The sequence below is a fragment of the Girardinichthys multiradiatus genome, chromosome 13, assembly GCF_021462225.1.
Source record: "Girardinichthys multiradiatus isolate DD_20200921_A chromosome 13, DD_fGirMul_XY1, whole genome shotgun sequence".
NCBI classification, from domain to species: domain Eukaryota; kingdom Metazoa; phylum Chordata; class Actinopteri; order Cyprinodontiformes; family Goodeidae; genus Girardinichthys; species Girardinichthys multiradiatus.
In genome coordinates this window covers 22,379,358-22,451,010 of record NC_061806.1, presented here as the reverse complement: position 1 = coordinate 22,451,010, position 71,653 = coordinate 22,379,358, and the positions used below count along the sequence as shown (strand labels likewise).

Here is a 71,653-nt window from a genome sequence, read left to right as displayed (position 1 = left end):
TCTAACCTGTGTGGGTGAGGGCTAGGCTGAGAGTGGGAAGATGAAACATGCTTACACAACACGGGGAAATAAGCTCTTTATATTTCTTTTTCATGTTTCCTTTTCGGTGCCTGTTCCTCCTGTTAGGTTTGAGCCGCTCTGCTTGTATAATCGAGCCGGTCCAGCATGCTGTTATTCCTGCATGCGTGGGTGTGTTTGCATGTGTGCACACATTCATGTCAGCGAGGCCACTCGATATGATGAGCGAATTTCAAGCACCTTAGATTTAGTGGGACTGACAACAGAGAGCACACAGAGAGAACGTGAGAGAGGGAGTGTGTGTGTGTGTGTGTGTGTGTGTGTGTGTGTGTGTGTGTGTGTTGCTGGGAAGAAGACGGACATCACTGGTGCCACCTGCTTTAATGGGACAAAGGGTCAGACACATATACAGCTATTTGCATATGCAGACAGCCAAGCAGAGGTCAAAGCGGTCTCTTAACATAGCATTGCTGATATCATTTACTTAACCTTCTTACACTCGAGTTATCTCTGCGGCCCTTCCTGTCAGAGTCCCCCCACCTCCCCTCCCATGTCTCCTCATCCGTGTCCCTGCCTGTCCTTTCATCTCCCCGTCTCTGAGTCATCACACAGGGTAAGAGGTCTGAGAGGAAAACAAGCTGCCAGAGGTGGACATGCCATAACAATGCCGCACCTGTCACTGTGTGAGTGTGTGTACCTGTGTGCGTACATGTGCATGCAACTGTCTCAGAGTGTCAGCCATGTGGATAAAGCAGGGAAGAGTTACTTTAGGAGGAAACAAATATATATATGTATATATATATATATATATATATATATATGCACCGACCTTTCTCTGCTTCTGTGTGGCTTTTTCCAAAAGTTATTCTGCTGCCTTATTGATTGGTTCTTGGTTTGTGGCAGGAAATGACCCGGCGGAGTTCGACACCTGTGTGACCCCAGGTGCAGTGGGCTATCTTGCTATAATGATCTGAGCTCTTCTGCTTGCATCTCCTGCTGCAGCCACTTCATCCTGCACAGAAGAGAGACATCACACATCTTCAGTTCTTTGCAAAAGTAATTAACTTAAAACTGTGCACATATATTTATATTATATTGTAGATATGTTTATACTGTTTAATTTGTACTGTATTGCACCGACTACGCCAAAACAAATTCCTTGTATGTCCAAAAACGTACTTGGCAATAAAGCTTTTCTGATTCTGATTCTGATTCTGATTCTGATTCTGATTCTGATTCTGAACCCCATCATGTTACAATAACACCTTTAAACGTATTTTATGTGATTTTATGTTTTAGACTAACATAAAGTAGTGCATAACTGTGAAATGGAAGGTAAGCACACATGGTTTTCAAACTTTTTCTACAAATACAAATGTTGTCTTCAGTATCATCTTTTGCTGCAATTACAACAGTCTTTTGGGGTATGGCTTGACCAGCTTTGAATATCTGAATACTGAGATTTTTGCCAATTTATTTGCAACATAACTCAGTCAAATCTGATGGAGAGCATCTTTGAACATCAATTTATAAGTCTTAAAACATATTCTCAATTGGATTTAGGTCTGAGCTTTGACTAGGCCATTACAATACATGAACATGCTTTGATCTCTTTGATGCCTTTTTTCCTGCTTGAAGGTGAACCTTTGACCCAGTCTCAAGTCTTTTACAGCCTCTAACATGGTTTCCTGTAGGTCCATCCATCTTCCCATCAACTCTGACTAGCTTCCCTGCCCCTTCTGAACAATAGTATCCCCACAGCATGATGCTGTCAGCACCATGCTTCACTGTGCAGATGATATTTTTAGGGTGTTGTTTTAGTTCTCCTCCACAGGGAGAGTTTTCCATGTAGGCCTAAAAATTGGTTTATTCTTTCATCTGACCAGAGGACCTTCTTTCACAGTTTGCTGTGTTGTCTACATGGCTTATGGCAAACTGCCAACATGCCTTTTACCTTTCTTTTAATAATGGTTTTCTACTTGCCACTCTTCCATAAGTGTCAGATTGTCAGGGTTCATGGGTTACAGTTCTGTCAAAAGATTCATTTGGGTATGGATTTCTTCCAGAGTAACCATGGGGCCCCTGGCTGTTTTTCTGATTAATGTCCTGGAAAGTTTGCAGCTGTGCTCTTTCTGATTTTATTCTATCAATATTATACAAATTTCTTCCAATATGCGCCACTTTGTGTTGTTCTGTTACATAAAATCCCAATAAAATACTGTAATAAATTTGTGTTTGTAGTATGACGAAATAGGAGAAAGTTACGGGGGTTTAAGTGCTTTTGCAAGGCAATGTACTCCTTGTGCAGATGTCCATTATAGATCAAACAATCAGTGTACCTGTAGAGGTCTCTGTTCCTTGCTGCTGCTTGTTGCATGTGTTTATTTGTGCATCAGGTTGGTGATTTTAATATTAAAGAACCCGGTGCTGCAAATTGCCCTGAGCTCAACTGTAAACCTGTGTTGACGTCGAGGCAACTCAAATTTAATTAGGCTATGACAGCAGCCCATAATAAGGCATTTAAAACAGGGTGACATTATCTAAGTGCAGGGTATCCATAGAGACTGTTGCTATGGCCGAGAGAAATCTCACTTCATTAGGAACAAATATAAATAGCCTCATGTCTTGGCTTTATGGTCATGCTGCCCACAGCTGAGGGAACAGGCTCAGAAACTTCCAGGTCAGCAGAGCAAGTGCTCAAAGATGGAGAGATCAATATGGGGGATGATCAAAAGATTCAGAGGGAGGGATCAAATCTGGATTTGTAAGGACAGATTGATGATGAGATACAGCCAGAAACAAAGTTTGTCACTGCTGCTGGGGGGAAAGAAAATCTCCCAAATGTCAGCAGGTTTGTTTTTATCCTCGTTACAGCACCAAAGCAAGCCCTTTAACACTATTTCAGTGAAGCTGAATTAACATTCAGTGTGTTTTACAATCATTAACACCACCCAAGAAACAAGATCACAGAGATGTGCAAAATTCTAAAATAGCACAAGGAGATAGCTTAAATGACCCCTGAAAGGATACGGCTTATTTCTGTATGTGGAGGAACAGGATTTTGCAGAAATGTTTGCTTTTTTCAACAACATTCATAATGAGCAAGGAGTAGGTGGAGGAGGAGAAGGAGAACAGAGCAGGAGCTGTGGGAGGAAAGATGGGAGAGGTTGACAGCCGAGCTGAGAGGAGACAGACGGAAGCAGAGTAAAAACTCAAGAAATCCAGCGCTGATTGCATCCACAGGTCTGAGCCCCTACAGGTATGCTGCAGCGCGCCATCAGTATTACTACAGTATTGACTCATCCAGTATTTGCTGTCCGGAGGCCCTAGATGGACCTCATGTGTCTCACTTCCTCTTCTACTTTCTGTTTTAAGGTTTCTTCCTTCCTGAGTGGCAGTATCATTAGGTTAGATTCTCTGGTACTTAGTCATCATGTAGCATTAAAGGCTGCCTGTGCATCTCTGCTTCTTTAGAAATCTGCAACACTCTTGCAGAAGTATTCACCACAGAATAGAAAGAAAATGATGTTTTTAAAACAAAATCTTTTCAACTAAAAATCTGAAAAGCATAGCATGCATGTGCATTCAGCTCCCCTTACTAAAAAAAAAAAAAAAGCCATAAGATCTTGCTTTCAGTAAGATCCTGTTTGGTGTTTGTCACAAGTCATGTGGAGGAAAACACTGAGCAACACCCTGAACACACCATCCCTGTAATGAAACACAGTGGTGGCAGAAGCTTGCTGTGGGGAAGGAAAGGGAAACGGGTCAGAGTTGATGTGAAGATGAAAGGATTAAAATACAGATCAATACTCGAGAAAACCGGTCAGACTGGTGCAGAGGTTCACTTTCCAGCAGGACAACAACCCTAAACAGTACAACCAGAACGACAGTGGAATAGTTCAGATCAGTGGTTCCTAAACTTTTTATAATGAGTAACACTTCAGCAAATACTAGGTTTCCAAGTACAGGCATTTTGGCATTCATTTCTAAACTGTACAACATCAAGACCTGGACATGTTTTCTTGTTCCAGTTTGAAGTTGAAAAATTCCCAGAAACATCCCTAGGAGTCAGATTTCTGAGTGGGAAGTTGGAAGTTTCTTAGCAACTCAAAATCCTAAATGGAATATTTGCTCTGTTAATTACTTGTATCTCATTAAATATTTCACACAAATAGTACTATACAACATCCTATCATGAACATGTTGCCATGGTCTGTATAATACAGTTAACGAATCCCAATGCTTTGGGAACTTGAAACTGGAACATGGTTGGTTTCATGTCATTCTCAGGTACAAGTTCTGGCTTCAGCGAAGGCAACATATGTAGACACCAGCACTTGTTCCACATTACTTGGTTCATATTTACTTTGCAAATACGTCATAAATTAACTTGAAAATCTGTGGCAAGGCTTGAAAATGGATGTTGAGAGATGCTACCATCCATTATGGCTAAGCTTGAACTATTTTGCTAAGTGGAATGTGGAAAACGTTCAGTCTAGATGTTGGAGCTGCTAGAGAGATACCCCCAAAACACTTGCAGCTGTAATTGCAACTGAAGGTGGTTCTACAAAGTTCAATATGCACTACTTTGTTTTGGTCACATAAAATACCAATGAAATACACTAATGTGTTTGGGTTTAGGCTGAAACTGTGTGGAAAAAGATGAAGAGGTATGAACAGTTTTGAAAAGCACTGCATCCGTCCAGACATCATGACTCTGACTGGATTTTTTCCCCTTTTTAAACAAGTAGGTGTAATTAATGCAGAGAGATTTTCCATCATCCACATGTTTAACACTGTTACACATGTGATATTTAAACTTTAAATTATTTAAAACTTAAATGTCCTTGCATCAGATTTGACAAATCCCAGGCAAATTGGTCAACTATAACAGAGAAAGTAATCCCTCTCCTCAATGCAAATAAACCTTAAAAGGTCGCCGTGGCTTCCTGTTCTTCAAAGCTAAATGGTTTTCTCATGCCTTTGTTGTGAACAGTGTGTTTTCAGCTCTGGAACAAAGGTGTCTGAGACTGAAAGATGAAAACTGCGACAGCTGATGAAGACGGTGTAGAGTTCAAACGTGCGTTTGTGTGGGCTGTCTAATTGAAGAGATTGTTTGATTCCCCTCCCTCCGAGTTTCTCTCTGAAGACCTGTCAAACTCATAATCAGCCAAAACAACGTGCATTGATGGATTTGGAGGAGCAGGAGGAAAAATTGTGGAACTGGGAAGACGGTGTTTAGAATGGGAGAGAGAAGGAGGGAGGGAGGGAGTGTTCGCCCACCGCCTGAAGAGATGAGAAGACAGGCAGAGGAGGGAGAGCGTGTGGAGGAAGCGGTGTGTGAGCACCAGAGCTCCCCAGCCTGTCAAACATCCGTTATAGACCACAAACCCACACAGCCATCGTGCTGCTTCTGCTGAGCTCTATCACTTAACAGGTGCCCTTCCCTCACCCTGACACAGTCTCATACAGTCTCCCAGAAAGTATATATGCATGCATGTAGGTGGGCACGTTTGCCCAGGTTTCAGTCCTGTCCTCGGGGCACAGGACCTCTTGGATCATTCTCATGTAGCTGAAGTGGATCCACAGTGAGTCACTGACATTGATCAGAAAATAAAACCAGTTGTCATGCTCGTGCTCCTCTCAGATCCCTCCTCACAATTTCTAGCTTTCCACCAGCACAATCTGAGTGCGCACTTTCAGCCCAGCCCACGTTTAAACCCATATTATTTCTCACTGTGCTGTTAGTTTTTGTAATACTGTTGACGCACTGCGTCTATATTCATCATCATCTACTTTCCCTCAAGGGTGTTACAGCAGATTTGTGGTTTGTTTTTATTTTTATCTCCCATGAAGGTACAACTCAGGTCGGACATATATGACCCTCCTTAAACGAGACTGATGTTTGTACCTCCCGAAACCCTTCATACTGCAAAAAAGAAATTATTAACAATATATGCATCTTCAGATTTAAATCAGCAATCAGATCTGTGCTTATGTAGCAGAACATCAGTGGCATATCCCTTCATCCCACCAATGAAAACAGTTGCTTCTAACGTGAACCCTGTTGTGGTGCAGAAAAGGTACTCAATGTAGAATTCATGCTATTTTAAGAATTAACCTTTTCAGGGCATCTTTTATGACTTTTATAGAGTTAGAAAAACGTTTATTTTGAGTTTCTCTCATTTAAATCTTTAGGAACCCCTAGTTGAGATTGCTGCCTCTACAAAGTGTTAGATGAGGGAGAGTAAAAATAATTTCCTAACGAGACTATTTTTAATTTTTAGGACTTAAAGTGAACATGAAAGAAGTTGCGTCTCAGTTCATTATAAGCTTATTGTTTTACACCCCTTGTAGAAAAAGACAGCTGATGCAAGTTTTTATTGAATGTTTACAGCCCTCTCCATAATTACTAGGAAATGAGTACATGTGTTCAGCAAAGAAAATTTGACATTTTTACAGTCAATGAAAATAACTGTGGAGGGCAATGTATTTATTTTCCAAACTATTTTTTCCTTAAGATCAGAGGTTTCAAAGTCCAGTCCTAGAGGGGTGTCGTAATCCAACTTTTAGATTTGTTTCTGCTTAACGAACCTAAATCAAATAATGAAGTCATTGAGAGGATTGCCTGTTCAACCTGAATGCTGAACAGGCAATCAGGTTGTTTGACTCAGATATGTTGGATCAGGGACACTGCTAAAAGCTGTAGAACACCGGCCCCTAGAGAACTAGAGGCTGAGATCAAGGATTTAGGAAGTTATTCAGTTATGTCCACATTTTTTCCCCTTCCGGTTGTAATGTAATGAAGACATGTCAGTTACCATGAAGATTGGAGGATAAGTGTAGAAAACCTAAAAAGCTCTGACATAATGGAGCCCTTTTCTGCTCTCTAAACGTTCTACAAGTATTTAATAGAAAGAGGAAACTGTTCCAATGTCCTTCCTGCAGAACTCTCGGAAATAAGATTGTACATCTTTTGAGAAAAACATTGAAGCATTTTGCCAATAGGTTCTAGTTTCTCCAATGAACAGCCATGAAACAATGAACTTTCTAAAGACTTGCAAGTGTTGTTGAAAATTTAAGACTACATCTCAAAATAGCACTGAATGCAGTCAACTGTAAAGCAAACCACCACCCACAATTCCTGTCCCTCCTGGTGAAGATGTGTTAGAACTCTGCAAACAAATTCATGTTTTATGGCAGCAGCATAATCTGAGACTGAAAAACACAAAAATTGAACCTTCAATTTGACAAAATATATCCATCATCTATACCCACTTACCCTAGTAGGGACTGGCACCTATCTGGGTGAGATGGTTGGTACACCCTGGACAGGTTGCCAGTCAATAACAGGACAACATAAAGACACACAACGCATGCAATTGCTCAGGGCCATTTAGATTTAGACCATTTAACCTAAGAGCCATGTGTTGGCTCTGTAGGAGGAAGACTGGTGTAAACCGGAGAAAACCCATGTATGCACGGGGATAACATGCAAACTATGCAGAAAGATCCCAGGACGGGATTCAAACCCAGGACCTTCCTGCTGCAACATGACAGTGTTAACCATTGCACCACCATGCCTGGCAACTAATTCAATTAAGTAAACAAAATTACACATTAAAAATAGTAATTTTTGATAAAATCACCAGTGCTACACTGTTTCCTCTTCTCTTCTATGACATTTCACAGGATAGTAACATAGAAAGACCATTGCTCTTTACAAAACAAAGCATCCAGGGTTCTCTCCTATGCTCTCTTCTTCCTAGCTCACAGGTTTTCTTTAGGATTTAGCTCCAGAGACTGCGATGGCCTTGAAGGAAGGTGGATTTTGCACCACTGACCACTTTCACTCTCTCCACTACATTCTCATACTACTCTCCAATTTTGCATTATTTGCTGTTATTTCAGCTGTTAACTTTATGTTCTCTTCCTAGAAGCTACACCTGGCCTGACTCTGTGTCTACTTGTGACACCTTTCTGGAGGGGGGAATCGTCCAAGCTTCTGCTGCCAACAACTTAATGCTCATCCTCTACTGATGACCCACATGGCCCTGTCTTTCAGTGTTTAACCCTGTCTCTCCTAGACATGGCTACTGACTGAGCTTAACTGTAACTAACTCTATGTGCTCTCTTTCAGACTCTAAACTTGAAAACTGTCTCAGAGTTTATCTCTTCTTTCTTTCTAGATGAAATGACTAAAGGAGCTACATACACTAACATTTACTTTTCCTTCCCGTAGAAAGTACTCCTAGATCAGTGCTTCTATGTTCTGCTACTATGACCTTTTTCTGTCTCTGCTCTGTTCTCTCAAACCCCCAGTCGGTCGTGGCAGATGGCCGTTCACACTGAGCCTGGTTCTGCTGGAGGTTTCTTCCTGTTAAAAGGGAGTTTTTCCTCTCCACAGTCGCTACATGCATGCTCAGTATGAGGGATTGCTGCAAAGTCAATGCCAGTGACTGTCCACTGTCTCTACATGCTCATCCAGGAGGAGTGAATGCTACAAGTCACTGATTCGATGCAATCTGCTGGGTTTCCTTAGATAGAAAGATTTTTTAACCAAATGCTTAAATAACTGAATCTGACTGCACTGTGCGATAGTTAGGATTAATTGGAAAGTATGTACCTGACTTAAAATCTGTATGATTTGATTGAACTGACTTAGTCCATTTTAAAGTTACCCACCTTTCACACAATGCAACAGGAAACAACACTCCAATTATTTTTACCTCTGCCTTCCTCCCTCCCTGTTGGATGGAGTAAGGGGGACTCAGTTATGGTTGAGGTGCAAACACACCCTCCATTCTGCTACCTGTATGACCCGTTCTCTTTTCCAATGGTTATAATCAGTCTGACAGAGAGAGGTACCCCCAATCCTTGTGGTTTTTATTATAACAATGGCCACCAGTGGCCTCTAGATGGACAAACTTTATCAGTTTATTTTTTTTTCTTAGTACCCCTACACATAGCCCATTCTAAAATGGCAAAACTCTAACACTCATTAGTTTATTCTTACCTCCCCAACAACCCCGCACCATTCCAAACCCTTTGTGAAGTGCCTTGAGATGACAGGTGTTGTGAAAAGGCGCTGTATAAATAAAACTGAATTGAGTTGAATTGAATTGAATTTTTTTTGTTTCTGTGTTTATGAAGCAAAACATCATGACATTTGCGTCCATATTCATCCTTTATTTTACTTCAGATTCACCTGGACTGTTTGTTGCACAAACTATCAAGCTTAGTTTCATCAAAGCAAAGGAGGTACCGTTAAAGTTCTGTAGAGTTGGCATGTAGAAACCATTGTTATGGAGGCTTTTGACCCAAGATTCCACTTTCCAGACTTCAGTAAGCTGTGGAGATTTCTATATCTTCCCTACCATCCAGCTAACTGAGTGTGGTCCTCCTCTACCCTACTGGCCAGTGGCTGAAAGAAAGGGGTCTGTCTATCACATCTTATTTCTTTTGCAGGGAAAACAAATCCTCCACTCAGCAGATTTTTCTCAGCTGACCAAAAAAGAGACTTGGTGTGCATTAAAAACCTTAATTTCACCCTTCACCACATGAAAACAAAATTATAAACATTGTGCATTCCTAATTTGAATTAATGTAGTTTCAGTCCTGATGGTGAGAAGCAAGCGAGGAGGAGGAGGTCTATTTATCTGTTCCTTGTCTGTGACTGTCTAGTCACTTGGCCACTCGCTCCATCATGGTTTAAATATTCATCAGACTGTCCTCTGAATATTCATGACTCCTCTTTTAATATTTATGAACGCCACTTTCTCAATTGTCACTTGATCTCTTGTACACGCGGCAATGATCAAAGCACATATCTGTGAATGATCAAATTTATGAGAATCTGTGTTCAGATACTTTGGCGCTGTTTTGTATTGGTAAATAATAGCAAACAAGCTGGTTAAGAGTGTGGTACATGGCTAAAACAAAACATTTGAAATTTGTAAAAATAGCATTTAAAGCTGGTTAGATTGGCTTACTCATGTGGGCCCTGAAAGCAGGGGAGCACGAAGACTGGATGGAAAAAAATATAACTTATCTGTCAATTATGCCCTGAAAAGTTTCTTATTTCTTCTGTGCATGTGGATTCAATAGGGAGTTCCTTGTTTGCTGCTGAGAATTGTGAGATGTGCCTAAATGCCTTGTGGGGGACTGCACTGCATTTTGTCCAGCCACAGAATCTCGTTTTTCATCCAATTTCTTTGGAGGCTAGCAAAAGGGTTTCCACCATGGCACATTCAAGCGAGAACCACTACTGAGCTCATTGTTAAGCTTTGGTCCACAAAGCTTTGTCAGATGCTTACTATCTCACACTGCTTTAAATAACCCACCACAAACCATGTCAACACACATGTTAACAAGCCGGGCTGGCAATAGGAACTCAGAGAAGGTGAGGGAAAAAGTCACCCCAAACCTGATAACTGCTTGTTGTTTTCAAGCTGTTCTTTCTTATTGATTTAACAATTCATGTGGCATGTGTTGATTAAAAAATATCCCTGGTAGGCTTATTCTGTGACCTTTCAGATGGAGCCAAAGTATATGTTTCCTGCTGTTTTTAGATTTTCTGCCAATTTAAGATTTAGCATCCACAACACAGCCAGAGAGAAAATTATCCAATTACTAGACCAGGGGAAATTAAACAGCTTTAAAAGCCTTTGTAGTTAATAATGCATCCCCTACTGAAAAAGACTGTAAAACAGCTGATACTAAAAAGATACACTGCATAGATCTAAAGGCAAGGAGATGGTAAGTTTACCAACCGCCGATTCCCTAAAGGCTGTAGCTGCTCTGATCCCTGTTCCAGTAAGGCCTTAACAGACATTTCTACACCTCGCTGGAGAGCTGGAACTGATGTAACTGTATCACACACACACACACACACACACACACACATACCCACACACACACTCAGCTGTCCTCTCTCTGATGAGTGTGTTACCTAACAAGCCACAACAGCAATACTTGGTGCACGCGTATTTGAGCGCCACTGAGTCTCAACCCGTTGAGCACAAACACAACAGCTGTGTGTGTGTTCCTGTCGTTTCAGTTCTCAGAACACATTTTAAATTTTATTCACACCAGCTGTCTGCAGACGAATTGTTTGAGCAGACAGAAAAAAAAAATGTCCCATGTGTTGAGTGTTGACGTAAAATGATCCATGAAGTGCTATCACCAACCTCTGTAGATGTGTGTGTCTGTGCCTGTAGTGGTGGTGGGGTAGGAGTAAGACCGGTGATGCACACATGTCTGATATGTTACGGATGACGCACATCCTAAAGGCCTCGATCAGTCATCTCTGTAACTTGTGGTAACTTTGGGTGTAAATGGCGGATTGCCCTTTAATGTCACACTTACTGTAAATCTAAACTATAAACTTGTATACAATACCTGCAAGATAAGTGCTTAAATGCAATAGTAAGCAAATAACCTTGAATTATGTTAATTGAGGTTGTTGAAACCTCTTAAAAATTACACATGCTCATAATGAATTTATACTACTGATGTTTCAGCGTTAGCTTCTCAAAACATTACACATTATACAGGTCCTTCTCAAAATATTAGCATATTGTGATAAAGTTCATTATTTTCCATAATGTCATGATGAAAATTTAACATTCATATATTTTAGATTCATTGCACACTAACTGAAATATTTCAGGTCTTTTATTGTCTTAATACGGATGATTTTGGCATACAGCTCATGAAAACCCAAAATTCCTATCTCACAAAATTAGCATATTTCATCCGACCAATAAAAGAAAAGTGTTTTTAATACAAAAAACGTCAACCTTCAAATAATCATGTACAGTTATGCACTCAATACTTGGTCGGGAATCCTTTTGCAGAAATGACTGCTTCAATGCGGCGTGGCATGGAGGCAATCAGCCTGTGGCACTGCTGAGGTCTTATGGAGGCCCAGGATGCTTCGATAGCGGCCTTTAGCTCATCCAGAGTGTTGGGTCTTGAGTCTCTCAACGTTCTCTTCACAATATCCCACAGATTCTCTATGGGGTTCAGGTCAGGAGAGTTGGCAGGCCAATTGAGCACAGTGATACCATGGTCAGTAAACCATTTACCAGTGGTTTTGGCACTGTGAGCAGGTGCCAGGTCGTGCTGAAAAATGAAATCTTCATCTCCATAAAGCTTTTCAGCAGATGGAAGCATGAAGTGCTCCAAAATCTCCTGATAGCTAGCTGCATTGACCCTGCCCTTGATAAAACACAGTGGACCAACACCAGCAGCTGACACGGCACCCCGGACCATCACTGACTGTGGGTACTTGACACTGGACTTCTGGCATTTTGGCATTTCCTTCTCCCCAGTCTTCCTCCAGACTCTGGCACCTTGATTTCCGAATGACATGCAGAATTTGCTTTCATCCGAAAAAAGTACTTTGGACCACTGAGCAACAGTCCAGTGCTGCTTCTCTGTAGCCCGGGTCAGGCGCTTCTGCCGCTGTTTCTGGTTCAAAAGTGGCTTGACCTGGGGAATGCAGCACCTGTAGCCCATTTCCTGCACACGCCTGTGCACGGTGGCTCTGGATGTTTCTACTCCAGACTCAGTCCACTGCTTCCGCAGGTCCCCCAAGGTCTGGAATCGGCCCTTCTCCACAATCTTCCTCAGGGTCTGGTCACCTCTTCTCGTTGTGTAGCGTTTTCTGCCACACTTTTTCCTTCCCACAGACTTCCCACTGAGGTGCCTTGATACAACACTCTGGGAACAGCCTATTCGTTCAGAAATTTCTTTCTGTGTCTTACCCTCTTGCTTGAGGGTGTCAATAGTGGCCTTCTGGACAGCAGTCAGGTCGGCAGTCTTACCCATGATTGGGGTTTTGAGTGATGAACCAGGCTGGGAGTTTTAAAGGCCTCAGGAATCTTTTGCAGGTGTTTAGAGTTAACTCGTTGATTCAGATGATTAGGTTCATAGCTCGTTTAGAGACCCTTTTAATGATATGCTAATTTTGTGAGATAGGAATTTTGGGTTTTCATGAGCTGTATGCCAAAATCATCCGTATTAAGACAATAAAAGACCTGAAATATTTCAGTTAGTGTGCAATAAATCTATAATATATGAATGTTAAATTTTCATCATGACATTATGGAAAATAATGAACTTTATCACAATATGCTAATATTTTGAGAAGGACCTGTATATAAATTATTTTTATGACATAAACTCATTCCGGTCTCAAACAGTTCTACATTTAACCTTTCTTCAAAATAACAAAGCTACATAAACGCATCAAATAAAACACATATAGGATCATAAATGACACAAAAGAACACAGTGTGGTTTTGCAGCCAGTTATGCTGTAAATCGAGCTATTTAAAGATTCCCCAAAGCTTAACCATTAGCCCATCTTTATTTCCTTTTTTTATTAATGACTTTTAGAAGAATATTGGCGCATTGTCTTTCTATTTGGAAGGTAGATTTTCTGAGTTCTCAGTCAGAGATACAATAGAGAATCAGAATTCCAACTGTGATAATCGGAGGCTGCCAAGGAACCATAGGTTCAAAATCCAATATGGCCGCTGTGTGTATAAAAAGTCGTGATACAGGTATAAATTATTTATTAGCACTTCTGATGGTTTGTATCTCATTAAACTAAAGGCACACATATTGAGGTGTGCCTTTAGTTTACAGCTAAAGTACACCTTTATGCAGATGATGCCCTACTTTATTCAGTCGGACGTATGCTGAGGCAGGGCATGACCTAGGAAAAAATTTGTTTTTAGATTTGGTCTGCAGTGGGAAGTTAGGCTTTCAGGGATACACCTTTGGTAAGCCAAATAAATTTGAATGCAAATATAAAAGCAAAAATAAACACTTTTGGAATATAGCTTCCAAGATAGATAAAACAAAGTAGGGATGCACTGATAACCAGTATAACATAATACCAAAGCTTTAAAATGTTGCAATTTCAAAACTGCTAAAATGTTCTGTCACAATGTTCCTGTAGTTTAAAGTCCTTTTATGACATATTTTAAAAAAATGCTGGAGTGGCAAGCGTTTTCTCCAGTTGTGTGAAGCACCATCTGTTAGTGGCATGTTTGTTAAGCAGCGGGCCGCTGACTAGCTACCCCTACAGATAGCCTGACTAATTAACCAGCTAATAACAACTTGTTGATCTTGTGTAGCTCTATATTGAGGTGAATGGCAAAAATATAATAAACTGCACAATAACTTACTACCGTGACTACTAAATATAGTTTGTGTTTCCTCTATATTGTTTTTTAAGTTTATCAGAATCAAAATAACTAAATAAATGTTATAGATAATAATATAATAATATTATTTTAGCAGCAGTTGGTAAAATTTAGTTTTTTCTAATTTAAATAAAACTAATTAAACCATGTTAACCATTTTCATTTTAGATTTTTGTGTAAAAGTGGCTGTTTATTTACTCAGTTTTATGATTTTTTGTTGTTTTGCTGCCTAAGGGGACTGAGCAGTTTGCAGTCACTGATCCTAATGACAGATCTACATCAGATCCAAACAGTATTACTCAAGACATTGAGAGATCATTTGTGAGGATGAATCAGAAATAAATCTTTCAACAACACAATAACACTCTTGAGAATCAGCCAGAGTGGCTGACATAGAATGAAGACAATGTTTTTGGTGGAGTTAATGTGCCAGTACATGGGATTTTGTAGGAACAAGCAGCTACTCATGAGGATTCCTTATCCTGACGTTTCTTCTTGGGTGATTATTACATCTACTGAGCAATCCAATATTCCTTCAGCTACATCAGTTTAAAAAGAAACAGTCTGCTTAAATAATCCCAAAATACCAGACATTTCACTGGATTTACGAATATTTTTATCACTGCATGTAGCAGAAAGGTTGGTTAATTCACTTAGACGGGTTTCATTTTGAAGAACTCTCTTTGGTGCGTAGTATCCTTAACAACGATAAGCTAATTTGTTGACTTGTCCACCTGTGTGTTATTATCAGTTTCTTCATTCTGCTATAACATTTACATTGAGTCTTGCTCAATGTAGATATTAACAACCTGACATAGTGTTCAGTAATTTTCTATTCTGGTACAAAGGGTGAAGCTGTGAAGTCGTTTCATTTCCTCCAAACTACATTTATCATTGGGCTTCTCTTGTGTGCTTTTTTGTGTGAATAATGGGGTCTGTGAATGACTTTGAAATGAGAGTAGAATTAATGAAATGTGAATGAGTCTCCCGTCTCAGGGCTTCATGCTCCCATCTTCTCACAGATCCGTGTGTTTCAGTTGATGTCCCATTTGGTTCCTAATTGCTTTCCCAACAGGACCTGTGTCGGAATCAGCAGATAAATCCCTTTTTGAAGTGGGCTGTATTGCTGTTTTTGATTCCCTGATTTGCTGGGGGGTTTTTGCACCTGCAGAAGGTCACTGTGTGTTGTGCTAAATCAGCTGAAAAACGAAAAGAATCCAGATGTAGACTGCATTTAATATTTTTACACTTTAACAAAAAGTTGCAGGACTAAGCCTAATTACCAAGGGATTCTCTGTGTCTAAATCAAATTTTAATATCTCGCAGATTAAGTCCTGTGGAACTTTGCATGTTCTCTTTTCTAATACTTTTTTAAATCTAATAATCAATCTTCAGCTGTAGATCTAGGACAGAGACTGTAGAAAGAAAGCAAGACTAACGAGAGATCCACAAGCTCATTTTTATCCAGAGACCCCAGCAGGTGCAGCCGTGCCCTCTGTGCATTTGACGTCTGTGAAGGATGGTTGCAGCCATTCACATCCATTTGAACACATGATAGTTTTTCTAAAAGAGACCTGGCTGCAGTACAGATATGAGACTTGATAAGACGTCAGCTGGGTAACAGGATATCTCATTATTTGTATCTGATGTGGTGAAACCACAGAAAGAGTAGACTAGATGGTTTGGATTCAAGAGGGCTCTGCTGTAAGTGCACATGCCAGACTGATAAAGGATACCAGCCTCCTGCCACTGCAGGGCAATGAAGTTTGTAACACTAAGGGAATATCTTTTTCTACTAATATTTCATGCAGTGCCTTGCAAAGGCATTCACAATCAACAAACCTTTCCACATTTTGTTCAACAGCAACCACAAACTGTAATGTATTTTATTGAGATTTTATGCAAAAGACCAACAGAAAAAAATTCATAACTGTCAGGCTGTAGAATAAGAATACATGGATATCAACATTTTTGATGAATAAAAAAGCTGAATGGCGTGTTCAGTTTTCCAGAGTCAATACTTTCACTCCAATTACAGCAGCAAATCTTCTGGGGTACGTTTCTATCAGATTCTACAACATGTACAGACTGACTTTCTCTATTCCCATTCTTCTTTGTGAAATAGCTGAAACTCAGACCGATTCTCTTTTTTGTATTGCCGTTTAATAAGCCTTGTTCATCTTCTTATCAGTTCTGTCCACTTTCCCTGTTTCTGCTGAAGATGAGCATCCCCACATCATAATGCAGCCACCACCATGATTAACAGTGGGGGACGGTGTCTTCAGGGCATTGTGCAGGGTACGTTTTCTGCCACACGTGGCATTTCGCAAGTATGCCAAAAGGTTAAATTTGGGTCATATCGGACCAGAGCACCTTCTTATACAAGTTTGATTGTAAATTGTAAATGTGACTTCTTAGCGCTTTCTTTCAAGACAGGCTTTTATTTAGTTATCAGACTTTTATTTGTAACATATTTTGAAAACACTGCATCTTCACAACATCTTCCCTGACCTGTCTGTCATGGTCCCTGGTGCTCATGATGCTGTCTGTTCTCTAATATTCCCTAACAAACCCCCCTAACAAACCCTTAAAGCCTTTACAAGACAGCTGTAATTAAACTAATTAGATGATTACAATTGGTTGCACTAGAATTTCATTAGGGGTATCAGAGTAAAGGTGTCTGAATACGAAGACACATCAAAATGCTCTATATCTTTATTCAAAAAAAATGTTAAAGCCATGTATAATTTTTATTCCAGTTCAGGTGCAATTGGTAGAACTGTTGCCTTGCAGCAAGAAGGTAATTGATTCGACTCCCGGTTGGAGGTCTTTCTGCATGGAGTTTGCATGTTCTCCCTGTGAATGCATGGATTCTCTCTGGGTACTCCAACTTCCGCCCACAGTCCAAAAACATGACTGTTAGGTTAATTGGTCTCTCTTAATTGCCCTTAGGTGTGAATAAGTGTGAGCATGTTGTTTGTCCTGTGTGTGTCTGTGTTGCTCTGCCATAGACTGGCGACCTGTCCAGGGTGTACCTCGCCTCCCGCCCATAGACTGCTGGAGATAGGCACCAGCTTCCCTGCCACCCACTATGGAAGAAGCGGTAAAGAAAATGCCTGGCAGTTGACCCGATATATTGAATATCTACATAAAGGTTGAATAAACTTTCATACTTAACTGAATGAGATCAATCAAGAATTTAGTCCACCCAGTTGAGTGCTTTAGCGCTTAGTGTCTTCTTTGTGATCAGATCTCCATGCATCATCAGATTCCTGCCTTATCATTTTCAACACTAATGATAATTAAAAGCCTGCAGGTTTGTTAGATAATTTTAATACTTTTTTTTTTTAGAACTAATACAATGCAAACCTTTTCTGATGCCTTATTAAACATTAGATGCTACATTAAACTACAGTGTCTTGTAATTTTGCCTGACTTTATATGTACTTAGGACTCTCTTGTTATGATGCACCTCAGTTTTGATGCCAGTTTTATTAACATGTGCAACAGCTGTAGTTTGCCAAAAGGCTTTAAATTTTAGCAAAAGAAAGTAATAAAACAAAGAATATAAACAATATCTCACTAAGAGAAATGCTTTTGTTAAACCAAGGCCCTGCTGTGTGTGTTTGTGTGGATGTTGAGAAGATGAACTAATGGGACACGTCTATTTCAAACATTTTAAGTAAAAAACTAAATCTGTAAATAGACAAGAAGCCAGTTTGCTCTGAACAGTTTTTTTATACTGAAGAGACTGCTGATCCAGAGCATCCACTCTTGACTATCAATGTGGAGTATTTTAAAAGTCAAGAGTTAATAAAAGCATGGATAATTTTTTTTTAAAGTCTTGGACAAGAAGAGAGTTGGGTAATGCTTGATTTCACAGCTGCATTAATCTGCTTAATCCATCCTTAAAGGGATGTCAAAAACACCTACATTTGTAAGAGTAGAGCTAATGGCAGATCGAGTCAGATACCATAAGTTATGCAATAGATAGGGGCACAGCAATGGTGGTTAGGGGGTTAACCATGCGAACCATATACAGCGGCCTTACTCCTTGACACCTCGAGTCCCAGACCTGGCGACATTTGCCGCATGTCTTCCCCTCTGTCTTCATTTCCTGTCTTTCTACTGTCAAAAAATAAAGGCCACTAGTGCTGCCAAACAAAAAAAATCTTAAAAGGTTATGCAATCGATAGATAGCCTTTTAACATAGATTAAAAAGGCTTTGTCTATAAATTGAATAGTAATGGACCTAAGAAGAATCCATGATGAACCTCAAAACGGATAGGGGCACCAAAAAGGAACAGTCTCTCAAAGTGAACAGAAAAACGCCTTTATGTGAATATGATTTCAATCAGGACAAAGCTGTACGATCAGGTCTAAAATCAGCAGAGAGCCCAGAAAAACACCAAGAAGGTCAGATTCAGTGCAGTGACATGATGGAATAAAGCTTGAAAATATTGTGCAAAAGTTAGGTATTATCATTTGAGCCGAATCCAATACCTTTTTTAAGTGAGAACCTAGCATTCTAACGTTTTGTATGAAAAACAATATTTTGTTTACAAAAAAGTAATGCATTAAAAGTCCTAAGAACCACCAAAGCAAGTTATGTTTATTTGTATAGCAACAAGCTAATCATATGCAAGGTAATTCAGTACTTTACAGGAAAATAAAAGAAAAGAGATAATTACACTACAACATGAAATATATGACAACAATAATAGTCAAATTAAACCATCATTTAAAAAGAAAGAGAGGATAAAACTTCAAATAGCACCGATAGCAACAGGACAAACAGAGATTGATTCTCCTGTTCTATGGCTTTGAATGGACTGAAACAAGTAGGCAGCCATGTATCTGCTATTCATCAAGGTAAAACAACCAAACTGTGACATAATAGGCTGTGTAATTATTGTCACACAGTAGGCTATATGTCTGCTGCTCTTGTCTTTGTAATTAAATGCTGCTTTTATTGTGACAATACTGAGCTGTGGCAGATTTTTAATTGTTAACCTAATATATAGGATAAATACATAACATAGAAAGAGCTGTGTAAAAAGCATGTGCTTTATCATTACAGAGTTTAAAATGATTGTTTTTATTTCGATGGGTGAATAGATTAGATCCTGATGCAAACTGGTGTTTCCAGGCATTTTATAGGGTGATCTTAAGTGAATATAGTAGGTTGTGGACTGGTTTCAAAGTAGTGTTTTTTAAAAATATGTCTAGGAGAAATGGTTCTAAATGTTAGCGTGTATAAAATGAGCTGCTGACTGATCACGGTTACATTTACAGCTACAAATTTCAACCATCATGTAATAGACCAACACAAATTCTGTTGGGTCAAAGTTGATGGAGAAAAAGATGCAGAGCTATCCTGGAAGAAAACCTGTTGGAGGCTCCAAATCACCTAAGAGTTGGAGCAGGGTTCACATTTCAGCAGGACAATGACTGTACATACAGCCAGAGCTGCAATGGTATGGTTTAGATTAGAAATCCATAATATCCTGAATTACAATAATCATTATTTCAGTGTCCTTACCAGCTTTATAACCGTATCATAACTATACACCAATATAGCTGTTCATGTATATATAACCTCAAAAAAAAGTGGACCAAGGACTAAGCCTTGAGATACACCTGTGTCAATTTTTCAAAATGATTATTTCTCACCACCATGATAATACATTTGTCCAAGATGTGATTTAAACAACTCTAAACTTATCTTACAAAAATTGACATTTAATATTTCTATTTTAAAGAATTAGGAAACCAAGTATCAAGTATCTCTGGGTTTTGTTCACGAGTGAGAGGAGAACGGAGCGGGAAATCGACAGACAGATTGGTGCGGCTCCGACAGTAATGGGGATGCTGTGCTGGTCCTTGTGGTGAAAAGAGAGCTGAAGCTCTACAGGTCAGTCTATGTTCCTACCCTCACCTATAGCCATGAACTTTGGGTCATGACCGAAAAGATCCCGGATACAGGCTGCTGAAATGAGCTTCCTCCTATGGTGGCCGGGCACTCCCTTAGAAATAGGGTGAGTAGCTCAACCATCCGGTAGGGGCTCGGAGTAGAGCCGCTGCTCCTCCACATCGAGGGGAGCCAGTTGAGGTGGCTCGGGCATCTATACCGGATGCCTTCCTCTGGAGGTGTTTCAGGCACGTCCGGCCCAGGACACGCTGGAGGGACTATGTCTCTCGCTGGCCTGGGAACGCCTTGGGTTCCCCCCGGCAGAGCTGGAGGAGGTGTCTCTACTGAGTCTGCTGCCCCCGTGACCCGGTCCCAGATGAAGCAGAAGACGACGAGTACGATTACGAGAATTAGGAAACCATGTATACTTCATTATTATATACACTACTATAACCTACTCTAGATCCCACTGAAATAGAAGAAACGAAGAAAGCTGAAACGTGAAATGATGCCTATGTTTATTTATTTGAGTATTATGGGTGAACTAAAAGGCTGAAGGGTTGAAGTCAGCTGAATGCAGGTGAAATGAAGCTACAGAGAGGAGCTGGCTCTCCGGGCGCGTGGAGAGGCTGGAGCTGTTGGGTTCTCCTGCCTTCCTGTGTGTGGGCGCGTGGCTCCGGGTTCAGAGCTGTCGGTCCGTCCTCCTCCTCCTCCTCCTGTTGTTTCTCCCTCCCCCTGCTCCTCCTGCCTCCACTGAGACGAGCAAAAAGCTGGGGAGGAGCGACAGAGCTCTTCAGTCAACAGACGCGGTGTATTCAGAAGCGGCGGCTGCACCGGCAGGAACCCGGCGGAGGAAAGTCATCTGACGGTAAGCTAACGGTCGATGTCACCCCCTCCCCCCCCCCCGCGATGAGGAAAGCCTCATCGCGGGGGGGTGACATCGACGCTGCCTGCTTTCTTTTTTACACTCTTTGGTTATTTGCTCTCGAGTTGTTGTAATTGGACCGCCGGTAGTCCTCCAGTATTTAGCTGAAAGTATCCGGTGAAAGCGGGTAAATCTGGATGTCTGACTCCAGCTACCAGGGATCAGCCGCAGCCGCCCTGCCTGTCTGTGCTCCGCTAGGTGATTTAAGTGCCGCACACTGAAAAACACAAGACTTACTCCCCGCAGCTTTGTATTCCTACCGAACCCAGAAGAAATAAAACTTGATCATATCAACGTGTCTTTCTGTTAGCGGGTTCAAACCAGACCCCCTCCCCCCGCAGCCGTGCATCCTTCACCAGCCGAAGCAGAGCGTTGAAGTCCCGGAGCAGGAGGTCCACTCCCTCCTGGTTCGGTGTAAAAATAGCCCGGTGTGTCAGCTCTGCTCAGCTCAGTTCTGGTCACACCCCTACATGAACAGAACCCGGAGAGAGATCGTTTCCCGAAAGTAGACCGCCGAACACTTGTCCGTCTGGTCAACAGGAAGCCGCAGAGGAGCCACCTGTTCGTGTTAGTCGACTCCCCGCATCCTTCGAGTAATTAAGCTTGGGTTACTGACTCAGGCCCAGGGGCCCAAACACTTAGCGGGCACATTTCAGAACCATCATATCTATCCGTAGATGTAACTAGAGATACTTTAAATAAAAAAAGACAAAACAAATCAAAGATATATAATTCCTACATTTAATTCTGAATTGATCAATGATTAATTTAACAGAAATACACTGAAATAGTTCAAGTCTACTAAAAAAACATTATGCATAAGGATGCAAAACGTGTGCAGGACGCACTGCTGAGGACTTAAACGCTGAAACTATCTTTTATGTTGCTGTTTCATGTTGTATGTCTGACCTTTGCAGCGGGGAAAACAACAGAGGATGGGCAATATGGACTTTAAATGTTATCACGATACTTTGTATTTATCGTGATAACATTCAAGAGACCATGAAGGAGTATTTATAACGACTTTGCAGGCTTTTTTTTATGCATCTATATGGCTTGGACTGCATGTCACTGCAGTCAAAGCCCCACAAACGCAAATACTTGTATTAAAACCATACCCGTTCCAAAATGGGCTTTCTCAGGACACCAGCCACTTAAAGAAGCGTGATTTTAAATCACTAAACTGCACACAGTAACTGGAACCAACAGTGGTGAAAATAGTAAAAGTAACAACCGCGACAATAATTTGATCACGAACAGGAATGTATCGTTGTCACCATCAATCAAAATTCTTATCACGATAAGAAATATTTTACAATAACAATCAAACCCCTCCCTCCCACACACACACACACACACACACACACACACACACACACACACACACTTTGGTGGCGCCATCATTGTGGCCATTCATCTGTCATTCAGAAGCTCCCAGCCGTCTGAAACCATTTCAAGCATCTTGGGCACAATCATCTGAGTCAGGTGTGACCATCTACGGCAACATCAACATCCCTGAAGATATGACTAGTGACATGCAGACCGTGACACTTGAAATATAATGGCAAACAAATATTGCAATCCAAACACACCTTTCTGGTAATAATGTTGCACACCCTGACAATGCAATGGATTTTCAAATCGATTTTTTAGAGCTCAGGTCTTTGGGAACTTCCCTTCTAGCAGCAACAGAAGCAGCAGCTCTTGCCACCCTGCTGAGTTGCGCTTACGTATCGGTGTTTTTGCCCTGTCTGGGGTTTGAGTTCAGCTGCAAAGCAATGCAGCTGTGAAAACCACAAGTCACCTTCGTGATAAGACTGATGCGGCTGGCCAGGTGCCGATGTCAGGACAGTATGACCCAAATCTCACATGTTCAACCTACTTTCTGCTAGATCTCGAGTCGTTTTAAAGTGGAGTGTGAGATAATGCGTTCCCTGCTGTGGGTTTGCTGAAACATGCAGCAAAAAGGAAATGAAAATGAAACTTGTTTAGAGAAAATTAAAAGGTGCAGACACACACACACCAGCAAAACTGAAATTGAAATTATGACACAAAATGTATTCTATTGTTCCCCAATTAGAGGCGTGGAGGCAAAGTCTTTAAACGTCAGAGTTAACCTCAAAATTCACAATTATTGTTTTGGGATCAACTTCTCGGGCATTTCCTAATGAGCTCCCTGGCTGAAGAGAAAAAATAAGAAGTAAAATCCTGATTTAGATTCAGAAAGACTCTTAGAGAGAAAATAAAAACAGCAGCTTCTTTGACCAGAGGCAGTGAGGATCTCTTGTTTTGTTCTTTTCATGAGATGGAGTGGGGCAGAGGATAAAGGAACCTGCAGATGGCAAATATAGATTTAAATTTCCACAAGCACAGAGTTCAGGGTGACAAATGTAAGCAGCCAAGCTGCAGTGTTAGAAGCGACATGATATTCTAGATCCTTTTGGGGGTCTTAATTATAGAAAGTATTGCAGCAGGTTTAAAGACTTAAAGTAGCTCTTGGATATGATCCCCGTCCTGCCTGCATGTCAGTGAAGATGAGGCGGGAAGCTTTTGGCCAGAGAAGAAACGTTTCCCGGTGGGCGAGTGGCTCCGAGGCTTCAGAGAGAGCAGCAGATGGATGATGATGTAGCGGGAACTGGTGCTCCCTGCCTCCTGCCGCCATCCGTCACACGCTAATGATCGTGTCACACCTTCTCCCCGGGCGGCCGGCCACTTCTGCAGCGCTCAGCTCAAAAACCAGCGGCTGCGCTCTAATCCTTTCTTTACTGCCATCGGCTGAAAAGCCTGGAAGCAGAAGAGTTGCTGCGAGCCTCTCTATCACCAATTCCTCACTTTTCTTCTTCCTCCATCTCCTCTATTCATTCCTCTTTCACCTTCAACACCCCTGTGAAACGCCTCCTCATCTCTCTTCATCCTTTTCCTCTATATTCATCCACTCCATACCCTTTCTCCTCTTGTCTTTCTTCTCATGCCGTCTGACATATCTCTTATTGGTGTAAATTCACAGGCATAATCCAACCCCAGCAGTCCTCCTCTTGCTTTACATCCAGATTCTCTTTGATCGTCATCATTAAAGGAGATGTGTTGATTTCCCTCCTCCTATGTGAGGTCTGGGGTCAGGGTTGGCCACAGGGCAGGTCTCATGGAGCTGATGTGTGTTTGGCTGACATACAGCTCAGCAAGAACTCGCCAACAGCACATTGGGGAGCCCGCCAACCTTATTATGTCCTTCTGGGCTGTTTATACAACTCAACCATTTCCTCTTCCACAGACTGCGGTAGACTACCACATTAAGCCAGATACAGATCTTTAATAGTGTTTTGTTAACTGTAAAAGCTTCAGTCGCTAGAGGGGTCCCAGTGGTTGTTGCTTTGATTAAGTTCCTCACCGTCTAGAGGCAAAAATTAATATGATGTGATTGATAGGACGAATACTGAAAAATCAGATTTTCCTGTTCATTAAACTAATCGATACCAAGAGCTCCCACAAAGTTTGGTCTATAAATCCATTAGCCAACAGCATGTACATTGATCCACCTATTTTGTTAGATATAAAATTAAATAAAGTTTAGAGACATATGCTTTGATGCAACAATGGAGACAATCCTGTAATTCCTTAATTTCCTGTTGGATTCAAAAGTGCCCAAGATAAACATACACCACTTCTGTTCTGTATTATGTGATAGTCCTTAGAAAAAGAGCAAAATTGGAATTGGCAGGTCACACCTCAAAGAAAACTAGAAATCAGTGTTGTCCAGAAAAAGCCTGATCGTTGCACCTCTATGTGGATCTTTATTATTACATTTCAGGCGCAACAAACACAGGGGTCATAGTGTTAATTGGTCTGATTACTGGTGTATTATAAAGATGCACCAGTCAGCTGGACAGAGATCAGAACCGATCACATTCCCATGGATGGCAGGCAAATACAAAGAAATCTAACTTTTTTATGATCATTAATTGCATCAAAAGTAAGAACTTCCACTCTTTTGGTAATTGATTTTAATAAAAATACTATCAAACTTAAGTGCGTATGCTTAAAACAGCAATCTCTGTCAAAGAACCTGCTGCAAATCATTTTTTACTATGTTTGTTATTGTCCTCACAAAAAAATCTGAATTTGCAGGTCAGATCTCAAAGAAATGAGCTGATTGATGTAGCTAGCCTGTAACTCATTTCTGGTTTTCTTTAAGGTCTGACTTGTCTATTTCAATTTTTCTCTAATTCCAATTCTTTGAAGGACCTAAATACATTAGGTAGAAAATATTTTCTGCAGGGCCCTCGATCAAGTAGGTGGTTTTGAATCAACAGAAAATGAAGCAATAGATCATCCCATTTATTCATCAAAGCAAATCTTTATTTGATGTTCTGTTAAGCTAATAAACATGCCTATATAGGCAAAAAGAATGGAAATTCTTGGCTTTAATATGTTTAATAAACAGGGAGATGTTTGACCTGCTGATCACTGATGTATGTATGTGTATATATATATATATATATATATATATATATATATATATATTAACACACATGTATTCAAATCTGTAAATTTTCAATATTATCAATGTCAATAATATTTTTCATTTATGCTGCAGTGTTTCACTGAGATGCCGGTGGGAAGTAAACTCTATTGCGCTGTTAAATAGTCATGTTGTGGGACTCGGCATCCCCTCAGCTCGTTATTTCCTCTCAGGTGTTGCGGGCTGAAGCGTCCCCTGGAGCAGCATGTTACAGCAGACTGCGCCCCGTTTTAGAAAAGATGCCGGAATGCCACTTCTCCCTCTTCCTTTGTGTGTGGTTTGTCTGGTCCCTCCAATCGTCTCACCACAGCGATCAGGGATTCGGCTCGGCATTCTGGGAATATCCGCGTTGCCAGATCAGATGATGATCTCCCTCTCCTCCACAGCTGCTGTTTCTAAGAAAAGCTCAAGGACATGCTTTAAACGCACAAGCGCACAAACTTACCATGCATGCATGAGCCAAACGCACGGCAGGTTGCACTTCTGAGCACGAGCCTCATACGTGTGTATTGAAGACTCAGAGGGCATGCTTGCAGTAAAATAATTACTACTGTAAGGCAGCAATTAGCCGTCAAGCCAGGAGAGCGTTCGGGAAGTGCCGACAGAGGTTCACACACAAATGAGCACAAGATTGGAGCCAAGCTTTTATGCTCCGGCAACCGTTTGAAACAAGCATGTGGCGGTGTTCCTGTCATACAACACCCACTGACAGTTTTTCCCTCTCTCTCGTGTTTTCTGATTTCTTCAGGCTGTTTTCCATTGACCACTGAAGGGGGCCTGCAGAGAGGAACCGAGCAGAGGCGGATGCGATAATTGCATTTCTTGCTGCCCTGTGGGAACATGGGATATATGACCCCATCATTCACTCGTAAGGCTCTCCAGTAAACAGTTCCATACAGGTAGGAACAGGGCAAATATCTAGCCAAAGACATCTTTAAACATAAATAAAATGTGCAAATAAATCATTATTTGGCTAAACAGGGAAAGCTGTGTTTTCTGTGTTTTACAGAAGGATGACGGAGGCAGCTGTAGCGAGTGCAGATGTCCTTGCAAAACCCTGTGACACAGAAAGCTGCCCCTCCCCATCACTATGTCTACCCTCCTGCAGTGAGAAGAGGGGCGAGGAGTGTCACGCTGACATGAAGATTCAGCAGCAGGTAAGTGACATTTAACATACACATACTGATAAGATTCATTTTTCTCCCTAAAACCACTCATATTTAAGGTTCTGTTAATTAATTGTTCCCTCGCCCGCAGGAACTCTGTAACCAGGTGATACCAAAGAAAATGTTCAAGGTAAGCTAAAGTTGCGCCTCCTCTCATTATTCATTTTTACTGGGATATCGATTGCAGTTGGCCCTATGAATTTGTAATAATGCTTGTGTGTGTATTTCAGCCCAAAGGAAAGTTAGTGCGCAGCATGGCGTTTAGCGAGGAGTCCTCCCCGTTTGAAGAAACAAAGGTGAGAAATGAACACATAATCTTCCACCCCCTCTGTAGCCTGATCACTGCGCTAAAATTACTCTTTATTTTCTTCCGTTTCAGGCATCTCCGGGCCCAAACATCCCATTTAGCTGCCATGACAACGAGAAAACTTCCAGTAGGGAGAGCAGCCCCAATCCAAAGAAACCATCACTGTCTAAAGGTGCGTGTCTGTAAGAGACAGATGCCTCACAAAAAGACAGGTTAAAGCTAATAACATTTGAAATGCAATAAAGTTTGTTTTTTCTGCATCTATTTAGATGCGGTTCTCCCGGGGCATTAAATACTGCAGCACAGGGTTCGTCTCTTTTTCATCTCTGCTTTATGCGTCTCTCTTTTAGAGTCCAGCGTGGAGTACACTGATTCAACCGGCATAGATCTGGACCAGTTTATTGAGGACACCGTTAACAGCAACCCCAGAGACCGTCTGACGCTGCTTAAACTGGAGCAGGACATGACTGATTTCATCTACAGCAATAGGTGAGTCCATGTGAAGCTGCGTGTTCCTGTATCACTGTTTAATGCACAGGTAGAGAAGTTGTACCATAAATCATCCGTCATTAGGACGGACGGACGGACGGATAGACAGACAGACTGACTGAAAGACAGATCGTTCTACATCTCCCCTTTTTCTCTCAGTACCTTTAAGAAGTTCCCTCAAATGTCGTCCTACCACCGCATGCTGGTCCATCGGGTGGCGGCCTACTTCGGCATGGAGCACAATGTGGACCAGACAGGCAAGTCTGTCATCATCAACAGGACCAGCAACACGCGCATGTAAGCCCAATAATCCTTCGGTGTGTTTCCCTGTGGCTGCGTACCCATCGGTGTGAACTAATATATTTGAATATTTTTCCGCATTAGACCGCAGCAGCGTTTCTCAGACATGGTTCACAAGGACAAGACTGAAGATAAAAAAATATTATTAAAGAGGGACAGTTCGGACGACCAGGTCTGCCCGTGTTCTTGAAAATGATTGTTATAGCTAACATTGATCAAAGCCTATCCTTGACTTCCTATCCTTGAGAATTATATTCTCCTTTTTTCTCCTCTCCCAAACAGGGCCGCCACCACCCTTTACGTGACAGGCAAAGTAAGTCGATGGAGGAAAGAGAAGAGGAGTACCAAAGGGCACGAGAACGAATCTTCAACAAAGAGGTGAGAGAAAGAGACCGGGACGGACAAAACAGGAGGACACGACAAAAAAAGACGAGAGGGATTCTTGCTAATTTCTCCTATGCGCCTCTTTTTTTATCCTTACAGCCACTTTGCACTCAGGAGATCACCCATGCAGAAAGCAGGTAACCTTGCCTGAGGTGTATATTTTCCACGTAACTTTCAGCACATTATATTTAGATGAGGACATTAATATATGTCTGTTTGCGTGCAGGGACGTGGAGGAGTACAATCCATATGTCGAGACCCATAGGAAAAGACAAATCTTCAGGTAAAGCTCTGTCTGCAAACACGCAGCCATTTATCATCTTAATCTCTAGCGCAGGGCTTTTCAGAATCTGCAGTGGATAAAGAAGCAGGAGCTGGATCTTATTTTATTCCTTAGTGTGTCTCTGTTGAACTTTCCTGAAAGCAAATAAAGCCGTGAATAAAAACCTTTGTGAATTAGTGGATAAGAGTCTGATCCCTTTATTACGTGCTGCATATAAGCAGTAATAAGCAGAGATTCACAGAGAAATTGACCAGTGGCAATCGTTTTCCAATCAGAACCATATGTAGGTCCTACCAGGTCAGGCGGACAACAACACTCTTCACAGTAGAACTTCTTACTATATGAATAAGACCCAGTTTGGAGCTGGTATTGACATTGGTTCCGGCTGATCAGGACATAAGTAGAAAAGAATAACAATCACAATTCACACCTGGCATTGAAGTTCGACCTGAGTGATCAGATCACAGTTACCCTCTTGACATGTCCAAAATTATTCATACCCCTGGCAGATTTAGGTTTAAAGTAGTCATTTAAAAGTCATTTAAAAGTTTTCAAGTTTTCTCTGACTGGAAGTAGTATTAAAGTTTTTGGAGCGGCCCAGAAAAAGTCTCGACTTGAAGTCTGTGGAGGCAACTAAAGATTAGGGTGATGGCAAAGAGGCCTTCCAACCTCAAAGACTTTTCCAAATACCATTGGAAACATGCAAAAAGATGTTCAACAATTATAAAAAAGGTTTGATTGCTGTAGCGTCAATAACGATTTTTTTATTTTTTATTGGAAAGGCTATAAATAATGTCAGGCAGCCATTTTTATTTTGAAATGTAAATAGACAGTGATAATTGTTTTCCAATATTTATACTCCTTTTGCTTTGTCTTTTTCTCGGTTGAAAGATGCCTGTGCCATTTCCTACCAGAAACAATTTTATTGGTTGACTAAAAATAATTTTGAACCTAAATCTGCCAGGGGTATAAATAATTTTGGGCTTAACTGTTGCAAGGTCGCAGAGTGGGCTCTCAGCTGAGCAATCAGCAGGACATCAATAGAGTTCCTGTTCTGAGTCGCATTTTGGAGAAGTTTTTTCGGATACAAACTCAACTATGTAGCATAACAGACAAGGACAGAAAATACATAATGTGAGACTTTACTAAAACAAGGCTGCAGTGGCAGCTGAAGGCTCACTTGCATACCTTTTTTATTGTACACACATACTGCACTGTGAAAAGGGTCTATTCATACAACATTAGGAAATTGTGTGCTTTCCGTAAGTCATTTTATAATGCAGTGACTGCAGCAGGTTCATTCAGCTCCAAATTTGATAAGAAATAAACTCCGTATCAGAGACACAGTCACTTACCTGTCTCTAACTTGTTAAAGGAGCTTTTGTTTTACAGTTAAGGTTGGAAAATTACAAGTGAAACTTTTAAATGGAAAAAATTCCTATTTTTAGAGCCTTCACTGACCATTTTAAACCAAGTGTGTGAGAAGAAATATGTCAGTGGGTCATCGGACCGGCCCGCCGGTGGGCCCGCTAGACCACACCCCTTTTTGGCGGTCTATAAAACTAGGTAAAACTATACCAATTTTTTTTTTTCTTAAATATATTGCAAAAGCAGGCTTTAATCTTCCCAAAACAATTCCCCAAATGAGTTTTGCACAAATACCTTTTAGTTTTACAGCAACCTAAACACAGGCAATTATGTTTTAAGGTCCCTCAAACATTGCTGATTCTGTAAAGAAAACGGTACAAAAACCACCTTTCTCTTTGTAACACCTCCACATGTTTCATATCATAACAAACTAGAGACACTCATCTTTCTAACAAGGCATAACTTGTCTTTCTAGCACCTTCTCTGGTGATGTAATTTGCTTGCACATTACAGTCTGCTGGTTGCTGTCCGCCGTCTGCTAGCTTGCGCGGTACTCCGTTAGCTTCCAGTTATGTTTGCAACTGTATATTTTGATGATACACAGGTCTAATGTCATAACCAAAGGCTATGTCATATGCAGAAGGACTCCTACAATGAAAATCAGCACTTTTATTTGACCTGATTCCCTTTTATGAGATGAAAAACACTTGGGAAAGTTTTGGCACCCATTGCCTAACTGCCATTTCCACCTGGCACAATGCTCTCTAAAACATTTGTGGAACATATATGCTTCAACTTATTCAGTCCAAATTTGCTGCAGTTATAGTGAAGATGTGGATGAATGCAACCTGGTGGTTCTCCTAGGAACTCCAAAGGATTTCCATAGTGTTTTGCAATGTTCAATTAGAAAAAACTTTTGGCGAGGCTCAAAAATGTTTATTTTTTCTTTGTTTAATCACAAATATATCAGACAGTAACAGTCACAATAGTGGTTCCATTGTAAAAATATTGTTATGTCTTACCTTTACACAGGTACCAAACATTTGCATGTAGGTCTTATAACTGTGGAGCTATACTTGATTTATTTAAGGTATATAATTTCACACAGAAATTGCTCTAAAACCCCTTAGGGCTTAACAAGTTAAATGTGTCCCAGAATAAATCGTTCCCAAATTACCAAAACTAATGCAGATATAAGTGTAACAGTTGAAGATGAATTTTTTTCAGACACCTCTGAAGGTGGTCTGAAAAGTGCTTCAGTGCATATGTTCATATCATGTTCCCTTTCGGAACACACAAACGGGGCAAAGGTTAGCTATTTTCAGTACCACTGAGGTGTTTAAACATGAAGACGAGATTTATAAAGATTTAATTAATAAACAACTATCTAAATTTACATTGTTTTCTATTATTTTTCTACATGTGCAGATTTGTCTGAGCTGAACCAGAGAGAGAGAGCCAGATTTTAAGCAGATAACAAGAAGGCTGAATAGAAAGCAGAAAAGTTGCTCGGTTTTTTTACTCTATTGGACATGAACATTTTTGCAGCCTTTTGTAAATCTCAGAGTTAGAGTAAGGTTCTAAATTAAACCCTATAAAAAAAATTTCTTTTAAAATCTTAACATTTATTTTACAGCAACTGTTCTCTCACACTGTGATATCGCCCCTGCTCTTAATATGAATACTTGTTCCAAATATTAATACTTCATTTACTAAAGTCAAATCCAAGTCAGGATCTGCATCGGCAGATACATGCATCCTGATTGGTGCATCCCTTTTAAAAAGACTGTGGCATGACTGTGGATGTTCCTCACAGGAGAAGTCGCGCCAACTCAAGCTCCAGCTGGACAGGCAGTAGCAAGCAGAGCAGTACTGACACCGACTATTGCTATGGCAACGATCCCCCACCTTGGAGCAGCACAGACTCTGATTCTTCCTTTCAGTGGACGAGTCCAGCGGTGAAACCCCACCAACCTTCCAGCCAATGCTGGGATACACAAAATCGAGGTACGTCTCTTTTTCAAGCTCCAGAAAATAACATTTAAAAACTTTCAGCACTTATCGCATCGATGTGTAAATTCAGTCATCCGAGGTGAGGGGCTTCACTCCTCAACACCTTTGCACACAGAAACAGAGGCGCAGGCTTCATCGCCATGCCATTTTGTGTGTGTTAGTGGGGGGAATCGCTGTTTATAAATTATCAGTTTTTATTCAGCAGCATCTAATTAACAAAAAAGCAGTAGTTCTTCTGGTGTGAAAATTAAACTCCAATCTACAAATCTTCACACCAGAGTTGTAAATTTTCACACAACACCTCCAGGCTTCCTCACATATTCAGGAGACGAAAACACATCAGTACAGCGCAAGAGGTTGTTTTTAGTACACCTTTTTTTTTTTTTTTTTCATTTTGAAATGTCTGCTTTTCCTCCCTACTCTTACATTCTGCTACATGTCATGTCTCTCTTTGTCTCTGTCAGGCTCCATCTCACTTTATAGAGTGCAACCCTCTTGTGCACACCCTTCTCCTCCGCCTCCCATCATCGAGGAGCCGGTTCACAACTATGTCCCGGAGAACGGAATACCACCGGGGAGCATATTAGTGAACCCTCTTACTGGTAAATAACACACAAAATGGCACCATGCTTTCAACAGAATGTTCATGTTCATCATACTCAACCTTTAACCTCATAGGACAGCCTTTCCTGAACCCTGATGGAACCCCTGCTGTGTACAACCCTCCGGATGGTCAGCAACCAATCAGAAGCCAGACTCTGCCACCTCAGCAGCAGGTAACATACTGGGATTTACACAGAGTTCCTGCACACCTTTCCAGACTCAACCTTTCAAAGTTCTAAGCCTTACCTTCAGTTTTTAAAATATAAAGTCCTAAAGCTGACCATTATTGACCATTTCTGAAGCCAGTTGGCTTTATAAATGGAACCTTGAAAAAACAGAAACAGAAAGGCAGAGGGAGGAAGGGTGATTGGGTCGAAGAAATGAAGGATGCAAGGGAGGAAGGTCATAAGGACAGAAGGAAGGGAGATAGGGCACAAAGAAGAAAGGAAACATGAAAGGAAAGCAAAGGAAGACACATAGAAAGTAAAGAGAAGGGAGAAAGCAGTGACACAAGGAAGATGATTAAGTAGGACAGCTTTTAGACATTGTGATAGCAAATAAGGTCTGGAAATGTTTTCTAACTATATTTCTTCTATTTCAGATCTCGAAAATACTGAAATCATACATGCCAGATATGGTCACAGTGACACACTCACGTTTATCTGTGTCTCCATCTGTCTCTCAGGTGGTTCAGTACTCGTCTGTCTCTTACACATCTCCGCAGATGTTACCCGTCACTCCCTCACAGCCATACCCAACAGTATGTATCACTGAATGACCCCCTGTATGTTTGTTTGTTTGTGTGTGTGTGTATTGACCTCATTTTTTCTTGACTTGACAGGTTGAAGACCTCTCCTCACAGTTTGCTCAGGTGACGGTGAGCTGCCCGTCAACAGGAGACGGCGCACCCATCCACCCTCCCAGTCAGGGTTACATCTATGCAGCTCCTGCCCCTCTTAATCTCCCCAGCTACTGCCAGCCCTCACCACAGGTAAAGACACACAGGCACTTCACACTTTTTATGCCTTTTCTGTTTTTAGACGTGGAAATGTATATATAACAGCAATATCATCCAATAGGTGCCTGTGTATGTTTACGGCCAGTACCCTACCTCAGCCCAACCTGGATTCAGGCCAGTTTCACCCTCCCAACATGTCTGCAGCTCAGCAGCACAACCAGCAGGTACTCTCTTTTTCTTTTGTGTGTGTTTGATATAATTTTTGTGGAAACCCCAACTGTGGCAGTAGAGGAGGGGGCCGTTACACTGTCAGAGATGTAGTCTGAGGGTCTCACAGTGAACCGGTCTCTTTTCCTGCTGTTTCTTATCATCAGAGAGGGGATACGATTCAATCTCCTCATCAGTGGTGGTTAAATATGTTCACAACACATTTATTTTAATAGTTAAATGTTATTTTTGAAGAAAATGTAAACCAGTAAATTTTATGTTGCAATAATAAAGTAATGGCAAACAGATGAGGGCCATTGTTTTCTGAAACCATTCCCTTACAATTAGGCGTGGACTAGTTACTAGGCTCAAGGTCCTAAATAATTAGGTTTAAAATCCAGAAAAACATTTTATCATACAGTTTTTACAGATTCTTGTCTTTTTAATAAAATTGCCCATCCTGCACTTCTTGTTGCACGCTGCTGGTCAGCTGGCTTAAATAAGGTCACTGCACTTTTCATTCGCTTATAAGTGAGCCACGTTTGGAAATATTTCTGGTCCCCCGAAAAAACACCGACAGTCATAATGTTGAAAACAAAGCAACACTATTAATCACTCTTTTTAAGGTAATGCTGTTTTAAATCTACAGTTGGCGAGATAAATGCAGGATGTGTGTTAAGCAGCCGAGTGCAGGCTAGCCACTCAGGCTAATGGCCTGAGTCATAAACCATCTCATATCAGCTTTTTAGACGAAATAAAGTAAAATATTTTCTACAGTACCTTTCAAGACAAAAATTACAAGAAAGACAAAGGTGAACTACATCATGTTTTGGTAAAATTATTAAATAGGATAAAATACAATCAAGTAAATTCAAATATATAACACTGCCCAAACAGCATTCTAAACAGATAAGACGTGACTTTATAAAGAGCAGTGCAACGTAAAGATAATATTCTGCTTAGTAGGCAATTGAAAATAACTACTAAATACTATAGATTACAATTAACACAACTAATTATCAGTTTGCATTATTTCAGCACGAGTAGGAATAATTGCTGTATTTCTGATTTAAATAAAAGCATCAGGCCATAGTAAACATTTTACTTCAACAGTTGTCTGTAAATACCATTAGGGACTCCAGGTTATAATACCTTGAGAATATGACAATTGCTCATATCAACTCACAATATAATGTGCAAGACTTCTCAAATAACATAGTTGTCTTGTAATGAAATCAGCTGCTTATAATCCCAGTTGTACATCTGTGTGCAGCAGGTTACCCCCCTTCTGTGAGGGTGCAGCAGTCTTCCCACACCCAGCCTCAACCTGTGATGGGGACCTACACACCGGTTGCCTCTCATCAGTGTAGCATGGTTCAGGTAACCCCAGAACATCTTATTGTACAGGAGCTCACTTACCCAGCTGCATTCAGGAGTTTAAGAAATGCTTGTTATTGCAAAATTCTCTGCCCTAACTTTGCCTCTTTTTTTTTTTTTTTGCTCCGTACAGGCAGGTGCTTCCGTGCCCTTTCCCCAAAGTAAAGTTGGGACTGGGGGAGTTGGAGATGCAGGGTACTGCTGCATGGTTCCCCCACCTCCTCACCACAGTAGCTGCACCAACCTCAGAGCACAGACCTGGAACATGCAGTATTGATGGTGTGACGATACCGTGGTTCCTGTTTTAAGTCACAGCGCGCACATTTTTTAAATGGAAACGCACTCCCTTTCCTTCACCCTCCCTTCTCCTGGTGGTGTGGGTATGCAGTTCCCACACTCACGCAACATAGCCTTGCTCACGGAGATAAATGTTCCACCATACCAAAGCTTGGTACAATATATAAGAGCTGCTGTACTGAATGCATAATTTATATACACAAATGGAGTTTTATATTGTTATTAAATTATATATATATTGTGTTTTAAGGAAATGCACTGTGTGAATAGAATAAAGTGCCATGGTTTGACTGATGAGGTCACATTCCTGTATCACCCAGCCTCTTTGTTTCCTCTTAACCAGACTGTGACATCATTGACAGTAGAGGGAGCTATGATGAGAAGAAATCATGCTGGAAGATGCACTACACTGTAGAAGAGCCTTTTCTATGGTAAACCAACAAGCAGCAATCAATCTGAAGATTAAAGAAACAGTTTGCGGGAAATACATTTATCATGGTCTGACAAGCTTAATGCTTGTGTAATCCTTGGTACTCAGTCAAAGGAATAATGGCCTCATTATGAGACGACTGACAAGAACTATTGATGCTTTTACACTTAAAGAAGGTGATGGCAGAGAAGCAAGAAATTAAAGAGTGTCTCCATTTACTAGTCTCCTGTAGGACATTAGCACCCCCTGGTGTTCAATAGTGTGCATTACTTTTGTTAAGCTTACTCAACTTCCAAACCCTAGGCTGGCACGGGCTGGTATGTGTTCTGCCAGCTGACCGAGTGTGTGCAGCAACAAGTGGGGGAAGGGGATGCTACATTGCTCTATCCTCAATGCAGAAAACTCTGGTTATTGTCACATTTAAGCTAGAGCTGCACAATATAACTGCAACTTTCATCAGAATATCATAATGTAAACACAATCGCAAAAGACTGCTTGGATGCAATATTTGATCTTATAGTTCCAGTGTCAGGCAATAATGCTTTGTAAATCAGTAAAAGATTTGGCCAGGTTAAAGTTTAAATCAATTTCCATGTCATAATTATCATCAAAAGCATCGCTATAAAATATTTTCCTGATATATTGCAGACTCTAAACAGCATCTGGTTGAAGTAGGGATTTTCATGTTGACAAATTTTGCAGCCTTGCAACCACAACTTTTAAAAACCTCTCAAAACCTTGATCCAAGCACCTGGACCATGCCTTATAATAAAGATCATAAAATAAGTGAGAATTATGCAAAAACGTTTCTGTAATGCTTCTAATTTCAAGGATAGGAACTTTAGTTTTGGAAAAAAGGTTGGAAAAATGCAGAGGGCTTCAAGAAAAAAACCAAACGTCAAAAACTTTTACCAAACACCATCTCCATTTCATGTCAATAATTTTCCTCTTCACCGAGAAGGCACAGGTGCACCTAATAACATTAGTGACAACTCCGCTGTATTCAAGTTTCCCTACTAAGTCATGACAGAGTGAAAATGAGCCAGCAGGCACAACGCAGCTCCTGAAGCTGAAGCAGCCAAATGAAATTCAACCATCACTAACTCTATTTACACTGGCGTTTCTTTCCCTGCTAAACATCCATTCGAGCAGATCAGAATCCAGCTAAGCTCTTCCAAAATTCAATTAGCTTCCTTACAGACACGCAGGACTGTAATTACGCAAAAACAGTCGCTTTTAAGTCTTCAGGCAATCTTCATTTTGCTCTGCCGCAATATACCCGCTCATGCCGTCATCCGAGCAATAGCGACCAATGTGCTGTTGTTTCAAACGCCGGGTAATTCATTTTGTACTCCGCTTGATTCATATTCTTCCCTTCAAACCCAATGAAACATATCCATCACCCATACGAGCCCTTCAAATTAAATTTAGATTTCATAACTGCGGGACAGAATGCATAATTTATGCAGGCCGATGGGTTTTTGCAAAGCTGAGCCTATTTTTGTCCAACATTTGACACGAGCTCTTTCACACACACACCCACACACACGTGCAGAGGCGGCAGTGCAGGTTCCATCATCTTTAATAAAAGGCACATGTACAGCCAAAGTGAGATGGGTGAGTCCACCGGCATAGAGACGAAGCATCAAAAAACACAGAGATACAGGAAGCAGAGGTCAGGAGGAGAGGGATCTATCTGCCTTTACAGTAGAATCTACATGAGTAACATCATCTTGTTTTCCTTCAAGTATGTCTAGCACTAATATGTCTCTGTAGTCAGGCCAAACGCCTCAGTAACCACCCCACACATACACACTGAATCATCCAAACTGTCTTCTCTACATCCCCAGTTCTTCTGTGGTTCAATTACTTTGTGGTAAAACCAAATTAAATTTAAGAGGAAAAAAAGAAATCGCAAAAAATTAATAATTTTTGATCAAATTTGTTAGTTAAGGATCATTTCAACTAGCTTTGATTCCCTCAAAGGTGTTAAAAACAAATTCATAAACAGTTTTGTTTTTTTAAGTAATTGCTAAGAAAACATTTTAAACAGTAAAATGCTTCATGTGAAACAGCTGAAATAAATATAAACACACAGGCCCATTTAGTTACCAGAAAGCAACTGACACATTGAAGCCCCTGAATGCCTTGTTTGTGGTCCAGCCTCGCTAGCACCGTCCTGGGGGACGTATTCACGACGACGTCACATCTATGATCTGTTAACACACACAATCATTCACAAACCCAACATTCAATCAGAAATAAAATCACACGTACTTAAATATTCAGGGTTAAGAGAACTAAAGAGGCTTAGTGTTGGGGGTTAAATATAACCACTGCAGGATGAATAAGAATCGAAGAACTAAAATGCTGCCCGGTCGTCTCTCCTCTTGAGGGATGGAAGAAAAAAGGTTTGTGGCGGTGGAGCGCTCCAGCCGTTTATCGGACGTAAAAATGATAGGGAAGGTGTTGAGGGGAAAAAAAGCTGGTGTGCAGAGGGACGCAGGGAGAAAAAACACACATATGCCTCCTTCCACCCCCATTCACACCTCCAAATAACAGCTGAGTAGAGTCAAGTCACTCTATTTTCACATTATCACCTGTCTTTGGGACGTTTCAACGTGCCAGCAGAGCTGTGGCTGCACACTGTGGACCGTCACTTCATCTTGGTTTTTTTTTGTTCTCAAACATTCAACAATGCACCCAACACACACACACACACACACACATCCACACACACGTGTGCGACCTTCAGCTGTGGGTTTCTGAAGTGAAAAGTCAGTCACAAGCCACAGGCACACACCAACCACCCACTCTGTCCATCACTTCCCCAGGTTTCATCCCACCCGTCTCATCTTCACAGCAACTCACAGCTTTCTTGAGAAAACCAGCTCACTATCTTGTAAAAACAGCATTATTGTGTATTTTCTGATTAACGTGTGTGTGTGTGTGTGTGTGTTTTATATGTGTTAAGAGGTATCAATGGTTCAGTGGTGTCTCTCTTTAATCATCACGTCCTCTCTGTGACGCTGGCCTTCAATCAACGCGCTTCTTCTCCTTCATCTGTTCCATCGTTCCACCCCCTCCTCCTCCTCTAGAGGTCTTTATTTTTGGACTTGGAAGATGAACAGGCGCAGGTTGATGTTTTTGGCAGCCAGCAGTTTGTTGCACTCCACCGAGTCGGAGATGGGCAGAGGGACGTAGTCGGTCTCGTTTGTGTCGTTGCTGAAGGAGTGGTGGTAGATGACCGGCTTGATCCGCACGTCGTCGTATGGCCCCTTCAGGAGCAGGAAGGAGCACTCCAGGGCAGAGTTCACCTGTGTGCACAGACACTTAATCAGCCCCCTTCACTTTGATACCCAAAAATGTATCCAATTAAATTCCTTCTCATCTCAAGCTTTTACTGGAAACATTGCATCTGAGTACATCTACTGTTTTGGTAGTGAAACAACTTCGAGTTTATAGCGGTAATGAGCTCACCAAAACATCTTAATGCCCTCCTAAAATATTTTCTGTTGTATTAAACACCAGCAAATATAGTACTGGCATAGAGAGCCTGAATGCATGGTAGTCACATCATTAGCTTAGATTTACTGCAGTCCGAGTATCTCTTTGCGCTGTTGACATTGCTTACAGTTATATTCCATTGATGATAAATTTGGGAACTTTTATCAGCAGGGATGAGACTACAGATGTATCGTTTTTTTCATAAGAATAAGGTACTAGTTTGCTACACTTAGAAACTTATTAAAAACAGAAAAATTAACATCATTCAGTTCTAAATGGCATTTTTTTTCCCCCCTTTGGTGCTCTGAGGGATCCAGCCCTGTGTTAAGGTTTAGTTTATTGCTTGTTTTTTTTTTTTACTTGAGATGTTCAAGTTAAATGTAAATCATTTTTATGTATTCTACAGATTTAATGTAGTTAATAGAGTGGCTGAGGACGGGGAATCCATGTCTGTCTGTCAACAATGTCTAAAAAATAAAAATAAAAAGTATAAGCTCTGCAACTTTTAAACTTGTAACTTTTCTCCCTGGTGTGTATTTTTGCCGCCCCGGCCACTCTAAGGACAAAAGGTTTTGACTTCACCATCAAACCTTACAGACCTTTTAGAAATTGACCAGTTTCATGACAACATTCTGATATCTTATAGACAACACAATCACCTGCTTACTAATTAGTGAATTAAAGAATAAAACTAATCCTGCGGCACCCAATTAACATGAGCAAACTGAAATCTTCTGTCATCCACACTGATGAGCTGCACTGTTTACTTGCTCCTGCGCATCAACTGCTGGTAATCTCATCTAGCCAATATCTGTGGGTTGGGTCAGCTGTTTAAACTCAGGATGTCCAGCTTAATTATGCAGCCACAAACTGTAAATGATTAGTGTTCTGCAGTCATGGGGCTTTGTGATTAAATACGAGTTTCAATTACTCTGTTTTTCAATTTAGAAAAATGGCAATGGGAAAATAACACTCCAAAACTCATAAGAACGCGATCTAAAGAACTGGTTTCTTAGGAAAGCCACGGGTAATTTGAAAAAGAATGAGTTTTTACTTTCTAGACCTTTTCTTTGATCACCAAACCATGAAGTGTTCCTCTGAATCGGGAAGCATCATTATTATTCCCTCCCTCAGGAGTGAAGCCCTTTCAAGGCTCACGGAGAACCTGAAGACATTTCTCAGTGTCTAATGAAGGAGAAAGGCGGCTGCAGGGACACACCACATTAGACAGCAATGAGAACATATCGGTCCATGGTTCCCTGCTGGAAAAGGCAGCGAGCGAGCTGCTACTTGTCTCCTGGTCTCAGGTGGCCTACACGGCGAGGATTGTGAAACAAGTGAGCATGATCTCCAGGGAGGTTCCACCACTTCTTAAATTAGATGAATAAACTGACTCACCCTTCCAGTCTGTTGTTTATGGTTTTCTACCCCAAACCTCTTTTTCCTCCTGTTTCATCGTGTATAAAATCCCATCTTGTATCGAACCGGCTGCCAACTACTACAGCGCATTAAAATATGTTCCATCACACAGATTTCTCTTGTCCTAGTTGTAGGACATTGAAATATTGTTTTTCTTCCACCATCATAAAGCAGGACAGTGCTGCTCATTATGAGGAAAACATGCAGTTGTAATATTATTGTTGAAACACCACATCTGCTGCAATTAACCACATGCTTATTTTAACTCATCTCCTCTTCTTCATTGTCTCTCCATGGCCTCAAGTATCATGGTCACTAACATCTCTATCAAATGTGGGCATCAAGAGGAGGGAACGTCCACCCAGGTGACCAAATGCATTATTGGCATGCAGAAACTGAATGCATGGCACTTGAAATATAAATAGCTCACATGTTGCAACCAAGCAGCGTTTGGCAACTGGCATATTGCACATGTTGATATTGGGATGTTGACTTGAATTCAATATATTGTGCAGCTCTTAGAGTTCCTACCTTTTCTTTTTAAAAACTAAGACTTTTCCCAGACTAAACTTTCCAAAGCTTTCAGTTGAAAATATAAAATTCAGAAGTTTACCAAGAATTTATGGAGTATATTTCAATGATGACAGAAAGAAACATAGACAGAAAACACAAAGAGAAAGAAAAACAATGAAAAAATGTAAGAAAGAAAGAAAGAAGTAGATGGAAGAACAGGAAGGTAGCTGAGACACAAACAAAAGAAAGACAACAGTGAAACGTGATACTGGGGAATAATTTCCAGGACGTTTCCGGAACATGTAGAAACCCTTATTAGAGTTCAATTTAAAGGCCAAAAAATATACTTAAGACACTTACTGGCTGCCCAGCCCCACTGTGGCTGATCCAGATTGTCTTTTTAAGGACTCAGAAACTGGAGGAATTATAAGAAATTATGCATCAAAGCATTTAACTACAACTTTTAAATGAACTCATGAACTCTAAACAAAGTACAAAGTAAACGTTTTTTGAAGAATTGTTTCAGCACTAGAGGCCTTTATTTTTGATAGTAGGTAGACAGGAAGGAGGGGCAAAGAGAGGGGGAGACATTCGGCAAAGGCCACCGGGTCCGGTTCTCGAACCTAGGACTATAGCCTCTACAGGTCCTTCTCAAAATATTAGCATATTGTGATAAAGTTCATTATTTTCCATAATGTCATGATGAAACTTTAACATTCATATATTTTAGATTCATTGCACACTAACTGAAATATTTCAGGTCTTTTATTGTCTTAATATGGATGATTTTGGCATACAGCTCATGAAAACCCAAAATTCCTATCTCACAAAATTAGCATATCATTAAAAGGGTCTCTAAACGAGCTATGAACCTAATCATCTGAATCAACGAGTTAACTTTAAACACCTGCAAAAGATTCCTGAGGCCTTTAAAACTTCCAGCCTGGTTCATCACTCAAAACCCCAATCATGGGTAAGACTGCCGACCTGACTGCTGTCCAGAAGGCCACTATTGACACCCTCAAGCAAGAGGGTAAGACACAGAAAGAAATTTCTGAATGAATAGGCTGTTCCCAGAGTGCTGTATCAAGGCACCTCAGTGGGAAGTCTGTGGGAAGGAAAAAGTGTGGCAGAAAACTCTGCACAACGAGAAGAGGTGACCGGACCCTGAGGAAGATTGTGGAGAAGGAAATGTCAAAATGCCAGAAGTCCAGTGTCAAGTACCCACAGTCAGTGATGGTCTGGGGTGCCGTGTCAGCTGCTGGTGTTGGTCCACTGTGTTTTATCAAGGGCAGGGTCAATGCAGCTAGCTATCAGATTTTGGAGCACTTCATGCTTCCATCTGCTGAAAAGCTTTATGGAGATGAAGATTTCATTTTTCAGCACGACCTGGCACCTGCTCACAGTGCCAAAACCACTGGTAAATGGTTTACTGACCATGGTATCACTGTGCTCAATTGGCCTGCCAACTCTCCTGACCTGAACCCCATAGAGAATCTGTGGGATATTGTGAAGAGAACGTTGAGAGACTCAAGACCCAACACTCTGGATGAGCTAAAGGCCGCTATCGAAGCATCCTGGGCCTCCATAAGACCTCAGCAGTGCCACAGGCTGATTGCCTCCATGCCACGCCGCATTGAAGCAGTCATTTCTGCCAAAGGATTCCCAACCAAGTATTGAGTGCATAACTGTACATGATTATTTGAAGGTTGACGTTTTTTGTATTAAAAACACTTTTCTTTTATTGGTCGGATGAAATATGCTAATTTTGTGAGATAGGAATTTTGGGTTTTCATGAGCTGTATGCCAAAATCATCCGTATTAAGACAATAAAAGACCTGAAATATTTCAGTTAGTGTGCAATGAATCTAAAATATATGAATGTTAAATTTTCATCATGACATTATAGAAAATAATGAACTTTATCACAATATGCTAATATTTTGAGAAGGACCTCTATATGTGGTCGCGCGCTAAACCCCTACACCACCAGCCACCAAAGAACATGTTTGATGCAAGTTTTCTGTATTGAATTGAGAGAGATTTCAGTATTTAACATGCTGGTTAGTTGTCAGAGGCAATCAAGGGAAAATTTGCGGATTTCCATAATTGACAAGTGAACTCATTTTTGAGCACAATAGTTAAGTTTCCTTCTGACTAAAATAATTTGACATAATTGCAACTAAAATTCAAACCTTGGCAGTAAAGCAACGTGGAGCCCTGTAAAAACAGACACGAAGAAGTGTCTGTACCTTGCTCTTGAGGATGAGCTGGAAGGAAAGCGTACGCTTGCAGGAGAGATTGGGATTGCGTTCGGAGTCGTTGACTCGGGCCTTCAGCACCCATGTCTGGTTGAGAACAGTGAAACGTGGAGTTTCGTAGTACAGACGAGTGATGAAGTCATCGGTACGGTACGGTCTGAACTGCACCTCTGAAAGAACGGAGACGAATTTGAACGAGGTAGAGAATTGTAAGGAGGGTGGAAATGTGACCACATCCAAATTTATAAACTCTTTCCACATTTTGTACCTGTAAACCCGATCTTCTCGTAGCACAGCAGGCTAAAGATACTGTTGTAGAGCAGCATGTCTCTGCGGTGGCTCTGGTCCATCTCTCCCAGTATTCCCATCAGCTCTGTACCAGTCTTGGTTGGGTGAGAGCATTCGCTCTCGTGCGCCGGCAGCTCGTGAAATGGGCCTTGCCAGGGGCAGCCGATTCTCTTGTACTTACACTGTGTCACCCTGGAAACACGACATGTAGATGCAGTTAATGGAGGAAAGAAACACACAGATGCTTCATATAAATCAGATCCTTTTCTGTGTAATGACTATGGGATGCTTGCACCGACTGGAAGTTAATGATATGAAACGTACTAATTAACCCAGGAAGTGAACTGCAACAAATGAAGGCAGTAGTCCACAATCTCAAAGGGAAAAAGTTATAGATTCATATCAATTACGCCACGGCTAAAGGTGAAATTTAATAAATAAGTGTTTCTCTCTAAAGTTAAAATGAAGTATTAATAATTGGAAAGGTACTACTTAGTCACTGCAGTGAGGCAAAGCTAATTAAAGTCGTTCTTTCATAATTCTCCCCTTTCACTGAAAACTTTTGTCCTACACAGTTCAACCAGTCAGGGGAAAAATACCTGCAATCTGCGGTTATAATTACAGCAAATTAAATATGGAGTAGGGAGTCCAAAGAACTGATGACTGTATTTCTGGGAATGATAACATCATCGTCGTCACCGTGTCCTGACAGGAGGCCAGCCACCTGGAGTCTGCTGCGGCTGCTGTCATAACAACGCTCACAGACGCTCCTCTCGTCGAAGCAGGGTCATCTAATGCCATGGAAACAACCTCACAGGATTTCAGACGAGCCCGAGAATCACCTGTGACTAATGCATGCTCTGTAATCACTTTAGCAGTTCATCTCCTTGGAGTGTCACAATTTTAGCTCAGAGACACTGTGTTTCGGTGGCTGTTAACAATAGTCGTATTTTAGTTTTGTGAACTGTGCCGTAACTATCTTGCGATGCCGTTAAGCCCTCTTCAAATTATCCTGCAGTGTACAGTATATACAACTGTCTCGATTGGCTATGCACATTGTCTTATTACTGCATGTAATGCAAGACATTTTAGGGGTTTCTTAAATATAATTCAGTCTTCATTTTTACATCAAAGTTGCAGTACAAAAATCATACATTTTTATTGCCACTGCATCATAAAACCATGAAGGCAAAGGCCTGTCAACATTCAACACTATGAAACAGTATTGCTAAAAATTGCTTGCATTTTTGCTTTTTTGTGACACCTAAATGTTTCAGATCCTCAAACTAAGGCTTTATCAGACAAAGATAACATGAGTAAACACAAAATGCTGTTTTTCCATTATAATTTCATTCATTGAGGGAAAAAAACCCAACCTATCCCTATGCAAAACTATAATTCCCCCATTCCTAAATTAACAGACCATTTTTGGTCAAACATTCACTAGCCATACCCCACCCTGATTACTCTCAGGTCTGTATAATCAAGCATTCTATCAAATAAAACCTGTCCCACAACATGAAGTAGGACTAAAGGGTGAAAAAAGCAGCACATCATGCCTTAACCTAAAGAAATTCAACAACAGAAATAAGTCCCTGACATCTAGTTGTATGGAAAGAGTGACAAAGTCCTTTTTAAGGCTTAAGGACTCTAGCGAACCACAGAAACATTACCATCAAATGGAGAGAACAACAAAACAGCGGTGAACCTTTCCAAGACTAGGTGGTCTACCAAAATTATTACAAAAGTCGATTAGCTATATATCCAGGTGGTCACCAAACAACAGAGAAAAACACCTAGAGGGCGTCTCCCACCAGAATAGTCAAGAGGACCCAGTTCAATCAGCCAGGGAATTTGGAAAGAGTTCAGACCTTCGTTTACATCTGATTCACGTTTTGGTTGCATTTTTTAAAAGTGGATCAAATCGCCCAGAGAACAGTGTGCATTTACAACCGCTGCTTGTTTGGTGCGCCATTAGAAGAAACAGCATTATGAACAGCAAGCTACTGAGCGTGTTCCTCTGTATACGTGAGACAAAGGCAGCAGAACCATACAAACAGTGGAGAGTGAGAGAAAGGACTCTGTGGTAGCACAGACACAGAATAAGAGTTACGTCTTGCGTCTTCCGCTTTATCCAGGAACAGGTCGCGGGGCAGCAGACTCAGCAGAGATGCCCAGACGTCCCTCTCTCCAGACACCTCCTCCAGCTCCTCCGGGGGGAGCCCAAGGCGTTCCCAGGCCAGCCGAGAGATATAGTCCCCCCAGCGTGTCCTGGGCCGTCCCCTGGGCCTCCTCCCAGTGGGACGTGCCTGGAACACCTCCCGAGGAAGGCGTCCAAGAGGCATCCGGTATAGATGTCAGAGCCACCTCAACTGGCTCCTCTCGATGTGGAGGAGCAGTGGCTCTACGCCGAGCCCCTCCCAGATGGCCGAGCTCCTCACCCTATCTCCAAGGGAGTGCCCGGCCACCCTACGGAGGAAGCTCATTTCAGCCACTTGTATCCGGGATCTCGTTCTTTCGGTCATGACCCAAAGTTCATGGCCATAGGTGAGGGTAGGAACGTAGACCGACCAGTAAATCGAGAGCTTCGCTTCCCACCCCCCACTATAAACAGTGTTGGCGAAGCACTACTTCCCCCTCCTGAGGCGCCGGACGGTTTGCCAGAATCGCTTCGGGGCCAACCGGTAGTCCTTCTCCATGGCCTCACCGAACTCCTCCCAGGTCCGAGTTTTTGCCTCTGCCACCGCCCGGGCCGCAGCACGCTTGGCCTCACGGTACCCGTCTGCCGCCTCAGGAGTCCCACAAGCCAACCACAGCCGATAGGACTCCTTCAGCTTGACAGCATCCCTTACTGCCGGTGTCCAACACCGGGTTTGGGGATTGCTGCTGCGACAGGCACCGCAGACCTTACGGCCGCAGCTACGGGCAGCAGCATCGACAATAGATGCGGAGAACGTGGTCCACTCACACTCTATGTCTCCAACATCCCCCGGGATCTGGTCAAAGCTCTCCCGGAGGTGGGAGTTAAATACATCCCTGGCCAAGGGGTCCACCAGACGTTCACAGCAGACCCTCACTATGTGCTTGGGCCTGCCAAGTCTGTCCGGCTTTCTCCTCCTCTAGCGGATCCAACTCACCACCAGGTGATGATCAGTGGACAGCTCAGCCCCTCTCTTCACCCGAGTGTCCAAAACATGCGGCCGAAGGTCTGATGATACGACAACAAAGTTGATCATTGACCTCCTGACTAGGGTGTCCTGGTGCCAAGTGCACTGATGGACACCCTTATGTTTGAACATGGTGTTCGTTATGGACAATCCGTGACTAGCACAGAAGTCCAATAACAAAACACCGCTTGGATTCAGATCAGGGAGGCCATTCCTCCTGATCACGCCTCTCCAGGTGTCACTGTCGTTTCCCACGTGGGCGTTGAAGTCCCCCAGCAGAATAATGGAGTCCCCGGGAGGGGCACTATCCAGCACCCCAACAGGGACGCCAAGAAGGCCGGGTACTCTGCACTACCACTCGGCCCATAGGCAGAGACGACTGTCAGAGACCTCTCCCCAACCCGAAGGCGCAGAGATGCGACCCTCTCATCCACTGGGGTAAACCCCAACACTAGACGGCTGAGCTTGGGGGCGACGAGCAAACCCACCCCAGCCCGCCGCCTCTCCCTGTGGGCCACTCCAGAGTAGAATAGAGCCCAGCCCCTCTCAAGGAGATGGGTTCCAGAGCCCACGCTGTGCGTGGAGGCGAGCCCGACTATTTATAGTCGATATCTCTCAACCTCCCGCACAAGCTCAGGCTCCTTCCCCCCCAGCGAGGTGACATTCCACGTCCCTAGAGCCAGCCTAAGCATCCGGGGATCGGGCCGCCGAGGTCTCCACCTTCGTCTGCCGCCCAATCCTCTTTGCACCGGTCCCTCACGGTTCCCCCGTCATGTGGTGGGCCCACTGGGGGATGGTCCCGCGTCTCTCGATCGGGCTTGGCCCGGCTGGGTCCTGCGAGGAGCAACCCAGCCACCAGGCGCTCTCCGACGAGTCCCAACCCCAGGCCTGGCTCCAGGGTGGGACCCCGGCTCCGCCGTACCGGGCGACGTCACGTGCCTTGATTCTGTAGTCGTCATGAGGGATTCTCGAACCGCTCTTTGTCTGACCCGTCACCTAGAGCCTGTTTGCCATGGGAGACCCTACCAGGGGCATTTAAGCCCCAGACAACATAGCCTCTAGGATCATTCGAGCACTCAAACACCTCCACCACGTTAAGGTGTTCTCTCGACCAGATATCGTGATTGTTTGTATTGTTTGATAAATGTGGCTTATGTCATGTACAAAGGTTCTATCAATACAAAGAATAAGGTCATTTTATTTAGGCTTGCACTATTATTTATTTAGGCAACGCTGTGAGTGATTTAAGATGTTGACACGGGCAGAAGAAGAAAGAAGAAATGCACTACACTCACAGCAGTCGCTCTCTTAAACTGTAGATGACGCTACTGAGAAAAGTGACCCTACAAAGAAGGAATGGCAGCAAAAGAGGAGTCAAACAATAAGCATATTTATCATAAATAATAAGAGCTACACAGCTTCAACTTCTCCTTGCAAAGAACAAATTAATAGCATAGTTTTAATGACCATATTCAAAGTGGGATCATTGCTATTTCTCAACACCTCACTATACTAGCAGCCTAATTGTCCTCTAGAAGTTCAACAGCACTGTCATTAAAGGTTTCTGGCTACTCATAAATTAGGAAATCATTTGTAGAAAAAATAATTTAAACATGGTCCTGAGTTTAATTTATTTTTAATATCTGAGTGCATGGAGTTGTAAACCTGTCTTGGCACTCCTCCTTCTGGTGCCTCTCTAGGCTGGAGCGGGGGAACTGCTTTAGGCAGAAGGTACATTCTGTCGGCAGCTCGCTGACAGCCTTCTCCACTGCGAGATTCCTACAGCACAGATTCTTGCTTATCTCACACCTACATGGACACAGAAAACAATGATTCATACGTCAGTGCAGAGGCATAAATGATACTTGTGGAATCGGCAGTATGGTAATACAGGTTGGTGAACGCTGCAGAGGAAGTACCGCACTGGGAATGAGAAAAGATCTGCTGAGGCAGATTCTAACTTCAACACATACAGCATACACAATCAACTTATTTTCACTTGTGTGCACACGTTAGTAATAAATGTATATTGTATTGTGAAAGAAAATGTGTTGTGAATGATTAAGAAACAAGAAATCCCTAAAACGGTTTCTGGCTATTAAAAAACTCAAGAAAACTTAGGAAAATTATCCAGATGTATGTTTAAATCTGCACATTAACTGGTGACCCCCGATTGAATTGAACTGCGAGTCTTTATTTGAGCTGCTATATTAATGGATGTTCCCACAACTTTTCTGTGAAGTGAAGGTCAGTACATTAACTTGGCAATTTAAAAAAATACTTTATTCCTTCTTTAACCATCCCAAACTGAATCTTCAAGACAAGCTCAACAACGCCTTCCTACCTTCACCATGTTTAACTAATCTTATTCAGTTTCTTTGCTTTGCCGCAGGTCTCAGTTAAGACAATTATCCCAATTATCTGCACTCAAAGTATTTTTCCAAATGGGCTCAAATTGATAATCAACTTCCTGTGTCTCCACCTTTAAGTGGGCACCCATGGTATCTTAATATTAACTGCTTCAACCGCTTAGTTGAGCCATACATTGTTAAGAAATATTAAGAAATATTTCTTGTTTTAATACTAGCCAGCAAAGGCTCTGGGTCGATTCACCCCTTCAAGAATTCCTACCCAATTGTTAGGATTTTGTCCCAATCTACCACTCATGTAATCATAATAATAACCAGTTTTTCCTCTTGGTACTTATGTGTTTTGATGATTTAAGGAGAAAAATAATCACATAAATGTTATCTATGATTTTATGGGATAAGATTTTTTCCTGAAGTGTCTGCATTATTAAATGTAGTTATAATCTTATTCAGGGCCAGCTGACTCTTATGCAGCATGAGATTAAAACCTGCTTCTAAACAAAAATCCCTGCGAAGTAGACATTTTTCACAAGAGCTGTATATCTGCATTTCCTTACAGTAAACCATGAGCAGATTATACAAAGATTTCTTTAAATCATTGGCTGTTGAGGCAAGTATGAAATGTGCACAAAAGTGACGGACTGCTGGACTGCTCCTTCTTGGACCCGAAAAACTATGAAACGACCAAAACTATAAAAAGGGCAAAAGGGTCAAGTGACCACCAACGGATTCAGTCACAGAAAAACAAAGGTCAGGAGGAATCCTTCAGTAAAATTTGAAAGCTATTTGGGAAAGTATAGGAAGTAACTAAATACGTAGCATCACTATGTAATCTTTATTTTTATTTATGTGTATTTAGGTATATTTTTTACTAAAACTGCTCTTTCTGCTATGACCCACATAAAAGCCCATATTTCTGCTTAATAAGGTCTGGCTGGGTTTCTTTGGATGGAGAACTTCCTACCGAACAGAAATGAAAAACTGGACTGCGAATGAGAAGGGATTTAATGTATTTAATGAATTTGTCCATATGATGGGATATAAAATAAATCTACAGGAAGGTGAAGGCTAACTTAGCTCAGTGACATTTTTCACCCTGCGTTTCTCTGAGGCTTATTGTGTCCACAGTGAAGCTGGTTTACCTGCAGTTTGGACAAGTGGCCTGCTCCTCCTTGAGACGAGAATCAGCCAAAAGGTGAATAAAACAGCCAGCACACATCAGGTGTCCATTGGTACACTTTAGCAACAAGACAGAAGGGGTTAATGAAGAGCGTTTAAAGGCTCTGCATGGTGTACAGAGTGGTTGCCAAAAAACAACATAAATTAAGGGAATAAAGTTTCAAACAGTTTGTTACAGTTAGTTAAAATATCTTTTGGGAAAGATACAATATCAAAACAATGTACTTTTACATGTATGGCCCATCTAAATACAGACCAAAACATATTTGGATAAGAATGTGTATGGCATGTTTGGGTAAGAAGATACAAGCCTATTTTTATGCAGGGTATTTCTGATAATGTTGCTGAAATATCTTACTTTACTAGTAAAATGAAAGTCACATACTTGTAGCAATTTACTGTTCAATACAAATGCAAGCCTAAAGCCTAAAAGTGCAAGACACTTATAGATCAAGAGCTGTAGTTATGCATATACATCTGCATGTGTATATTATTTTATGAAGAAATAAAATGGGGATTTGTTATTTAATTGTTAATAAGGAGATGCACCAATTAGTTGGCCAGAAATCAGACTTAAATCAGACCATTTTCCTTGAAATCATGAAAACAAAAAGCTATCTGACTTTTTGTTTTTCTATTCCATAAATGCATGAAAAATAAAAACTTCCACAATTTTCGGATTAGAAATGCATCAACAATGAGGATGTCCTTTGATGCACTTTTTTGAAGTTTAACAAAAGATAAGAATTAGTGACAAATTCTTTGATGCATAAATGGGAATAATTTTGTAATTCACAATTTTTATTTGTTGAATTCAAAACTCTCAAAGAACCCCCTCAGCACAGGGGCAAAAATTTCTCTTAATCCAGTTTATTTATGAAACTTTGCTGAGATATACTGTATTAACAGTATTATCATATGTACGTTCAGTAATAATGATGTATAATTTTAAAGGCAAGGAATTATGGAGGTTTTTCCAACATTAATAAATGGAGACACAGTGATATTTCAGTCAGGATTGTTTTGATCATTTAAAGTTTTGCTGGAATGCTCTGTATTAACAGTAAAACAATTCATACTTTTAGAAAGTTGTGGTCACCTGTCAGTTAAAGACTACACTTTAATAAAAGTGAAGATCCGTCATGATGCACATTTCCGTGGGATTGTTTAGCAAGCCCACATCATTAGGCAGCCGTGCATAATATTTCATATGGAAACATGGATGTTTTACATTGTTAATGATTGATTTGCAATGTAAACATACAGAATAAGTGTGCTGCACTGTGCTTTTATGGTTGTAAGGTTGTCTAAACTCGGAACAATGTCTGAGATGTGGTCTCATGACCTCAAATACAAAGCTGGAGGTTATTAAGGACAAAAGTGGGCTAAAAGGAAGTAAAGAAGTTAATGAGGCCAGGTTATTAGAAGCGGTGTAGGGATGTTATATTTCCTAAAAATTATCTGAGAAAAATCCTCCCTACAATGTTACAAACAGGAGCCAACACAGTTGACTACTTGGGCTGGTGTGTCTGTTCTCTGAATCATGGTTGAAATTTGCTGTATGGACATTTTTTCAGACCGTTAGATCAGGCATCAGTTAAAATAAATGGAACCGGTCCACACATTCAACAGGTGGACTCTTAGGTTTGGGGCACAGTTGGGAGCTTCTATTGTGCTTTTTCAGCTGATTTACTGATGCTTGACTGTAAGCTAAGGAATATTAGGGCTTTGGTTGTGATTGACACCACCTTTACCTGATACACAGACGCCTTGGGCAAGTCTAGGCACACGGTGCAGCACAGCACTGAGTACAGTCTCTCCTCCAACTTCCCTGACTCTCCTTCGGGTATTTTCACCCTCTTTTTGGGTGGCTCGTCCGGGTCAGGCTCGGGCCCCTCTCGCCGTATACCGACATCCTCCTGCATGGCCGCGACCCCGGCTACAGCCTCCACCGCTGCCCCCACGGCCCCGACCCCCAGGCCGGCCGAGGAGGAGCTAGGGGCGACCGCAACGCCCACGTCTCTTTCTTCCAGGGAAGACATAGCGATGGCTGCCTGGAAAAATGCCTGTTATGAACCTGCCCCGAACAGGCTGAGCCCGAAAACAAAATTAGGACGTTAGCTCGGGTTAGCTTACAACCTGTCGGGCTAACGTGAGCTAGGCTAACACGTCAGAAGCAAGCTCACTCTTAACACAGCCCTACACACAGGAAGGTTGATTTTAACAAGCCAATTCTTATGAAATAACGACAACATGAGCCAATTTTTATAATAGTTACCAAGGAAATCAAATTTTGACTAGTTTAGATGACTTACAGCGAGGCTAGCAATCCTTTTTTCCAGAGCCCAGGCAGAACAAAAACAACTCGGCCTCACTCAGCTGTCCGTTATTCGCAACGACAGCAGGTAACGATGTGAACTGCCAGCGGCCCTGTTCGGCTGCTCTCCCCGCGTCCCTGCCTGCTGCTCCGGTATCGGCTGGCTCTCGGTCTGTCTGTCCACTGGACCACGCACAGAACCCGTCGGTGACTACAGCTTAAGAGAGAGAGAGTTCTGTTAGGACTTGTCTCTCTGGCTACACAGCCATCTTGTTTTGTTTTGGTTTTGTGTTTTTTCCCCCTCCTGCCCGTTCCCTGTCTTGACCGTGTTCTACTTATTCTATTTCGGGAAGGTTCTAAATTGTAAGCCTGGGATGCATGCCGAGTAGTTAAGAGTAAATGTACAGCGCCTGTATCTGCAGGGGCCTCTACGCTGTAGTCGGTAAATTGGCAGACAGAGGAATGTTTTGTTGTGGCAGATGACTTGGGGTATTTAAAGAGTTTGAGACGCGCATGCGCGCTAAGCATCCTTTACCAGCACTTTAAAGGTGACCAAAACCTGATATGCGACAAAGTTGGGCTTCTTCCCCAGAGGATGGAAAACTTCACGGTGATTTTACTGGCTCGTTTGCAATAACTGTTGAAACTCATTTACATGGCGCCTTTACTTCGTTTTGGTCAAATTTAATTTACTCCAAACAACCTGAATGAGGATTTTGAAAATGTAAAAATCATTTGGGTCTTAATTACACCACCCAACTTACTTATTTGATTGACTGCTAAATAATGACTGAAAAAAGCTTCATTTGAACAAATTTAGGTTAAAATCTTTATGTAAAATTTTATCTGGACTTTAGGCTAATTTAATGGGGTAATTTGGCAGATGTACCTATTCCAAGTGCTTTGTATTATCCCTTTACAAATACAGCCTAACTGTATTACAGTGAAATAATAATCGTATTATATTCCTAGATTTCTGACACACATTGTGATTATAACATTATATTGGGAAGTATGTAAAAGTAAATATATTCCACCAGCATCTACAGGAGCCTTGATGCTACAGACTGAAAGCCAAATGTCTTGTTGTAGCAGATGACTTGGGTCACTGAGCACACCTTTGGTCAGTACTTAAAAGGTCACCAAAACCTGATAATCAGCAGACTTAGGGTTGCCCCCCAGAGGATTAAGTATTTCACTGTAATGAATTTAACTGGTTAGTTTCTCTCCTGCACTGAAGCTCAGACCAAACGTGTGTTTTATTTTTTTTTTGTTTTGTCTTTATTGCCACCTCTGCTTCACTACATCTCATGATTATTATGAGTTTAATTTTCAATCCAATGGGCAAAATGGTCAGGAGACAAATTCGTTTTAGAAGATAAAATAATCAACTTTCACAGTCTTTGAAAAAGCAGTCCAATTTATGGTTTGTACAGAAAAATACAGTTTTCACATTAAATTAAACAATTTTTGGTAGTATGTTTATTAATACAAGTCACTGGACAAATGTTTTTGCAATAATTGCACAAAATATGGCATTGTTTTGTGGTTTTTGATATGTCTACAAGTTGATTTCAGTATAATCTTGCTTTTACCTAATACAACAAATATCTGGTCACATTTTTCCTAGTACAAGTCACAAAGGAAAACTCAGTATTTAGGACAAGAGATATTGTTCACATTAAATATTAACCTTTACAACAGAAATGTAACTGCTGATGACAGTATAACGCTGTATTTACATAAAAAAAAATAAACACAGAGCAAAAGTAATGATCATTTATTGTCGTTCTGGGCAAATCTGTAAATTACAGCTAAATATTGTTTCTACAAAAAAATGTCTGATTATATGTTTATTAGTAGCTAAAAGTCACAGGCATAAAGTTTCTCCAATTAGCTTAACATATATAGTCATTTATTACAGTATTTTACAACAACAGTTTATCTTTTGATGACTGTAACATGCAGTTTTTATATAAAATGAATAACGATGTGATTATATTTTTATTGGTACAAATCACTGGGGAGAGCTTGCTTACACAAAGCAATTCTGTTCATTTTTAAATTATTCTAGTAAGTATTTCAAAGCAAAAGTACATTACTTGTATCTGCAGGAGCCTTGATGCTACAGCTGCGAATCGGCAGACAGAGGAATATTTTTCAGTGGTAGATGACTTGGGGCATAGAGCATCATCTGGTCAGTAGTTGAAAGGTGATCTAAACCTGATATGCTACAAACTTAGGCTTGTTCCCCAGAGGATAGAATACTTCATAGTAGTGGCATTTGAGTGGGTAGTTTTACTCTCGCACTGAAGCTCAGGACAACTTTGATGACATTGCTACCTCAATGCATATTAGCCTTTTTAAAACCAATTGTTTCTGGCAAATGTAGTAGTTTGCTTCAAACGAATAAGATGGGGATTTAAAACGATACATTTGATCTTATTTACAGTATTAAACATCTCATACATCTGAAAAAAATAGTTATTTAGTTGTTTGCAAAGAAAATACACAACGGCCCTTCATTTTAACCGTCTTAATTTAAAATCTGTATTTTTGTACTATCATCTGGAGAGGTGGTCACTGTTAATGTACATTTTAGGCTAAATCACACAGATCTTATAGGTAAAACTCGCAATTCTGTAGAACAGACTATTTCTTAAAAGAAATATCATGCTCAGTTATTACATTGCTTTACAAAACAACGTGTCAATTTCAATAGAAGACTCTTTTTACATACAGGGGATATTGATCTGATTATATTTTCATTAGTAGGGCAAAACGTTTTAGTCATAGCGCAGAACCTTTTCTCCAATGAGCACATTTATCGCTACCATTTGGCAATAATTTTATTTTGGCTCATCCACAAAACAGGACAGGTCCAAAATGCAATGAACAGTTGGGTCTGCAGAGAGGATCATCAGGGCTGAGCGTCCCTCCATCCAGGACTTGTACAGGTGTAGAAGTTTAGGAAACGGGCAGCTAACATCTCTGCAGACCCCACACATCCTGGACACAAACTGTTTAGACTTCTACCTTAAGGTCGGCGCTACAGAGATCTATACTCAAAAACCAGACACAACAGAGACAGTTTCTTCCCCCAGGTTGACTCCCTGATGAACACAATGAACACCTTACAGTCTGAGTAGTCAGCTGTTGTGAATCATCTAAGCATATTTCCTCTACCACAACCTGCCTCTTTTTTTTTTTCTTTATATATTGTATATAAAAATGGCTGTACATACACATACCTGTACACACTGTTCCTTTTATCCTTTATTTTATTTCCTCTAAAGTTTATATATTTATACTTCATGTCTGAAAGCTGTGAGTGTGTGAAACCAGTCAAGTTTCTTGTTTGTGCGCACAATCTTGGCCAATAACGATGATTCTGATGCTAGTTTCTCTTAATATACATACACCTTTTGATCTTGATCTAAAATCATTTCCAGAAATTGTATTATATCATTAGTTTTTGGTGCTAATAATTCTAGTGAAGGATTGTTTCCATAAACAATAAGCTGCTGACACGTTACAAGCAAATCACATCTCTTATTTTTTGGTGTGTGGACTGGACGTTTTGCCGCGGTCTATAAAACTGGTTCAGCTAAATTTAAGGAACTCTACGCATGTGTGTTTTGAGGATGCATGAATAATTTATCCAGAAAAGCAGGATCGTTGAGAGAGGTTTTAATTACCCTTGGCTCGTAACACTGATACTTGACCATAGGCATTTATAAGGCTCATCATTCCATCAGTGCCCCAGATATATGGCTTAGAAGCCACAAAGGCTACGGAAGTGTACTGGCCTGGGTAAGAGGGGGGTTGTGATGGGACTTTGGGCTGGGCAGGATGTCAGAGTGTCAGCTGTCTCCAATCGGGAGGGACAGGATTAACCACTCTTCATTGGACAGAAAGACATGCCTTATTTGGTCTGTGTGGAATGGCAAGAAAGCAATACCCCCTTAGGTATGCACAGTTTACCCAGTCGCTGAATGTGGTCACACACTGTTCTCAGCGTGCCCCAACCCTCAACATTGTTTACAACATCTTACTACGCATTCATTCAAACATTACCAGCATCATTAAGACAAAGACAGATCAACAGTAGTTTATTTCAAAGCATATACAGTAAACCCAATGTAAAAGAGGGTCTAGTAGAATTTACTGATTTTAAATTGGGAAGTCATATTACTAAACAAACAAGTTATGCAGTGACATATTTACAGGATTGTAGTTTTATGACTACATGAAAAAAATGGTGGTTGTCGATGACTCGGCAGTTAAAAATAGCTAACACCCATAATGAGCTCATCTATAAAAGATAAAAATGATTAACTGGGAAAAAATAAATAAAAATATGCAAGAAATTTAAAAAATGTGATCCAATACAGTTAAAAAATGCTTCATGTTTACAAGCTTCTTTTACAGGTTTGGACAGAGGCTCAGTCATTACGTAGCATCCCATGATTAATTTAGTACAGTTGCTAAACTTACAGAGTCATAGCTCTGTTGAGCCATCCATTCCCTTAGCTCTCAGCAGTCATGACTTTATGGGATTCTTCTTAAATAAAATTGATTCTATTAAAAATAAAATCTTTGACATACTCCCGAAGATGATTACTTCATCCTCAGCAAGTGAGATAACATTGGAAATAACTGCAGAACCTGATCTGTGTTTGGACTGCTTTGATCCTGTGAAGCTTCCTGAGTTATCAGAAATATTAGCTTAATCTAAACCTTCAACTTGTATGTTCGACCCAATCCCAACCAAATTATTTAAGGAAGTGTCCCATCTGATTACCAGCCCCATTTTAGATATGATTAATCTATCTTTAGTAAATGGATATCTACCACAGGCTTTTAAGTTAGCTGTAATTAAACCTTTACTTAAGAAACCTTCGCTTGATCGAGATGACTTAATAAATTACAGACCTATATCCAATCTTCCATTCTTATCTAAAATTCTTGAGAAAATTGTTGCTAATCAAATGTGTGAACATTTACACAGCAATGACCTGTTTGAAGAGTTTCAGTCAGGCTTCAGAGCTCATCATAGCACTGAAACAGCTCTGCTGAAAGTCACTAATGATATTCTTATGGCCTCAGATTATGGACTTGTGTCTGTTCTGGTTCTGTTAGATCTCAGTGCTGCATTTGATACAGTCGACTACAATATTCTCTTAAAAAGGCTGGAATATGCTGTAGGGATCAGGGGAACAGCGCTAGGCTGGTTTAAATCTTATCTGTCTGACAGATTCCATTTTGTTCATGTAAATGATAAATCATCTTTAAACTCCAGGGTTAATTGTGGAGTACCACAGGGTTCAGTACTTGGGCCAATTCTCTTTAATATATATATGCTTCCAATAGCTCAAATTATCAGGCAGCATGGGATAAATTTTCACTATTACGCTGATGATACTCAGTTTACTTATCCATAAATCCTGATGAGCCTAACCAGTTAGATAGACTACAAGCAGGTCTTGAAGATATAAAAACTTGGATGACGTTAAATTTTTTGCTTCTAAATTCAGACAAGACAGAAGTTGTCGTCTTTGGACCGGAGTCTTTAAAAAAGAAACTGCTTAGTCAATCACTTAACCTGGATGGCATTAAATTGACCTCCGGTAATAAAGTAAAAAATCTTGGTGTTACTTTTGACCTGGACATGTCATTTAAATCCCATATTAAACAGGTTTCTAGGATTTCCTTCTTTCATCTCCGGAACATTGTCAAAATTAGAAATATCCTATCCAGGAGTGACGCTGAAAAACTAGTCCATGCATTTGTTACTTCAAGGCTGGACTATTGTAATTCGTTACTATCAGGATGTCCACAAAATGCAGTTAAAAGCCTTCAGCTGATTCAAAATGCTGCAGCAAGAGTTCTGATGAAAATTAAAAAGAGAGATCATATTTCTCCTATTTTAGCTTCCCTTCATTGTCTTCCTGTTAAATCCAGAATAGAATTTAAAATTCTCCTCCTCACATATAAAGCCCTTAATGATCTAGCTCCATCATACATCAGAGATCTGATTGTTCCATACGTTCCTAACAGAGCACTTCATTCTCAGACTGCAGGTTTACTGGTGGTTCCTAGAGTCTCTAGAAGTAGAATGGGAGGCAGATCATTTAGTTATCAGGCTCCTCTCCTGTGGAACCAGCTCCCAGCTTTAGTCTGTGAGGCAGACACCCTGTCTACTTTTAAGGCTAGGCTTAAAACTTTCCTTTTTGATAAAGCTTATAGTTAGAGTGGCTTAGGTTATCAGGGAGGGAGCCTTCCTCCCTGTTGGTTGGAGTAAAGGGGAGTCAGGTTTAGCCTAAACCGGCTCAGTTATGATTGAGGTCCAAACACACCCTCCATTTCTGCTACCTGTATGACCCCTTCTCTTTTCCAATGGATATAATCAGTCTGACAGAGGGAGGTATCCCAATCCTTGTGGTTTTTAGTATAACAATGACCATCAGTGGGATCCTTTGTGGGGTGCCTTGAGACGACATTGTTGTAAATAAGCGCCGTTTAACTAAATAATCTGAACTGAAACTATCTGTGTAGTTATGCTGCTATAGGCTTAGGCTGCTGAAGGACATAACGACCACTTTCACCCTCTTCGCTACATTCTCACACTACTCTCCAATTTTGCATTATTTGCTGTTATTTCAGCTTTTAACCTTGTGCTCTCTTTTCTCTTCCTAGAAGCTACACCTGGTCTGGCTCTGTGTCTGCCTGTGACACCTTTCTGGAGAGGGGAATCGTCCGAGCTTCTGCGGGCAACAACTTAATGCTCACCCTCTACAGATGATCCACATAGCCCTGTCTTTTAGTGTTTAACCCTTTCTCTCCTAGACATGGAAATTGACTGAGCTTAACTGTAACTAATTATATGTGCTCTCTTTCAGACTCTAACCTTAAAAACTGGCTCAGAGTTTATCTGTTCTTCTCTCTAGGTGAAACGACTAAAGGAGCTACATCCATTAACATTTACTTTTCCTTCCCATAGAAAGTACTCCTGGATCAGTGCTTCTGTGTTCTTTTTGTGTCTCTGCTCTGTTCTCTCAAACCCCCAGTCGGTCGTGGCAGATGGCCGCTCACACTGAGCCTGGTTCTGCTGGAGGTTTCTTTCTGTTAAAAGGGAGTTTTTCCTCTCCACAGTCGCTACATGCATGCTCAGTATGAGGGATTGCTGCAAAGTCAACGCCAATGACTGTCCACTGTCTCTACATGCTCATCCAGGAAGAGTGAATGCTACAAATCTCTGACTGGATGCAATCTGCTGGGTTTCCTTAGATAGAAAAACTTTTTATCCAATTTGAATAAATAACTAACTCTGACTGCACTGTTCAATGATTAGGACTAATTGGAATGTTTGTACTTGACTGTTGTGAAGTGCCTTGAGACAACATGTGTTGTGAATTGGCGCTATATAAATAAAACTGAATTGAAAATTGAATTGAATTAATTCCCGAATGCAGGACAAATGGCTTATGCACATTTACCAAATGCAACAAATCTCATCAATCAGACTCTATTCATTCTAAGAAAGTAAAAACCCATCATCTGCCTGTCATCCAAAGCTTCAGCAGCTATAATAATCAAGGCTATTGTTTTAAACAAAGAAAATGGTGACCCTGATCTAATCACACAACCAAACAGGAAAAAATGTCACAGACATGTCAGGGCTTGAATGTGTTGTGACCATTTGGCCTGGTGTGGTTTTCAGTTGGCTGTTTGTGGAGGGCGCCTGCAGTATAGATGTGTGTGAGGTGAAGAACAGACTGAGCTGGAGAATCAGCTGCTCGTCTGGATGATGGGTTAGAGATGTAGCATTTTCTGATTGCTGCTTGTCTGTTACCTGTTCTATTTGGACTCCAGTTTAATCTGGGATCAAGGCTCGGTTTGAGTTGTAGAAGAGTCACGTTTATTAAAAAGGTCTATATTTGCCAGCTTTGGACAAGAATCCTGAATATTTTCCCTGCTGTGCTGCTCTGCAGATGTGGTCTCTGGGTTCTCTTGACATCGCGTACCATATAGAAGTGTTTGCTCTTTTTTCTGGGAAGCTACAATGTCAGTCAGTGCTCATGTTGTTTGATCGAACAAGTGGAGTTTTGTTCTGATCTTGGCCTCTTGTTGTGAATTCATCATGTCTCCTGACAGTTATGTCCTTCTTGGTGCCAGAGTGACCTGGTGTTGGGTTCATCAGTGATTCTGCTGCATTCATTGAAGCTGGTTTGTGGACTGAAGCTGGTTTGTGGACTCTCTGTAGTTCTAGTTTACCGTCTACTGTGTTTCTCTTATTTTTATCAGAGAGCGCCCTCTGGTTGTATACCGAAGCCATAGCATTTACCCAATGGTGCTGGAAGGTCTGCTCTGCTGTCAGCCTCACTGTGGGATCTGGTTCAAGCAGAGATCTGACAAGGCCTTTAGCTTCTGTACGTCCACAAAGAAAAGAAAAATCAGATTGTGTATTTAAATATGTAAACACAGAGCTGTGAAAAAGGTTAGGAGCAACTCTAAATTTTTTCCCACTGAGTCAGAGTACTTGGTGGTCTAGATAAATAAGTTGTCACTCTTTCTAACAGCCTCTCAGAGTTTTTTATTTGGACCTTTGCTGCATTTTTATTAATTTTCTGCCCAAACAATGTCTGCACCTGGCAATAACAGCTTCATGCAAGTTTTTTTTTTAATGAAGGAAAATATTACCAGCCCCAAAATATGTATATCTATAGCAGTGTCTGCACAGTACAGGTCCTTCTCAAAATATTAGCATATTGTGATAAAGTTCATTATTTTCCATAATGTCATGATGAAAATTTAACATTCATATATTTTAGATTCATTGCACACTAACTGAAATATTTCAGGTCTTTTATTGTCTTAATACGGATGATTTTGGCATACAGCTCATGAAAACCCAAAATTTCTATCTCACAAAATTAGCATATTTCATCCGACCAATAAAAGAAAAGTGTTTTTAATACAAAAAACGTCAACCTTCAAATAATCATGTACAGTTATGCACTCAATACTTGGTCGGGAATCCTTTTGCAGAAATGACTGCTTCAATGCGGCGTGGCATGGAGGCAATCAGCCTGTGGCACTGCTGAGGTCTTATGGAGGCCCAGGATGCTTCGATAGCGGCCTTTAGCTCATCCAGAGTGTTGGGTCTTGAGTCTCTCAACGTTCTCTTCACAATATCCCACAGATTCTCTATGGGGTTCAGGTCAGGAGAGTTGGCAGGCCAATTGAGCACAGTGATACCATGGTCAGTAAACCATTTACCAGTGGTTTTGGCACTGTGAGCAGGTGCCAGGTCATGCTGAAAAATGAAATCTTCATCTCCATAAAGCTTTTCAGCAGATGGAAGCATGAAGTGCTCCAAAATCTCCTGATAGCTAGCTGCATTGATCCTGCCCTTGATAAAACACAGTGGACCAACACCAGCAGCTGACACGGCACCCCAGACCATCACTGACTGTGGGTACTTGACACTGGACTTCTGGCATTTTGGCATTTCCTTCTCCCCAGTCTTCCTCCAGACTCTGGCACCTTGATTTCTGAATGACATGCAGAATTTGCTTTCATCCGAAAAAAGTACTTTGGACCACTGAGCAACAGTCCAGTGCTGCTTCTCTGTAGCCCAGGTCTGGGGAATGCGGCACCTGTAGCCCATTTCCTGCACACGCCTGTGCACGGTGGCTCTGGATGTTTCTACTCCAGACTCAGTCCACTGCTTCCGCAGGTCCCCCAAGGTCTGGAATTGGCCCTTCTCCACAATCTTCCTCAGGGTCTGGTCACTTCTTCTTGTTGTGCAGCGTTTTCTGCCACACTTTTTCCTTCCCACAGACTTCCCATTGAGGTGCCTTGATACAGCACTCTGGGAACAGCCTATTCGTTCAGAAATGTCTTTCTGTGTCTTACCCTCTTGCTTGAGGGTGTCAATAGTGGCCTTCTGGACAGCAGTCAGGTCGGCAGTCTTACCCATGATTGGGGTTTTGAGTGATGAACCAGGCTGGGAGTTTTAAAGGCCTCAGGAATCTTTTGCAGGTGTTTAGAGTTAACTCGTTGATTCAGATGATTAGGTTCATAGCTCGTTTAGAGACCCTTTTAATGATATGCTAATTTTGTGAGATAGGAATTTTGGGTTTTCATGAGCTGTATGCCAAAATAATCCATATTAAGACAATAAAAGACCTGAAATATTTCAGTTAGTGTGCAATGAATCTAAAATATATGAATGTTAAATTTTCATCATGACATTATGGAAAATAATGAACTTTATCACAATATGCTAATATTTTGAGAAGGACCTGTATATTTTTTCAAATAGTAAAAAAAAAGCAAAGGACATGAGACATTCCTCATTCTTCAGTTTTAATAATTAGCAATGATCTTGTGAGAGAGAAACATATAGAAACGAAATGTCAAATTCTTTGCATGTGTTTGATTAATGCAGAGACTTCAATATTTACTTTTATCACTACTGAACTTTATCACATCGAATAGATTGCTACAGCATTCTGCTTTCTGAACTCCAAGATATACTTGCACGCTGGCTGATAAAGACCAGACAGAGAGCTTATATCACTCCAATGGTAAGTTTTCATCATCTCGTTGGTGCTAAAATTCTATTATCTGTATGTCAGACTGTGTTTTTGCCATATTGCACAGATTAAACTAATGGAATAGGAAGGAATGGTGCCTTTTTAACAGAATGCTTGCAATAGTATGCCCAATAATCCCACTGGAAATTGATTTTTGCTAGTTATCTATTGTGTGTACTGTAGACACAGAAATGGTCCATACTTTGATTTAGATGCCTTTTTACGTCTTAATGACTAATAGGTTGGAGTAAGGTGGCTTAACAAAGAAGTAAAAACCCTTCCTCTAAAAAATGGTCAGGTACTTGATGCTCCAGGTCAGGAACTGAAAAAGAGTAAAAAAGCAGCTAAAGTCTAAAGACAAACTCTGAAATCTTTAGAAAGGCTGACGAAGTTGTGAGAAAGACCACTTGACAAATATCTCAAAAAAGTCAAAAAAAACACACAAAAAAAACGAGGCACAACTGAGAACTTTTGCACAGCACTACAAATATTATTTCCGCCTGTTTGCATCACACAGCCACTGTAAAAAGTAAGTACACCTTCACATAGATGATCTGGTCTTAACCATTTTCTAAAATAAATTAAATCTAGACTGTCAAAAACACACCCAGAGCTTCCACCATTTCATTATCCTAAAAACAAAGATGAAACCAAAACAGAGGACAATGAAACTCTAGAATTTGAAGGTAATGAACTTTATTTTTACCATGAAAATATTTGATCTGATTTACCTTCTGAGATGGAGTCCCAGTAGGGCGAAGGGAAGTGAAGTTCTGCTTGTTTTATTAGCTTAAAGAGCTCCTCCTGATCCCGATCCCGGCTGCGGAAGGGGGCAAAGCCACACAGCAGGATGTAAAGAATCACCCCCAGAGCCCAAACATCCACTGCTACACCGTACCCTGCAGGTTAACCATGAAGAGATTAAGAGAATGGGACTCACATTCAAGTAGAGAAATGTCTCCAAAGTATCTCACCTGTCTCACAGAGGATCTCTGGGGCCACATACGTTGGTGTGCCACATATGGTGAAGACTGGTTCCGTTACTACCATAGCCAGGCCAAAGTCTCCCAACTTCAGTCGACCGATGCCAGCAGTTACTTTCTCTATCTGAGAAAGAGCGAGAATGGAAGCTAGATAGCATGACCAGACTGGGTGTGATTACCAAAATCATTTTTCTATGTCTGAAGACAGACAAATAAAATCTAAAAACATTAACTCGAATTTGTATTCAGAAGTCCAGATGTGTATCATTTAATCTCAGTACAAATCTTGCGGTTTTGTGGAAGCCTCAGAGGTTTGTTTGAGAACATCAGTGAACAAACAGCGTGATGAAGACCAAGGAACACAGCAAGCAGGTCAGAAATAAAAATGTGGAAAAGTTTAAAGCAGAGTTGGATTATAAAATAATATCCTACACATATGATGTCTCACGGAGCATCGCTAATCCATCATCAAAAAATGGAAAGAGTAATACACAACTGCAAACCTAAAATGACAGAAAGGACAAGGAGGGCATTCATAAGAAAAGCAATCAAATCTGGAGGAGCTACAGAGATCCACCGCTCAGGTGGGACAATCTGTTAACAGGACAACTGTTACCTGTGCTCTCCCCAAATGGAAGAATTGTAAAAAAAAAAAAAGCCATTGTTAAAAGAAAAACATGAGAACTCCTGTTTGTAGTTTGCTACAAATCCTGCAGAGGACACAGCAACCATGAGGATGAAGCCACTCTGACAGATGAGACCAAATCTGAGCATTTTGGCCTAAATGCAAAAACCAATGTGTGCCAGAAAAGTAACACTGCACATCATCCTGAATAGACCATGATGAAACATGGTAGTGGCAGGACCATGGTATGGGACTGCTTTTCTTCAGGTTGGACAGGGAAGCAAACACATTAGATTTTTATCTGTAAAAATCCTTTTAAAAACTAGATTTTTTCTAGCACCTCATGACTATGCACGTCATTGGGTTTGTCTATCACATAAAACCACATTAAAATACATTGACGTTTGTGGCTGTAACATGGGAAAATTTGAAAACGTTCATTGGATATAAATACTTTGCAAGATGCTGTAGGCCTAGCAATTTTAAAGAACAGTTTTCACTTATCTGCCCTGATACTAACCAATACATTCTCAGGTTTTAGGTCTCTGTGGACGATGCTCCTGCAGTGGATGTAGTTCAGCGCTTCGCTCACATCCAAAACCATGAGTCCAGCCTCAGCCTCTGAAAACTTCCCCTTGTCACTGATGGCCTCGAACAGATCCCCTCCACTCACCAGCTCCATCACCAGGTAGGAGTGCGTACGAGTGTGGTGGTGGGCCAACAGCCGCACTATACGGGGGTGACTCAGACTACATAGGAGGCTCAGCTCGTTCTGCATCATATGTTCCCGACCAATCAGCTTGGAGCGCTCCACAATCTTCATGGCGAAGGGTTGGTCATTGTCACAACGACGGCACTCTCGCACCACAGCAAAGTTTCCATCTCCAATCAAACGTCCGATTTCATAGCAGCGCTCGATGTCAGACAAGGTGAGCTCCCTGCCATCCGAGGGGGGGACACAGGTGTCTGTAAGTTGTGTTTCTTTGTGTCCTGAACCCACGTGTAGAGCTGGATCTAAAAAATGTGATGATACAAAGCTATTCTCTTTGTTTCTGCTGCCCGGAGGAGGTGAAGGGCTGTTAAAAACATCCAGCTGTTTCACTTCTTGCTCTATATGAGGGATTTCTTTCTGCTTCTTTGACACGGGAGGGAGTGGGACCCTTCCTGATAGTGTACTGATCAGTCCTGGACTCAGAGGTTTCGATCTTGTTGCTAAGCAGTTTTCACACAGTATAGGAGGTGGTATATCATCATGTTTAAATGGACCAATAAGAGAAGGCTGTCTCTCTTTGACAACTCCCCTAACACGTAACTTCTGCAAGTTGTTGGGAAGGTGAGCTGGTTTCTTGCAAGAAATCTTCTTATTTGACTTCTGGGAGTCAGGAATATAGTGTTCTTGCTGGTGTTTGTCTGCATGTTGAGATGTGTGCGCATTAGTGTGATTCTTAACATGCATACGTGTTTCTTGTTGCGTCTCTTGTATATTCCCAGTGTTTTCTGTCTCCTCGCTGTATCCGCTGTCAGCCTTGGCAGCTTTATCTGGCGCTGGCCGGAGTTTCTTCTCCCAGACCCGCAGTGCATCGGCACAGTAATGGGAATGGTCTGGAAAAAGTTCCTCCAGAGCATCCTGCACACTGCTCAGCTCAGGATGAGCCTTACTGAGAGCCAGGAAGGCCACTTCACCACGAAAAAAATCACACACACCCTTGACCTACAACAAAAAGCAAAAAATAAGTTATCTGGAAATAACCAGTTGGCAAACAAATCTGGACCAGAAATCTGTTTCCTTAGGCTGCTGAAAGATTTCTTTTTGCCTTAAATTTGGAAAGCTGGATTTAATTGAAGATGTTTTCTGCCAATAGAAGGACATAAACATTTCTGTTCTAAAAAAAAAAGTGTCATAAGAAAACAAACAAGACTGCTATGAAACACAAAGGTTTCATTTTGTTTCAGAAGAATAGGGTGTTTGCAGAGGTCCATATGCATTTTTTCCAGTTCCTCCCTTTTTATATTGTCAGTTAGTTTGCCTCACCTCTCGAGCATGTGTCGTGAACAGACGTGTGACTCTTCCTCTGTGCCAGCGAGGAAACCCCAATGCTTCTGAGATATCCAAGAGCAGCTGCTCAAAGGACACCACAGCCCTCCGGTTCAGCAGCACCGTGACCTTATAAACAGGAGAATAAACAAAAGCAGTTATTTATTTTGTTTTTGTATATTTATATATATACTGTGAAGAGATGGAAACCAGTCATGAAGATTGTCAGCGACACTGAAGGAGCTGCAGAGATGTTGAACTGTGTTTAGACATTTTTTACTATGATATTAGGTAATAAGTGTCAAAAACCTGGAATTTGAACAGGGTTGTGTAAATGTTTCAGAACCAACGTACATTTTAAATTATAGGTCCCCACCAAGACAGAAGCAAAACAGCCTTAACCACGTCTGCGCTCACAAACAGCAGTCACCAAGACCACACCTTTGATGGAAAATATTGTGGCTTGTGTTTAAAAAGTACCCACTCTAAAACTTCAAGACTTCAAGTTTGTCATGTAAAAAAGAGAATTGTTAAGTTCAAAATTATGCCTAAAATGTAATGATATTAATGAGCAAACTCATTTTAATGTCTTCATGCACAACACCAAGTACAATCTCAGGCCCAAAAACTTTACTTTTACAGTTGCTGTCCTGTGCCTTAAGCCTTAATTGAAGACTTTATTTAATATTTATGTTTATTGTCATTTATGTTCTGTAATCAAAATGTTTAATTTTTTGACAATTTAGTTGAAATGTGTTGAGAAGAGAACATATTTATTACCAAAGTTACAATAATAGATAAAGACACAAAATAATCTCTTAATAACAAACTGAAATATTGGTAGAAGTAATTGATTAATATGTTCTGAGTCCTTGAGGAATAATGGAAAATAACATTTTTACCTTCCGTAGTCCACTTTGACCACACGGGCGGACAATAGTGACCAGGTGAGGCCGCTCAGCGCTTTCCTCTGCGTGTCGGGTATGGAAGAGTGGTAGATGAGGTGGAGGGACGTTGGACCTGTATATCTGCTCCAATTGGTGTGAGTGCATAGGCCAAGGCTGAGGTGCCCCACCAGGACGCTTCAATAAAGAGACAGGGGGTCCTAAAGCGGAAAGAAAAACGAAACACATTTTAAACTAGTGAAAGTTTACTGAATGACAGTGATCTCTGTTGTGTTTTTTTTCCTTGGCTTGTATACATGGAAAATCTCGTAAGTAACACAACACCAGCTCCTTATCCTGTGTGACTAAGTGTGAAAGCAAATCCGACTGATCAGATTTGAGCGTTTTCCATCACATGGAGTGCAGGGGCCATTTGAGATTCTTCAATCAACATGCTGTACTGGTTGAATTATTTAGGCTTCCTTAAGTCAATAAAACCACACACATACACACACTCAGTACACACACACACATACAACAAAAGCTTTCTTGGCCTGGTTAGGGCACAGCTAGATCTGCATGATTAGTAGGGCATTATAGACACATCATCTTTAATATTTTACTTTCTGGCATTGAAGGGGAGATGATATTTGTCCTGTCTATGAGATTTTCTGTTGTTTTCAAACAGACAGAAACTTAAGACTTAGATGTAACAATGCAGGGTTCTTTTTACTACCCTGAGCAACGATTTAAAGCAGTTATACACAAATTTACACAAAAAAGTTTTCTGAGTGCATACAAAAAAGACCCACGTCTCAGAGCATTGACACATCAGTGCCAGCTGTAACCATATAAATAATTTTCTAATGGCGATTAAATAATATTATAATTTTCTGTAAAGTTAGAATTAATTTTCATTTTGAGCAAAAATCGTTACATCCGTCATAAAACTCACCTGCCACTCCCCATTTAGTGTTTCGCGCCACTTCGCCTCCATTCCTGGGCTTCGATAATGGCGTCATTTATTTAAACAATAGCGAAACAGTCAAGAAAAATAATCCTTTAATGTATCAGTTTTACTTTATCTTAATACAACCGTGAGTTGTTGCTTGGTTAGCCTCTACCCTTAGCTCCCAAGGAACGTAATGGGATGTGAGGACCGTGTAGCTACTGTGGTTGTCATGGAAACATGTCAATTACAACACCGAGCGGACGTTTGGGTGGTTACTGTCAAAATAAGAGTCCCAAATCGTTTGTCGTGCTTCTCGAGAATGTTGTTCTTTTAATAATTAATCAATTTTACATTTTTTAAATATTGTCCAATATCCTGTTTTAATGTAAAATTATGGGTTTTACTGTTTGTAGGTTTAAATGTAACAACTATTGTTGATATTAAAACCGAAAGTTCTCTGTATTCCTTTAACTTGACACCAAAAAGCAAGCGCTCCAATGTTTACCATGTATATTATGGTTTTTCTGTGGCATAATTTGACGGTCAATTTTGATCAAAGTCATGTGTTGTTTAGTTTATATAGTCAGATATATTTTAGAAACGGTAAGTTTAGAGCTAATTGTTTAGATGAAAAAAATCTTTAAGATTCTACGATATTTGGATTAATTTAAAACGAATCCTGAAAATAATTTCAAAATAAGCTGTTTTTCCATAACTGGTACAAAGCATTTTTATTTTATTTTAGATGATACTTTCCTTTCAGGGCCTGCACGGGGATTTTCCTGCATGGAGTTTGCATGTTCTCCCCGTGCATGCGTGGGTTCTCACCGGGTACTCCGGCTTCCTCCCACAGTCCAAAGACATGTAAGACATGTCTGTTAGGTTAATTGGTCAATCTAAAATTGCCCTTAGGTGTATGAGTGTGTGCATGGTTGTTTGTGTGTTGCCCTGTGATGGACTGGCGACCTGTCCAGGGTGTACCCTGCCTCTCGTCCATAGACTGCTGGAGATAGGCACCAGCTTCCCCGCGACCCACTATGGAATAAGCGGAAGAAAATGACTGACTTTCCTTCTATTTTTTTCAACTCAGAATAAGATAAACATTTACTCTGTGAATAGAGACTAACCCAGTTAATGTAACGCCATTGTTCCTTGTTTAATTTAAGTTCGGGACTCTTATCATACATTAAGCATGGCCCAATTATTTGTATATTGGTACGTCAGGGTTTTAAAACTTTAAAACAGGGTTGAAAGAAGCCTGCCTACATTTGTTTATTCTTGGCTTATAAGAAAGACAGATGTTTGGAAATATTTTCCAGCACAAGAAACATGGACATAGATCATATTATATTTTTCAGCTTTTAGCCTTCATTTAATACATGGAAACCCTGCTGTATTTTCTCTGAAACACTGTTAAAATCTCATACTGGCTAGTGCCTGTTACACATATATTTTTAGGCTTTCTCTTAATTTTATCTTAAAGAAATTTAAACAAAATTAATGACGAATAGGAGTCAGCTCAGTAACAATTTAAACTCTAAACATTTATTAATTTTTTTGGTTTTTAAATTAACCCAGCATTTTGTGTTTGTGTATTTTGACCTCTGTGAATTTCAATTATTCAGTGAAACCCTCCAATGCTGTTGCCATCTGAGTAAAACCTACTGTTGCAGTTTGTAAACTGAAAAAAAAAAAAAAAAAACTCTGGATCTTACAAAGAATGCATGAAAGACTTGATGAAAATCCCACTGACAACAGACAAAAAAGAGCTGGAGACAGTCCCATGGTGAGTTACCATGGTTTCACTGATGGAATCTAATAGTCTGGCGCACACACAGTGAAACACAAGCACTGCAGAGTCTGAGTCCAGTTGATCTTTTAGAACCCTACCCCCCAAAGCCTTCGTCTCTGGCGCTGAAGCTGGATCAGGAAGCAATAACCACTGATCTGTCTCCTCGTGCTTTTGTAACAAAGTGTGTCTTCTGTAAATACAAAGCAACTATGTATCATTAAATCCTTTTCAAATTATATTGCAAAGAAGCACAAATCGTTTCTTATTTAACATCATGCTGACCTTATCTGTATGCAGAGATGGGTAGTAACTAGTTAGATTTACTTGGTTACAGTAACCTTTTGAAAAAAAAGTACTTCTAGGAGTATTTTTACTATACCATATCTTTTATTTCGACTAAAGTAACATTATTTTGAAGTAAAACTATTCTCACTTGAGTACGATTTCTGGCTTCTCTACCCACCTTTCGTTACTTCACTAAATCACAAATAAACATCTTTTGATCAAAAATGCACTAGCACACACACCTACAGTTTGTGGTAAAGTGACACATCATTTTTGCAGACTAGCTTCCAAGCTCTAATATAAGTGTATCTTCTGAGCCTGCTGGCCCATTTGGAGGTCAACTGAATATACAGTAAACAGTAGATATTGACACTGGATGTACTTTACCCTGTTCTAACATATATGCATTACCTACCACAAGTACTGGTTTTGAAGGTTTTTGTGTTGTGGAAAACTGAAATCTGGGAATGTGTGTTTTTGCCTGAATTTGTTATTTTGCACAAGAACCTCCACATAATTGTGTATTATAATAAATCTGATTAAACAGTACTACTAAAGTAGTCAGTACTTTAGTAAGTAGCCTCTTACTGAATACTTTCTTACTCTTACCTGGATAATGTTTTGGATGACTATTGTTTACTATTACTTGAGTAGAAATACATTGAAGAGTTGTGAATCTTATTTGAGTACAAATTTTGG

At 40.8% G+C, this 71,653-nt stretch overlaps 3 protein-coding genes across 6 annotated transcripts; 1 reads left to right on the top strand and 2 right to left on the bottom strand.

Annotated features, from left to right (window-relative positions):
* The first annotated feature begins 20,702 nt into the window (after positions 1–20,702).
* On the top strand, positions 20,703–35,648 carry arpp21 (cAMP-regulated phosphoprotein, 21). 3 transcript variants are annotated; one of them, XM_047384862.1, is made up of 20 exons: positions 20,707–21,016; positions 26,341–26,491; positions 26,602–26,749; positions 26,850–26,888; positions 26,989–27,054; positions 27,138–27,237; positions 27,416–27,554; positions 27,714–27,851; positions 27,939–28,026; positions 28,137–28,232; positions 28,338–28,375; positions 28,465–28,521; positions 31,706–31,896; positions 32,367–32,504; positions 32,581–32,678; positions 33,191–33,265; positions 33,347–33,496; positions 33,585–33,687; positions 34,947–35,050; positions 35,181–35,648. In XM_047384862.1, the coding sequence occupies exons 3-20, from the start codon at positions 26,606–26,608 to the stop codon at positions 35,322–35,324; spliced, it is 1,908 nt and encodes a 635-aa protein (XP_047240818.1). In that variant the 5' UTR covers positions 20,707–21,016; positions 26,341–26,491; positions 26,602–26,605; the 3' UTR covers positions 35,325–35,648. The 3 variants fall into 3 exon arrangements, with proteins under 3 accessions (XP_047240819.1, XP_047240818.1, XP_047240817.1); XM_047384861.1 differs by having other exon boundaries at positions 20,710–21,016; positions 34,944–35,050; XM_047384863.1 differs by lacking the exon at positions 33,191–33,265 and having other exon boundaries at positions 20,703–21,016; positions 34,944–35,050.
* A 1,690-nt stretch (positions 35,649–37,338) lies between these two features.
* Positions 37,339–53,283, bottom strand: cyhr1 (cysteine/histidine-rich 1). Of its 2 annotated transcripts, none has more exons than XM_047384864.1 (7): positions 52,793–53,283; positions 52,232–52,568; positions 50,441–50,535; positions 48,595–48,738; positions 43,743–43,954; positions 43,466–43,644; positions 37,339–39,091 (listed from the first exon to the last, which is right to left on the bottom strand). In XM_047384864.1, the coding sequence occupies exons 2-7, from the start codon at positions 52,517–52,519 to the stop codon at positions 38,879–38,881; spliced, it is 1,131 nt and encodes a 376-aa protein (XP_047240820.1). In that variant the 5' UTR covers positions 52,520–52,568; positions 52,793–53,283; the 3' UTR covers positions 37,339–38,878. The 2 variants fall into 2 exon arrangements, with proteins under 2 accessions (XP_047240820.1, XP_047240822.1); XM_047384866.1 differs by having other exon boundaries at positions 52,232–52,531.
* Positions 53,284–60,149: 6,866 nt separating this feature from the next.
* Positions 60,150–69,079, bottom strand: dclk3 (doublecortin-like kinase 3). Its single transcript, XM_047384406.1, has 7 exons — positions 68,881–69,079; positions 67,944–68,146; positions 67,039–67,170; positions 65,527–66,717; positions 64,373–64,505; positions 64,130–64,297; positions 60,150–61,224 (listed from the first exon to the last, which is right to left on the bottom strand). Exons 1-7 carry the CDS (start codon positions 68,945–68,947, stop codon positions 60,863–60,865), a joined length of 2,256 nt encoding a protein of 751 aa, XP_047240362.1. The 5' UTR covers positions 68,948–69,079; the 3' UTR covers positions 60,150–60,862.
* Between the last annotated feature and the right edge of the window lie 2,574 nt (positions 69,080–71,653).

Coding starts and splice junctions, on each gene's coding strand:
- arpp21 (XM_047384861.1), top strand. CDS start 26,606: ATGACGGAGGCAGCTGTAGCGAGTGCAGATGTCCTTGCAAAACCCTGT. Junction 28,233..28,337: donor AACGAATCTTCAACAAAGAG/GTGAGAGAAAGA, acceptor TTATCCTTACAG/CCACTTTGCACTCAGGAGAT. Junction 35,051..35,180: donor ATCAGTGTAGCATGGTTCAG/GTAACCCCAGAA, acceptor TGCTCCGTACAG/GCAGGTGCTTCCGTGCCCTT.
- dclk3 (XM_047384406.1), bottom strand. CDS start 68,947: ATGACGCCATTATCGAAGCCCAGGAATGGAGGCGAAGTGGCGCGAAAC. Junction 67,171..67,943: donor GTCAAAGTGGACTACGGAAG/GTAAAAATGTTA, acceptor CCTGTTTATAAG/GTCACGGTGCTGCTGAACCG. Junction 64,506..65,526: donor TAAAACCTGAGAATGTATTG/GTTAGTATCAGG, acceptor GCTCTTTCTCAG/ATAGAGAAAGTAACTGCTGG.
- cyhr1 (XM_047384864.1), bottom strand. CDS start 52,519: ATGTCTTCCCTGGAAGAAAGAGACGTGGGCGTTGCGGTCGCCCCTAGC. Junction 43,955..48,594: donor AAGGAGGAGTGCCAAGACAG/GTTTACAACTCC, acceptor TCGTGTTTCCAG/GGTGACACAGTGTAAGTACA. Junction 39,092..43,465: donor AGCTCATCCTCAAGAGCAAG/GTACAGACACTT, acceptor CTGTGCACACAG/GTGAACTCTGCCCTGGAGTG.